At 35.6% G+C, this 64,740-nt stretch overlaps 3 protein-coding genes across 7 annotated transcripts; 2 read left to right on the top strand and 1 right to left on the bottom strand.

Moving 5' to 3' along the window:
- The first annotated feature begins 5,543 nt into the window (after positions 1-5,543).
- Positions 5,544-7,865, top strand: LOC136203909 (F-box protein MAX2). The gene has a single exon (XM_065995135.1). It carries the CDS (start codon positions 5,629-5,631, stop codon positions 7,681-7,683), a length of 2,055 nt encoding a protein of 684 aa, XP_065851207.1. The 5' UTR covers positions 5,544-5,628; the 3' UTR covers positions 7,684-7,865.
- On the bottom strand, positions 7,759-28,985 carry LOC136203885 (serine/threonine-protein kinase EDR1-like). Of its 5 annotated transcripts, none has more exons than XM_065995102.1 (18): positions 28,746-28,985; positions 28,585-28,660; positions 25,971-26,382; positions 23,493-23,696; positions 22,310-22,498; positions 21,913-22,172; positions 21,682-21,801; positions 21,421-21,510; positions 20,646-20,735; positions 17,493-17,585; positions 15,570-15,690; positions 12,277-12,577; positions 11,878-12,001; positions 11,765-11,784; positions 9,827-9,983; positions 8,448-8,736; positions 8,268-8,340; positions 7,759-8,033 (listed from the first exon to the last, which is right to left on the bottom strand). In XM_065995102.1, exons 3-18 carry the CDS (start codon positions 26,217-26,219, stop codon positions 7,951-7,953), a joined length of 2,463 nt encoding a protein of 820 aa, XP_065851174.1. In that variant the 5' UTR covers positions 26,220-26,382; positions 28,585-28,660; positions 28,746-28,985; the 3' UTR covers positions 7,759-7,950. The 5 variants fall into 5 exon arrangements, with proteins under 5 accessions (XP_065851174.1, XP_065851181.1, XP_065851195.1 ...); XM_065995109.1 differs by having other exon boundaries at positions 28,585-28,620; XM_065995123.1 differs by having other exon boundaries at positions 17,493-17,579; positions 28,746-28,984.
- A 17,513-nt stretch (positions 28,986-46,498) lies between these two features.
- Positions 46,499-54,777, top strand: LOC136203878 (uncharacterized). Its single transcript, XM_065995098.1, has 3 exons — positions 46,499-47,007; positions 47,106-47,321; positions 54,427-54,777. Exons 1-3 carry the CDS (start codon positions 46,744-46,746, stop codon positions 54,502-54,504), a joined length of 558 nt encoding a protein of 185 aa, XP_065851170.1. The 5' UTR covers positions 46,499-46,743; the 3' UTR covers positions 54,505-54,777.
- The last annotated feature ends 9,963 nt before the right edge of the window (positions 54,778-64,740 follow it).

Below are 64,740 nucleotides of genomic sequence, written 5' to 3'. Positions count from 1 at the left end.
TTGATAGCATCCACAACTCGTTTGGCATCACATTCAAAGATAACATTGCTGCAATTGAGTGAAAATGTCCATATAATCGCTTGGCGCAATGCAATAGCCTCAGCTGTAGCAACAGCTATACAACCATCATTCCAAGCACTGTAGCAAGCCATAAATGTGCCATCTGAACTCCACAACACCGCTCCCATACTAATTTTATCAGCATCCAGAAAAGTAGCAGCATCGCAGTTGCATTTTACTTGGCATGTTCTAGGTTTCGTCCAACCAACATCACGTACTCGGTGAGCAGCAGCAGAAGGTGCTCGGTGAGCAGCAACAGCAACATGAGAAGGATGTCAAACAATAGTAGGTGCTCGGCGAGCAGCAGCAGAAGGTGCTCGGCGAGCAGCAACAACAACATGAGCAGGATGTCGACCAGCTGTAGGTGCTCGGCGAGCACCAGCAGAAAATGCTCGATGAGCAATTTCAGCAGCTGTAGCAGGAACATCTAGCATTGGACCAACAACAGCATCAATAGGATCATCTGACATTTGACCAGCAGGTACAAACGATGTTGGGCCAGTAGAGGGAAGCCGTACCGGAACAGCATCATCTCCCTCAGATGATTTCTGGTACTTCTTCCAATCTTCCAGGAAATTCAAACCAGTACGAACAGTAATAGTAGTAGGTACAAAGCGCGTATTCCATATCAGATCATTCCTGCTTTTTCAAATAGACCATAAGACAACAGCAATAGTACACATCAGATCCTTGCGCATTCTTACGCACAGATTAAGAATGCTGCTACTGAGATATTCATAATTAAACACATATGTATTAATTCCACATTGATTCAGCAATCAGTAGCATAAGGGCACCCAACAAAAAGATGATAATCATGTTCAATATCATTAGGGCAAAAAGGACATGAAGTCGTTATAGACAGATGCCGCATACTAAGCCTATGTCGTGTCGGAAGGCAGTTTGAACATAGCTTCCACAGAAAAACCTTGATTTTTGGAGGTACTTGAAGCAGCCACAACTCACCCCACCCCAACTCATTGATTAGAGGCCTATTTTGATTCTCCAATGCCATGTAACCAGATTTGGATGTATAAATACCATCCTTCGTATAGTGCCAGACCAGTCTATCAGTCACAATCCGAAACGGAATCACCATCTGTGATATCAATTTGGCTCCATCCTGGTTAAAAGAAGCAACCACCTTGCCTCTATCCCATAGACGGGTTCTAGGGACAAAAAGAGTATGTACCTTATCATTTTCATACCCCTCAAGCAAAGATGTCGTCACTTTGAATGCACCCTCCCTATTTAACCATGGATCCTTCCATATTGATACTGCACGACCATCCCCAACCCTCCACCTCAATCCCAATGATAGTAATTTTATAGAACCCCACACACTCCTCCAAACAAAACTAGGATTATTGCCCAATTTGGAGGAAAGGAAAGAAACTCTTGGAAAATATCTAGCTTTGAAAATTCTACTAACCAAGATGTGTGGATTATTGATAAACTTCCACCCCTGCTTACCCAAAAGTGCCAAATTGAAATCATGCAAATCTCTAAACCCCATACCTCCTTGATTCTTCTGTTTACAAAGTTGAGACCAGCCACTCCAGTGAATACTTCTCATGCCCTCAGCCTTTTAACCCCACCAAAATGAATTCATGATTTTCTAGAGTTCATCACAGGTAGATTTTGGTAACAGGAAAGTGCTCATACAAAAAGTTGGTAGAGCTTGAGCTACCGACTTTAAAAGAACCTCCTAACCAGCAGCAGAAAGAAATCTGAAACCCCAGCTATTAAATCTTCTACGCAGCCTGTCTTTGAGGAATCCAAAGATTGCTTTTTTAGATCTACCAATGAGAGACGGTAAACCCAGGTAACGCCCCGTATCCAATGGGAGACGAACCTGCAATAAATTGCAAAGCACAACTTGCTCCTCCTGTTTTACATTAGGACTGAAAAAAATTTCGGATTTCTGCTTATTTATAGCTTGACCAGAAGCAGCTTCATGGATGGTAAGGATATCCAGAACACAAGTGCTCTCCTCAATGGTTGCCTTAAAAAACAGAAAGCTATCATCAGCGAAAAACAAATGAGAGACCCTAGGAGCCCCTCTAACAATAGAGCAACCATGCAACTTCCCTTCTTCCTCAGCTTTTGTAATCAATTTTGGAAGGACTTCAGCACAAAGTATAAATAGATAAGGGGAAAGAGGATCCCCTTGTTTAAGGCCCCTACCAGGTTTAATAGGCCCCACAAACGCTCTATTTACAGCCACTGAATATTCAACAGTACTAACACAAAGCATAATCCATTAAATCTAGCAATCATGAAAACCCATTCTGACCAGGACAGCCTATAAAAAACCCCAATCCACTCGATCATATGCTTTGCTAATATCAATTTTAAGGCCAACCTCGCCTATATTGCCTCTATTTTTCCGTTTCATATAGTGTAGGGACTCAAAAGCAACCTAAATATTATCAACAATTGATCGACCCGGAACAAAAGCAGATTGATTTTCAGAGATAATCCCAGGGAGCACACACTTAAGTCTATTAGCCAAGAATTTTGCAATCAATTTGTAAAGCACATTACATAAAGCAATTGGTCGAAGATCTTTCATCTGCTTAGGATTGTCAACTTTAGGAATCAAAACAAGAATAGTAGCATTCAAACTTGGAGGGAATTCCTTCCTTGTCAGAAAATCATTACATGCATTAAACACCTCAGTTCCAATTGTTTCCCAGAAATACTGAAAAAAACCCGGTGATAGCCTATCAGGCCCAGGTGATTTGTCAGCTTGCATTTGGAAAACATCAACTTTAAATTCTTCAATCTCAAAAGGGGCAGTAAGCATGTTATTCATATCATCAGTAATAACGCAAGATAAAATATCCACAGCATCATATCGATTTCCGACATCCGGTTCAAAAAGAGCAGTAAAATAATTACTTACCACTCATGCCATATCAGAATCGGCCTTCCATACCATACCGGCATCATCCCTAAGCCTCCCAATTCGATTTCTTTGCTTCCGTGCTTGGACGCAGGCATGAAAAATTCATGAATTTTGATCCCCATCAGCAAGCCAAAACGCTTTCACCCTTTGCTGCCAATAGCGAGATTCAACTTCCAGAAAGCCGTTAAGCATCCTCTTTGCTTCAAAAAATTCAGCTACAAATGAACTATCAGTTCTATCTTGCAATCTTCGCATCTTTACTTTACAAAGCTCAATTCCCCTCTTAAAACGCAGATTAAAAGCATAACCCCATTGTTCCATATTGCTAGCACATGCTGCTAACTTTCTTAAAAGATCAACTTCAGCTCCTGCCACCCAACCCATACGAACCATTTCGACAAACGGTTGATCCTTCAACCAGACATTATCAAATTTGAAGCTTCTGTTATGTTTCACATGTGTTCGATGGACCGTGTCAAGAAGAAGGGGAGAATGATCTGAATAGGCAGACATGAGTATAGAAAGCCTAAAATCAAGAAACCGGCTACTCCAAGAGGGAGAGGCCAGCGCCCTATCCAGCTTCTCGCGGACCCAAAAGCGAGTTCCTCTACTTCTCTGCCAGGTGAACAGCCCACCTTGCATAGCCAAATCCGTCAATGAATTAGAAGCTGCTGCATTGTTAAAATTCTCCATTAAATAATTCGGATAAGGAGGGCCACCAACCTTTTCATGCTGAGTAAGGAGACAATTGAAATCCCCAATCAGCAATAAAAGAAGAATAGAGAAAGAACAAATTGAATTTAACAGAGACCAAGACTCCATATGCTTGTTTCTGTCAGCATAGCCATAAAAACCCACAAATCGCCAATCTCCTTTCTCACTATCCCGAATATTTGCTTCAATATGATGGTCCGAGAAAGATTTGATAGAAACCACATCAGTATCCCTCCACAAAAGAGCCAATCCGCCACTCTACCCCTGCAATCAATAGAAAGGCATCCTGGATACTGAAACTGACGACTCAAAACCTCCACGCGCCCCTCTAACACTAAAGTTTCCATTAGGAAGACAATATTAGGCTTACTTGATTTAATAAGCTCGCCTAATGATCTAACTGCTCGGGATTGCCTAGTCTCCGACAGTTCCAGCTTAAGCACTTCATGGCTCTCGGCGGACCTGCACTTCAGGTCTCGCCGCTTCAAATTTAGGAGAAAGTACTGAATCCTTGTCAAGCAAAGAAATAGGAACCTTCAAAGAATCAATTGGTCTGTTTGTAAAAAATCGGCCAGTAAGAGATAACCCAGAGTTTTGCACCAACGGGTTCGTACTCGATCCACTCAAATCCAACTCCTCCTCTTCGCCAGCCACAATTGAAAGGTTCGCGAGATCCTTCTCCATCGACAACCAAAGCAACAAGAAAAAATTAACAAAGAAGAAGATGAAAAAAAAACAGGAAAAGATGACAGAGCAGCCAAACACTAGTGATTGTGCACTATTGGCTCTGATAAACAGAGAAAACAACTCTCACAAATCGATCGATCAGAGAGACACTCAACCTCTCACAAGCATGGAGAGAAAAAACGGTTACCATGTTCATGGAGAGAAAAAACGGTTACTTCCCTTCCATCTCTGATTTTAAATTGTCATAGTGGTCGGAGGTTCTGAATGGTTGAAATCGCATGTTGCTGTTCGTTTCTCTTCACCGTTTCGTTTTCCTGCTGCTGCTCCATCATGTGTTTGAAATGAGGTTAAAGTGTAGAAATTCAAATTAGAAAATTAGGTTAAATATGTAAATGGTTTCAAATTGGTCCTGATTTGTAAGTTTCCTTAAAATATTATTCAAATTTGAGTGAACGCTGATACAAATTACACCTACGGGCCGTTTGGTATTCTATTGGGATAGGGATAGAGATAAATGTTGAGATAGGGATAAGGATAAATGGTTGGGATAAGGATAAAAATATGATAGTCGAGAATTATTATTCAATGTTTGGTATGTGGGATAGGGATAGGGATAAAATAATACATTTTACTATTTTAACCCTATTTAAACTACATAACATTAATTTGAGGGATAAGATGGACTTTTCCATCCTATTAAAATCGCAGGAGCTTATCTCACCTCCTTATACCACTCCCTCCTGGGTATAGGATTTGAGGGATAAGAAACTTATCCCCATCCGTCTCACTCTTCTATCTCCCAAATAAATACGGGATAACTTATCTCGTCTTTTTTATCTCTATCTCACCTCCTATATCCCTTCTAACAAACAGCCCGCTAGAACCTGGAGATGAAATAGGTACAAATATTTTAAATAACAAAGGCACAAATTCTTGGAGCGCTACGATCTGAAATGTGCAGACAGTGAAAACAAAATAATCCAATAACCCTCTTTCTTCTTTCAAAAACAAATCAATGACCCTATCTAGTGGACGTGGCTATTCCAACTCATGACACCTATCTCTTTCTCCTCCTATCCATTCAATTTTTTTTTTTCTCTTTTTTCTAATTGCTTACCATTTTATTTTACCTAATATAAAAATATTAAATTCTATCCAATTTCCAGATTTAGAAAAAAAAAATAATAATAATAAAAATGTAACACGTAGATTGAGATTTCTTTCTCATTTCATTATTTCAGTTCAGTTGATCTTGGATGGCCGCCGCCCCCGCCACCTCCATCAACGATATCCCCGATGTTATTTTATTAAATATTTTTGCTTCAATTTCAGATACACGAACAAGAAACTCGGTGAGTTTGGTTAGCCGGAAATTCCTAACCCTGGAAAGAGGTACACGCACTTCCCTTATTCTCCGTGGCAACGCTAGAGACCTTTTTATGATCCCTACTTGTTTCAGATCCGTTACTCATCTTGATCTTTCTTTACTCTCTCCTTGGGGTCATTCTTTGCTTTCTTCCTCTGATCCTCTCCTCCTCGCCTACCGTCTCGCCGTTGCTTTTCCCCTCGTTACTTATCTCACTGTCTATGCCCGATCTCCTTCTTCTCTTCAGATCCTCCTTCCTAAGTGGCCGCGACTCACTCGTGTCAACCTAATTCGCTGGCATCAACGCCCATCCTTGCCTCATTTGGGGGCTGATTTTGTTCCTTTATTCGAGCATTGTCAATTCCTTACTTCTCTCGATCTCTCCAATTTCTATTACTGGACTGAGGATTTACCTCCGGTTCTTCAAGCTTATCCTCATGTATCTACCTCATTGACTTGCTTAAATCTACTTACTGTTTCGCTCACTGATGGGTTTAAGGCAGATGAAATTCGAGCAATCACTGCTGCTTGCACCAATCTCACTAAGTTTCTTGTTGCTTGTATGTTCGATCCAAGCTACCTTGGATTTATCGGAGATGATACGCTGCTTGCTATTGCTGTTAACTGTCCCAAATTATCGCTTCTTCATCTGGTTGATACGTCATCGTTTGGGAACACGAGGAGTAATCCTGAAGACGAAGGGTACAGTGGGGAGGATGCTGCGGTTACTGCTGCTGGTTTGATTGATTTTTTTGGGGGGCTTCCATTGCTTGAAGAGTTGGTTTTAGGCGTTTGTAAAAATGTTAGAGATACTTGTGTAGCTCTGGAAGCGCTTAATTCCAGGTGTCCTAAGCTCAAAGTGCTCATGTTAGAGCAGTTCCATGGCATATGTATGGCAATTGAGTCACAGCTTGATGGGATTGCTCTGTGTTCGGGGCTGAAAGCTTTGTCCATTAACAAATCGGCAGATTTGACAGATATGAGTTTGATTGAGATTGGTAGAGGATGTTGTAAATTGGCGAAGTTTGAAGTTGAAGGTTGCAAAAAGATTACAATCAAGGGGATGAGAACAATGGCTTGTTTGCTTCACAAGACTCTAGTAGAGGTGAAGATATCTGCTTGTAAGAATCTTGATGCTGTAGCATCTTTGCAAGCCCTGGAGCCTGTGTGCCACCGGATCCAAACTCTTCATATTGATTGTATTTGGAGGGTTCCTCTCCAAGAAAGTGAAGATGGTGATGTTGATGTTGATGTTGATGATGGGTATTCCATTTCCAGCAAGAGTAAAAGAATCAAGTATTCTGATGAAGGAGAAACGTGCTCTTTTTTTATGCACAACAAGACTTGGGACAAACTCAGATTTCTCTCCCTCTGGATTGGTGTTGGTGAGAATCTAACTCCATTACCAATGGCCGGCCTTGAAGATTGTCCTCGTTTGGAGGAAATTCGGGTACGGGTAGAAGGGGATTGCAGGGGTTGGCATAAACCATCTCAACGTTCCTTTGGATTGAGCTGCCTTGTCCGTTATCCTTGTCTTTCAAAGATGCAATTGAATTGTAGTGACACAATAGGTTTTGCATTAACAGCTCCATCAGGACAAATGGATTTGAGCTTGTGGGAGAGATTTTTCTTGAATGGGATAGGCAGTTTGAATCTTATCGAGCTTGATTATTGGCCACCACAAGACAGAGACGTTAACCAGAGGAGTCTGTCTCTCCCAGGAGCTGGATTACTTGCAGAGTGTCTTGCACTCAGAAAGCTCTTTATCCATGGAACGGCACATGAGCATTTTATGATGTTTCTTCTCCGAATTCCAAATCTTAGGGATGTGCAACTCAGGGAAGACTACTATCCTGCTCCAGAGAATGACATGAGCACAGAGATGAGAGTGGGTTCTTGCAGTCGATTCGAAGATGCATTAAATGGTCGCCACATTCTCGACTGAATGAATATAATTTATCCGGATATGTTGATTGCCTTTTTTTTTAGTAGTTTAATGCAATAAATGGAACTAAAATAGTGGTAAACAGAGAAGAATATTTGTTTTTCCCTTTTTCCATTGCAAAGAAAGATCCAACTAGTTCCATTGAAAGCTGTTAATTGAATTCAGCATTTGATGTTTTCCAATTTTACAATGGTAAAAGAAAATCAAGACAGCCGAAACACAATGTAGCGCCTCTACCATGTTTTCTATACATGAGAAACAAGACTATCAGCATAGTGTGTATTCGCAGTCCAGCAACCGGGTGAGTACCTCTTCGCAGCTTGGCCGTTCATGTGGTTCTGCCCAACAATCTGCAATCACAGATGATAACTACTCAAATACGCTTGCTACGAAGATAATTACTCAAATACGCTTGCTACATGTAACTCGGCGATGCCTCCTAATCAGAAAATGTTCTCTAGATAGGGCAATATCATATATCATGGGTAACAGATAAATACAAAGACGTGAGAAGAGTGGAGTGAAGTTTTTAGATATCTATTTATTATTATTGTATCCCACTACTACAACCAATGAATGAGTACCTGAAATCAATCTGCCCAGCGGACCATCAGGAATTTCCAGGCGGGATCCTTCATTAGCAACAGCATAAACTACCTGAATAGCAAAGAAAATGAACCCTCGGTAATTCAAAACATTATATATATATATATATATTCAGGTGAATATAATTCGAAATTAAATTAAATCGTGCATATGTATACCCGTTCCGGTGGCACTCCTTCCCATGGCCTATTAAGTGTGCAGAGCTCCCACATTATCACCCCAAGGCTGAAAATATCACATTTTTCTGTGAAAGGCTCATTACGGATAAGCTCAGGTGCCATCCACTCTGGAGTCCCTGCAGATGAGGAGTCTCTTATAGGCGTATGTGTCATTATTCTTGAGAGCCCAAAGTCGCAGATCTTAACAGTATAATGCTTATTCACAAGGCAATTTGCACTTTTAAGATCCCGGTGAACAATCTTCATTCGGTGGATGCACATAAGCCCTCTGTTATGAACCAAAACGTTAGTGTATGCTCCAATTTCTATATGAAAATGCTAAAGGATAATATTATAAATAAATGACAGCATTCATTAAAATTTAATCCAACAGTTAGTTATTTTCATGCAGTAACAAGACTTTCTACCCAAGATGCATTGAAGTAAGCAGCATTTCATGTTCGACCATTAGGATATAATCAAGAAATCCGGATGCATCCAGTAACGAATTTGTGGATGATCTTCCAATAGTGATTTCAACGAACATGTCATTCTCGTGTAATTGCAAAACCAATATCGAACACAGCATTCCAGATGCCAACATTCTAACTAGACAGATATGAAGGAAAAGATAAGAATCGCTTTGTCAAAATATCATGCTCAATTATCTGGTTCCTACTTCCCTCTTCACCTTCTTTCGCCTCTTCCTCATTGACCTCTCTTGTTCTATAATACACGACTTGCAATAGATGTACTTGCATATATTCACATACAAAACATAGAGGAGACAAACTAGCCTGACTCATAAAAGTGCATCGTCTATAACATCAGAAGCAGTCTTTGAAGCAATTAATTGACAAAGTAATTTCCATTGTTTGATTTACTACCCATAACTTCTTCAGAAACCTTCTGACCTACTTACTGCGAGAACAATGCTTCAATATCTTGAACCCTTCTCCTTCCTATTATATGACTATCAGATTTTAATGCTATTTCTTCTCAATTACTCAAAATCATAAGCAGGCATAGCACTTACCAGTCTTATTCTTAGTTCCTAGTCAAGGATATGCATATATAACAAAAAAAATGTATACTAGAGTCCAATTTAAATGATGAAAATAGAAAGAACCTTAAATTCAAAGTAACATAAAAATTCTCTGACAGAAAGCTATATACAGATAATATAACTGACTGCATCCCAAAGAACCTAACAACTTATATATAGTTTCTTTAATATGTGGTCACCCGATGGATTATAGGTGAAGCAGCCTAAAAGCTCCTCATCCAATGCACTTTCCTTTGCTGTATATATTTAAAACCAGCCTCGCAAGGTACCTAATTTTCGAAAAGTTTTAGCAAATCAGATAAACAAAACACACCTGCATATATCACGCAACATTTTTAGCCTTCTCCGCCAACTTAGCCTCTTTTTCTGACCACTCATATGGATCAAATAATACAAGGAGCCCATCTCCATATATTCAGTAACCATTGACAAGTTAGGAGGCTTCATGCAAGCACCCAAAAACAAGATAACTGCAAAAACCAGCATCCTTCAGTAGCAGTTAGCAGAAAATCAGATATTAATAATTATGACCATAAAAATTAAAATTAAGATATTTTGTTGTTTATTTTGCTCGTAAATATTTTAAATAGAAATCTCTTCTAACTAATGCTTTGACTCGTTATAACAACGGCAAGAGGCATGTTAAAAGTTTCTTATATGCATATGAGCCTAGTGACATAGTAGATTAACAAGTTGATGTGAAGCTCAAATATGCAAGAATTCAATTCAATTCTTTTATGCAGAATTTCATGTTTAAAGATGAACGACTTCATAGAATTTAGTTCCTTCAAATAAAAACACAAAAACGCGAGATCATGCCAATAGTGGGATTATTTGGCAATTCATTTAACAAGTTCCATATATAAAATAAATCAACTGATATCATAACATAGGATGCACATCTTCATTAAGGGTAAGATGAAGACTGAAGAACATCAACTTTACTTTCTCCATACATCCAATACAAATTCTCACTTACAAGTTAATGCCAAGAAAAGAGATTCTATTATACAATGATTTGAACGGATCTTTCTTTTAAAATTTTTTTATTGAATTCTGGCATAAAAATTATCTGTCTGTACTTTTAATAAGCAACTATATATAAAAATATAATAAAAAAAAAAACTCTTTAAGTTATAATATTATCACTCCCCTCATCTCTGAAGTTATTTCTTCCCTCTAATGTTTACTGTTTTATTTTATATATATATAACTCAAACATTCCCAACCTTAATATATACTTATAAAAATAGGATTTTCTGAATTTTTACTTTTCAAATGGATGAAAAATCAAAGATATACCCTGTTATTAATAACCCAAACGGCTCATCTAGAGTCCGTTCCAGCTGCTTATTTAGACAGCATATCCAATACTCGAACAAGCTGTCTAAATACTTCTGAAATTCAAATGAGTATAAGGTGACTATAGTCGGTCTGTCCAAATTTGCCTACTTCAAAATTCTAAAGTACAACCCTTCAAACAAAATTTGATAGAGCCGCACTAACCCATTCCTTGAGTACTAAAAGTATCTGGCTTAGCTAGCTACTGTCCTTGTTTCCTTCTATTTTTGTAATTTTGAACAGGTGATTAGTGAATTAGACAAAATAGATAAAATGTTTGGCTTCATAGTGGTCTCCTTGTCTTTTTTGGTCCATTTTATCCACAGGTAGAAAATACAAATTACTTTGTAGGTAATATTAAGTTTAGGGTTTGCTATGTTAAAAAAAATATATATATGTATATTCTTCAGGCTGAAAATTGAAGTTACTACTAAGGTTGTATTTCTTCTGCAACTTCCCCATATACACACATGCATAAGATGTTATCAGCAGCATGTGTAGCAACATCAAATCATGTTTTCTAACTTTCAAAATATACAGCGACATTTTAGTCATGTTTACCAATTACAACCTGGAAGGTAATTCTACGAAAAAATATGATTGTAACTGTAAATAATACTTGGGAAGTTTAATGTAATTATCCCAAAAAGTATACCTAGTCAAAGGAAACTCTAGATTATGTTGTGAGACTATATCCTCAGAAAAGTTTTCTACAAGTGGCACTGTTTAGTACTACTAGTTAGTTAAACATATACAACTATTTTACTTTGTTACGTTGCAGCTTGTTTATTTCACATTTACTGAAATAAACAAGTCATATCATGTTTACAATCACAGTCATTTAAAATAAATCCAACTAAATAAATATGAAAGGGGTACTCCGAAAATACTAGAAAGTGAAGGGTAATACCGTTTGGGTGTCGGAGGCGGCTGCAAGATCATAGACAAATAACCATGAGAATGATACATGAATTGCTGGATAAAATAAAACCAATGCAGCCAACATATTTGACAAGAAGAGACCTTAGAATAGATATCTCATTGCAGAAGTCCTCCATGTTTTCAGCAGTTAGATCTTGCTCTAGGAAAACCTTAATTGCAACATCTGTTCCATTCCATACACCGCGGAATACTTCCCCGAAGAAACCTAAGACAACAAACAATTAATACAGCTCCATCCAAAAAAAACACAATTAACACAACTCAAAGTAACTACTTTTTGAGAAAATCAAGATAAAAATGTGTGTATACTCCAAGAAAACAACTTCCATGGTCAATTCAAGTATTCTTTCAGATAAGTGATTCCTAAGTTTCTTTACACCAATGAACACCTACAGTAGTAACTACTGAACTGCAACTATAACAGTATCATAAAAACATTTTCAAACTCACAGCTAGGAATACAAGAAAAAAAATGCTTACCAATCCCAACACGAGTTCCAACAGTTAATTCTGAAAAATCAATATTCCATTCATGGAAAGGTAACAAGGGCATATTGTTGAACATGGGAGATTCGAGAACTTTATTCCATCTTGAAACTAATTCATCTTTTACCACATAACCTGAAGGTCCTCTTCTCTCGGAGGTTTGACTCCTATATTGATGTGGTGACGATGGTAATGATATAGCCTTTTGAGAATTCATGTGGCCCCGTTGAAGGTTATATAAAGCAGACCTTCCACCAACCACTTCATCCTGACCATCAAGATCAAAATTTGAAACCTGAAAGAGTATCCATATATTAGTAATCAGCATCCAGGAAAGCTAGGAAGATATTCAACAGTACCATTAAAAATTAATTAATCACATAGCAGAACTTTGGCAAAAACAACTGTGCAAATTCACATATCTTCCATGATCAAAAATAAATATGCGCAGATCAATGAGAAAAATCATGAAATTTTACTTCGATTTTCACAACTCAAGCATAGATGACAATCAAAGTTGATCATATCTAATCTCAATAACTAGGAGGATAAGAATAAGATACCCTCCCAATAAACTGCGAAAAATAAAACAGAACTAAGACCAAAGGCTATGAAACTTTGGGAGCGAGTGATCGAACAAAGGCTAAGGAGGACGGTGAAGATCTCGGAAAACCAGTTTGGCTTTATGCCGGGAAGATCAACTATGGAAGCCATCCATCTAATGAGACAATTAATGGAGCACTATCGAAATAAGAAGAAAGACTTGCATATGGTTTTCATTGACTTGGAGAAAGCATATGAAAGGTACCAAGGTTAGTACTTTGGTGGGCCTTGATAAGGAAAGGCATTTCGCGGAAATATATTGACATCATAAAGGACATGTATGAGGGAGCATGCACGAGTGTACATACTAGTGTTGGGAAGACTGAAGAGTTTCCTATTACGATTGGAGTGCATCAAGGTTCCGCACTAAGCCCATTTCTTTTTGCCATCGTTATGGATGAACTAACAAGTTCACTTCAAGATGGTATACCATGGTGCATGCTGTTTGCAGATGATATTGTGTTGGTTGATGAGACGAAAGAAGGAGTGGAGAGGAAGTTGGAACTATGGAGACAAACTCTAGAATCTAGAGGCTTTAAGTTGAGCCGAAGTAAGACGGAATATTTGGAGTGTAAGTTTAGCGGCCATAGGAGTAGGGAGGCAGGGACAATCGCCCTAGATGGGAGAGTTGTTCAGGCCTCGGATTGCTTCCGGTATTTAGGATCTATTATCCAAACAGATGGAGAAGTAGATGGAGATGTTGCTCATAGGATTAAAGCTGGTTGGTCGAAGTGGAAGAGTGCTACGGGTTTCCTTTGTGACCCCGGCATGCCTAATAGATTGAAGGGGAAATTCTACCGGACGGCAATTAGACCAGCATTGTTATATGGTACGGAGTGTTGGGCAATGAAACACTGCCACATCCATAAGATGTCGGTGGCGGAGATGCGTATGTTGAGATGGATGTGTGGTCATACGAGAAAGGACCGGGTGAGTAATGAAATAATTAGGACAAAAGTAGGGGTCACATCTATTGAGAATAAAATGAGAGAAAACCGACTAAGGTGGTTTGGCCATGTGAGACGTAGAGCGCTTGATGCGCTGGTTAGGAGAACCGAAGAGTGGCAAAGGGAGGTAGTGGTGAGGGGTAGGGGAAGACCTAAGCAAACTTGGAGGAGGGTGATCGAGAGTGATATGAGTTTACTGGGAATTGAGGAAAATATGGTAGTGGATAGGACGGAGTGGAGGGAGCGAATTTGTGTTGCTGACACGACTTGATTTCACGGTTTTATATGATGGTTCATGTTAGCCGACCCCGAATCATCTCGGGACTAAGGCTTTGTTGCTGTTGTTGTTGTAAGACCAAAGGAGTCTGCCTGGTTATATAAAAGTGGAAACTCAGACAAATACACATGCATTCTCTATCTCTCTCTGTGGAAAAAGATCAAGAGAAATCAGAAAGGAAAATGAAGGCAAAAGAAAAACCCTGCAATGACAGCATAAACATTTGGCAAGATGGTCCCATAAAACTCTTGCTCTAATTCCAACCAAACCCCATACTGAAGGGACTAGAATTTAAATCCATTTTAGCATGCAAAAAAATTAGATACACAGCATACTCTTGAACTGTTCTTACTGCTTCTTCCTCCTGAAGCTTTTAATATTAACTAAAAAGTGCTTCCAAACTGATAGGCAAACATTTCCAAATACTTCAGTCAATAAAATAAAATAACAGATCGCTACATATTTCGCAATACACAGATAAGTAGAAACTTCACTGGATATTAAGTGCAAAAAAGAAAAGGAAAAGAAAACCAACAAACTTCTCAAACTTAATCATGAAAGGTAATCCAGCTCCCCTGCCTAACACCAATTTTTTCATCGGGACTTGATCAAAATACTCCTAGGACTCCAGAAGGGAATAGTACAATATATTTAACTGTAATGCGTTCTTTCCATTGTTCCAGATGAAAACTATTTGAATTGCGTTAGAGATATGTATCATATTGCTGATGGTAATAAACCAGCTTGGGATTGATCACATGCCCAACAGCACCATGCAACATTGGCATATTGCTATTTACTGTCAACAAGTATTTAGAAACTCCTGGATATGCACCAAACTATTTCATAGTACTCCTCTCTCTCTCTCTCTCTCTCTCCCCCCCCCCCCCCCCCCCTCAATACACTAACTTGAAAATGTATAAAAAAGAAGCAAAACAATGAGATGATATAATTAGAAATGCATGCAAATTAGAGTTTAGGTTTCAATCATATCTTGCACTGCAACAAAAACATAATCATAGATATATCATCTCAAAGAGAAGTCAAGTTATCATATCCTGTCTTGAAAATGATCCCGCGGTATCATCAGAATATGCAATATCTACAATTGTCTTGTGTGGATCTCAAAGAAGATTTGAATCCATTGATACGTTAAGAAAGGCTTCTCTCATGTTAGCAGACAGCCAAGGCCCCAGCTTTATCTGACTAGACAAGCCATGTGCCTAAGCTACCTCATTTCACCTCTGTGTGCTCATAATCAAATGCAAATTAACAAGGTAGTGAAAACGATTGTACAAAACAATGAATAAAACCAAGCTAAATTTGTGATGTTTGCAGTTGCAAGAGTTGAACTGCAGATATTATACAAATTCAAAAACTTCCACCAAAATGTATAATAGATATAATGCAATCATCTAATTGTAAATTAAGTTCTGCTATCAAAAGTGAGAGAAGTATACATTTTTTTGAATATCTGAGCTGTTGACCTTGTCATTTAGAGAGTTCACAAACAACCTCTCATCACCTTGTTCCCTCAAAAGACGATTTTGCTTCAAAGATTCATTCATTGCACGAACAGCCCTGCATGAGTTCATGACATCTTGAATAATCTCTCTATATAAGCTTTAACAAAATTGTCTCATTCCATAGAAAAGAAAATCTGTCAAATAATATATAAGACAAACACGAAACAGTAAGATACTCACTGAACTAGTAACTAAAGCCTACACGGAGACAAAAGTGCATATATTCACTCTGTATCCAAAGCATGCTATATTTTTTAAACATGGGAAGCTCTTTTCATTAACTGGGTTCAGTAATTGATAAAAGCAAAAACATACACAAGGCAAACAGCTCCTCGGAGAAGGCTCACCTTGGTAGCATTTCAAGAAATTAGTAATCTTTCAAAGGGAATGATGTTATAAACATTATTCAAATTGCATAACTTTGAAGAATTTTTTTTTATTAACTACTTAGACCAAGAAAGACTTGCTTATTCAGAACATGGAGTTTTGGGATGAGCTGGAGAAGAGAGGGTATATACATGAAGAACCCAATTAAATCAATCCCACCTATCTCTATTTTAGTTCTTACAATAATAAATTTTCTTATCACTTGCATATCATTAATTTTTGTCTGACTTCATTTATTCAATAGTAAGGTTGCACTGCCACCATGTAAATTGGTACAAGTTCAACGGTAGAAACAAACTCTTTGCATTTGATGAGGACACAAGTAATCTGTAATCAAAGGCCTAACTCAACCCCCACATTGCTAAATGAGGAAGCTATATAGCTCCTTAAATATGTGAGGCAATCCTTACCCTTCAAGGTACCTTTTGGGGTGAGTTAGGCATTTGATTACATGGTATCAGAGCCATGGTTCAATGTTAGGGCTCCCGCTAATATTGGCGTCACGCACCAAATGAATTGGGCCTTTGATTACATAATCCATTAGACAAGGCAAAGTTTCAAAGATTAGTAGGAAAGTTAATTTATCTACATATACAAGGGCAAACATCTGTTTTGCAATAAGTTACATTAGACAGTTGATGCATTCTCCAACTGGGCAGCACTTCACAGCTGTATAATGAATCCTGGGGTATCTTAAGGGACTTCAAAGCAAAGGGTTTTTCTCTAAAAAGACCTACGATCATGAAATTGCAGCCCTTACAAATGCAGATTGGGTTTGATTAGTTATTGACTGATGATCCAAATCTTTGTAAATGTTTAGGGAGAGATCTAATTACTTGGAAGAGCAAAAAAAAAAAAAGTGTTGCCAACTGGCAAGAAGCAATGCCTACTAAGATCACTAGCTCATGGCCTATGTGAGAGTTTGTGGCTACGAATTTGCTTCAAGAACTTAGAATGTGAATATACAGAGCATTAAAGCTATGATGTGACAATTAGGCAGATATTAGTATCTCAAATATTCTTGTTCATCATGAGCAGACCAAGCATGTTGAGGTTGATATCACTTTCTCAAGCATACAGTTAAAGATGGAACTTAAACATTATGTATGTTTCAAACTAAGGGTTAAAAAACAAAAATTCTAACTAAGAGCCTTTGAAAGCTCACTTTGAGAGACTTATTGACAAGCTTGACCTACTTAACATGAAGAGTTAAGCTTGAGCAGAAGTATAAGGAAGGAAATATCATATAGTAATTGTGTATGTATTTTATATATAATGTAATCTAGATCCGTAACTCTAGGAACTAATTAGTCTTTGCATTTACCGATATAATAGTCCCCTATTATCAGAATATCTCTGCATACTCTAATTGTTTCATTCAGTATCTTTTATGAAACAATATAAATTGCAAAAAGTAGTTTGCATTATAAATGTAAAATTAGCATTATCAAAAGTGAAACAAGCATCAACCTTACTATATCATCACCAATCTCCGGGGTCATGCTAATGCTTCTTCTTCTTAATCTACGAGATTCTGATATCGATGAACCCTCTGACCTGTAGCTAATTAAATGTTATAGTCTTTCTTAGTGCAAGTATAGGATAAAGACAAATCAATTAAATTAAATAATAATTCAGGGTGATTGTTAGAGAAGTAATAGAACATAGGCAATAGTCTTAGCATCCATTTCCTCATGTCTATTAATTTTTCTCTCCTCAATTGGTGCAAAATAAAAGCCTTACTTATAATCATTTCTAAAGCCACTATGGAGCCCTTAAGAGACTCGTTACTGAATGAGATCTAAAAGCGCACTTCAAAAGAACTTTAGACAATGTAAGCACTAGCTAGTTAAATCCACAACATTCCACAGAAATTTTTCTTTGAAAGCGAACATCAATACCTTGTATCGGAATATATCCTAAACTGTAAAACAAAAGTTTCAAGAAATTATATAACAAAGTATGAAGTGAAAGTCAAATATACATGCCAACTTATGATGTTTTAATCCAGGTTCCACTTTCATAAACACAGATTTCTACACTGTTGGACTTTTGCATGCTTACAAATTTTTCTTCAGACAAAGAATTGGAATAAAAATCCTTAACAATGGATTAACAAAAATACAAACTTTAAAAGCAAATTCAATCTAAACCCTTCAGTAAAAATCATATCAGTTCAAGCCAAAAAGTTATATTAAAATTTCTATAGCAGCATATTGCAAAAAGGTATTGTTAAGACATGTGGCGTTGCATATATTTCCTTAGAATCAAAATGACTCGAAGCCACAAATATATTTCTTTCAGAAACAAAATTGAAAAGACGATTAGTAACACAGTAAGTCTAGATATTCAACTAGTTGGAATGTATAGTTTAGGCTCCACATATTAAAGGGGCTGTCTTTAGAAACAATTAATATTGCATAATCCTTCTTTGTTGCTGCATCCACTATTCCATATCCGCCCCTAGTAGTAGTCATCCTCTCTTGTCAGTTCAATATGTTCAAAGTCTATACCGGTAGGTACTACTATGCCAAAACCCTCTTGTTCAACCTTTCATAATTTACTTCCAAGAGGTGTTACGAAACCTTGCAATGAATGCTCCCACTTCTTATCCTATCCTTCCTCATATTCTAATAGATCCATGTTACAATTATCTTCATGATACTAACAATTCAAACATGCTTCTTTCTTATCCAGCAATCACCATTAAACATCGCATAATGGATTGAATTGTAACCTTGTAAATACTTCCCCATTTCAACTGATTTTCAAATAACTTTGAATATCTTCAACAAAATTTTCAGTATAAACAAGGAAATGAATAAATTGTCAACCGACAAGCAGTTTCCATAACTTGCAAATGAATTTAAATGTGAAGCATGGTAATATCGTGTGATCCTTTTATCAAAAAAGTGATAAATAATTTGAGGGAATTTGTGTCCACTACGTCCTTGTATAAAGCGAACTCAACTCAACTTTATATCCAAGCTAGTTCCAATCGGCTAAATGGATCTTTTTTTCACTCTCTCTCTCTCAATCATAGAAACTAGCATCTCTAAATCACTATTCACTACTTCAGCCAAAGTCATGTAAGGTAACCCAATCTTCCTCCATCTGTTGTATACCTGCAATACTCAAATCATCTCAATATATCTTCTCCAAACTTATTTTTAATAGGTATTGATGTGGACCATGGAAATAGAGAGAAATCCATGGTATACCATGTAGATTAAAAGACACATATTTATACAAGGTTCTCCCTAAATTACTCCTACAATCAATCAAACATAGAGACCCTACTAGCAGCCTTAGGCATGCTTACATTTATTACATTTACTTATTTTGTAACAGGTATCAACCTTAACCTATTCAGATGCACTCATCATTTGATTGGTGCACCCTTATATTTCTAAAAAGCATTGTACCATCCTAATCTCTAACATGTTTTCTGCTCATTATTCAATTCAAAATGGGTATGAGGACAAGATCAGACATGGTTTCACAAACATTCCCATCAATCACTTGAGGCATAAGCTAGAAATCAAAGCTGCTCAAAATCCAACACCAATGTTCCAAAAGTTTAATCAATAATCCAGTCAGGTCCCCAACAGAAAACTAAGATACTAGTTGCCAGAATGTTCCTTTTTTTTTCTGCAACATCCTAGTTTAGATAGGTTTGTCAAAGCATGACTTGGTATTGGTGATCTAGAGACATTTAGATGGCTCCAATAGCCTACTGCATGAAGAACCAAACCAAAGTACTAATATATGGCTCATTGCAATTTCTAAAAGTAATCTTCATAATTCCAAAAAGCAGGCTTGATTGACAACAAACACAACATATTAAGTTCAAACAGCTTCTCCTATGAGATTCGCACAACATATTTGAGCTTTGTGAGATTCCAAGTGTAGATTTATTTTACTTGTAGCTAGCTTTCTTTAAAGCAACAGAAACATTTCTGAAATTAACTTTCTGTTGAAACATATAGAAGAAAAAAAAGACCATTCAATAATTGCAAGAAAGCACTCATGACATCTATCCTTGTGCAGAGGGAAAAACAAGTCTGCCAAAAACCCACTAAGAAAAATTCCAGGACACTAGGAATTCTAAGAAAAAAGAGGCGTAGGGCATAGCATTCTCCCTCCTATAGAGAAACATTCAGAAAAATGTACTACAAACAGATGATAGGATCCCAGTTATAATTATGAATACAGATGATATCACTTTTTTTTGGCAAAACGAAAAGTGGATGACTTTCTTTCTTAACATAAATACTGCTGATACTCATAAAACTTCCTTGGCACATCAAGATAATACTGGATCCAGAACAACAGAAATGTGCCCAAAATAATTTATTATGGCCATCTCAATCATATTTTGACAAGGATTATAAATAGGTTCAGAATAAATAACAGGGAAAGAAGAAAAAGAATTGCCAGGAAATTAAATGGAATTCGTAAAGTATTTGTCATCTCAAGGGTCTATCCATCTTCACCACTTGCACAAAACAAAATAAAACGAAACCTCTTAAGAAAAATTAAACTGCATGGAGAAATATCAGGACACAACCAAATATTGCTTGCATTGCACATACTGAATAACAAGATCAAACAGGTAACAACCTTGATGTAGATACATCATAATCTCTAATAGAGTGCCTATCACCACTTAACATGGACCGCCCACGTGCTCGAAACGAAGGATGCTCTGGACTGCAAAAACAAGCTTAAATAAACATTATGACCAAAAGCTCACAAAAGAACACTAAACAATAATATCACAGTTAACATACCCATCCACTAACACTACACGACTATCTAGACAATTAACAACCAAGTATTGAACAGATCCTCTATGTATCACCATAAGAACCTTCTGTTCAGCCCATTAAATTTCTTGGTTGTGAAAAGAAGTTTGGAAACTTCTTCAATATAATTTTCAGCATCAAGATGAGTTAATTTTATTGGTATTTAGCAAATTATTCAAAAAACCAATATTTGGTATTTAGTGCTTTAAAAGCCAAGAAAAACTAACTAAAATGGCAACATAACATCAGTGCCGATTCATTTCAGCTTATGAATTATCACAGAGGTTCAAGTCTGACAGAGGAGCGAGACACACAAAAAAAGACTAAATTCCATAGTACAAAATAATGAAGCTTACAATGAAGAACAGCCAATAACCATCAATACATTCAATTGTTTCTAAATCAAAAATAAAGATTGTGAACATGAAAAGAGACATGGTACAATAATCCTAACTCTAAACGAAAAATAATCCCTAAACCAGCAATAAGACTTGTTACTCATCAGACTCAAATCCTTTACTGTCACTACAAGCAATTCAAATTCATCACATTCAAAAGTTATCAAATGCAACACAGGATTCAAAAACAACCTTGAACTAGCAGTTCGCTGTTCCGCAATGACCTTTTTCCGGCTACGTCGCCAAAAGGTTGTTGCAATATTCGGCTCACTGTGTGACAAGCTGGGATTTGAAGGAAGAGAGAGAGAGAAGTCCAGCCAGAAGCATCCCACATTTTGTTAGAAAACAAAAAAGCAAAACAACCAAGAGAAACTGTCTGGCAAAAAAAATTTGTTGCAAAAGCCATCATAGCATGAACTATGAAGGAATTTCTCAGCTAACATCATATATTACCTCAATTTCCTGTCAAGCGAGGTAACAGATTGCAACATCATATTTCGCAATGCAGCACTTGACACATTTGGAGCTATCTCTAACTTCCTCTGATATTGTAGGCACTCATCTTTTTCAGCACTGCACAAAAAGTACAATTAAAATTATGCAACATAGTTAATATCAGAACTAAAAAGAACAAATGAAATCATCTCTGTTGTTTGAAAACTTGGGTCAACACTATTCGCTAACCTGTCAGGATCCAGTCTCTCTGAAAATCCATACATAGGACTGTTTGGTTCAAGTGGTGAATCACAGGAATCATTTTCTGCAGAATCACTTTCCCCTGCTGCTGAAATATGAGTCATAAGAATAGCCCTGGTTGAACGAGGTATTAACTGACCAGGAAACCGCATAAGATCAACCAGTAGTTCTACAGAATTCAACACGACTGTGACAGACATGTGCTTGTATGAGTCCACACACTCAACAGTTCCATCATTTGGTAACCCCTAATTTTGGGAGAAAACATGGATGTTAAAAAAGGATTTAAGGGATATCCTATTTGAATATCAGTCATAATTTATACAAAAGTTATTATTAAGAAAATGGATAATATGAAACAGCTAAAACCAAGTTAAAAGCTTACCACCATGAGCCTACTTTCAAGACCAACAGTATCTGCTAAGACTTTAAACAATATCGCTCGTGGACGGCAAGACCCATGTTTTATCTGACCAAGTAACTGAACACCTCGATGTTCAAACATATTGGAGGTTTCCTCTAGTGCAGCTTTTGCTGGACTTTCCAGGTTTGGCCTTTTGTAAAAATCAGATACCTGTTCAAGAAATAGAAGGGAAACATTCAGAAGAAAAATATTTTTCTAATATGAGAAAAGGATAAAAATAATAATAATAAAAAAAGATTGACAAAATGGCTGCAATTGAATTTGATCACTGAAGAGCAAAGAAAGATTCTCAAGTTTATCCTGCAGTCAAATAACCTGCCAAACATTTTCTTTTTTCTTGCTGGTGTTTGCATTGCAACAGTTTATATATGTTAAAAAAAAATTCATGCTAAGTACCAACAGAAAAGGAAAAGGTCATTCAAAATGATCGCTGAGAGTAATATCAATCAATACATACATCCTTTGACCCTTTTCTGCATAGAGTTGCATATATTTCTGAAATTCCAAGATGTATAAAAGCAAGCTTAATTTTCCAAAAGATTTCAAATAAATGTGAAACGGTCAGAACATGTATGGTAATTGAGAAATGGGTACCATTTTCATGGGAAATAATGTTGTCAAAATAAGTAATTTATTGGTTCTTCAAGTCTTTTTTGTCAATCAGAACAGAAAAACAGATCACATAATAAGACCTGGTTACTGCTGAAAAGATCATCAAATTATATTTATAGTTCCAGCCACTTTTCATATTTATTTCTGTCAAATTTGAAAATTACAGTTTTCAAATTTCCCAAATTAAAGAGAGTTCGGAAAAATATGATAAGAAGTTGGAAGTCTGTAAAATTGGAAAAATAATGTGAAGTTGTGGGGAAAATAACTCCTTTTTAACATTAGAAAAAGGGGTTTCTTTTCTCAACCAGTCATATTCCAAGAAATATGAAATCTGTTCTTCTCAAATAAAAAGCACCATAAGGAAAAAAATATTGATCATAATCATACTGAGAGGGATTTACAGCATATGGACAAAATATAATATAACCAAGAAGGGTGCAATCGCTGAAAGTCCAAGCATATGAAAGTAAGTAGCTGCATGAACTTCTGATGAAATATGACCAGATAGGAACAAAGAATATGATTTTCTTACCAATCCAGCAATCTTTTTTATCATTGCAGCTGGATTTGAGCTCAATCCTTTCACCAAGGCCACAATCAATTGCTTCAGCATAGATAACTTTTTATCTTTCTTTGCATCCACAACAATGATATCAGCTTTGAAACCCTCACCACCAACAGCATGAAGCTCATCTAAGGTTGGAATACTATCAAAGACCTCCTTTAGCTTTTTATCCTGATAATAATCAAGATCCATACAGCTAATAATTATTCAACATATATGCTTAGACTAAAATCATTAGCCACCCAAATATTTCAATAAGGAAAAAGGAATATAGCTTAGAAATTAATGCATCCAATGATGTTTGACATCTTTGATAATGTCTACTCTACACATTTACAGGAACAGCTGCACCCACTCTTTTCATTGTATTCAAAGAGGAAAAAATGTACCACATGGTATATGCACAAATATTTCATGGAAGGCAAAGCAGAAAAGGCAGAGGTGTATTCTAACAGTTTAATGATAAAAGAAGTCTGCCTATTGTTATAAATATACTGTTTAATCAAGATGCTTTCAAGTTATACAGACTTTATAACCAAATCTAAAAGCTTATTTTCTGCCTGTGGAAAATCTGGTACAACTACTACTCACAAAGATATCTTAGCAGGACAGGCACAAAATAGTAGCATTTTTGTAATAAAAAAAATAAAAAATATAAGCACATTTTCTAAGTATTGTTATGCTCAAGATTTTTCACATCAAATGAACTTTTGCAGTAAATTATGAGAACTCATTTTTAGAGGTTGGAGCTTAACCAAAAACATCACATAATCATCCATTATACAATTCTACTTCAACATAAAATGTACATCAAGAAAGCTTTGAGCTCTAGGAACGAGTGCACATCACTTTGACAACATTTGTATTATTATGATGATCATTTCCTTCTTTCTTGTAGACATTTAACATAAGCTTCAGGACTAGATCGGTATGACAGTATGTATCCAGAAAAGTGATAACAGACTTCGACCTAGGTAGAGCCCAGCCAAAGGAGTTTTCTGATTCAAGAAACTTAAAAAATGACCTCAATAGTTAAGTGTTTCCTACTTTTAGGAGTACTTATCATGAATACTATTTAAGGATTTAGAGTTCATAAAATAAGGAAAGGAAAATATTAAAAAAACATGCAAACAGTAGAAAGCACAATGCAGGAGACAAATATAGAGGCTTCTTGTCACTACCCTTGGCAAGAAGGGTCAAGAATTAGCTATTGTTCTGATTATTCCATCTTAAGAAGCACGTCAGTCAGCCACATAAGTTCACTAAACAACGCAACCATTTGTTACATGTGAGGCAGATATATTTAACATGTTTATGAAAAATTCATCAAATTTACTCATGTGGCAGGGTATAAACTAGATTTTATTTCCTCCACCAGCTTGGTTCCAGGAAACCTTCAATGCCTCAAGTTAGCAAGAGTTCAAAAATAAAATGAAGAACATAGGTAAACTATGATACTTTTGCTTCTCAAATAAATCATTCTGACAAATCAATCGTTCACAAAAAAATAAAAAAATAAAAAAAAAGCAATTCAAGTCATAAAAACCAAAACTAGTATTCAATGTCATGCTTGTAATGATTTTTAAACAATTTTTCTGCAACTGACCCAAATAGAGTTTTAACCCTTGGCCGAAGAAAATAGACCACAAATCAGAAAGATTATTGTTTTCCAGAAGCTTAAAGAGAATGTGAACGTCAGAAGGTTAATAACTTCAGTAACAATGATAACACGTTGTCTAGTCAACCACTATTCCTTCTCTACACAAGAATATAAAAATGATTATTGCAGAAGGAGAGTATTTATTTTGAACATGAGGTTCTTTGCTACAAAGTTTATGAAAAAAGTAGATATAAGTTTGGAAACTTGCAGAAGGAAGATGTAGTCATAGGAAAGTTATCTAATATATTTAATTTCCTTTCCCTATAGGGACTCTAGACACTTATTATTCAGGCTTCTGCTAGTACAAATATGAAACATTGATTTGGTTCCATGAAAGAGTTGATGTCTACTTGCAAATTCTATCCATCCTTGTTCCTCATTTACAGCTAGAGCATTATAAATTCCACACCTCATTCCTCTTCTACTGCTACAGTATTTTCACTACTTGCAACACTGAATAGCCACGAAACCATTTCTTTTTCTTTTGTGAATCAGTCCCTCAACACATCTGTTCACCAGATCAATGTAACCCCAAATTTCTAATTATGCTCTTTACTCTCTCTCGCTTTCCCCAATTTTGAATTTTTATAGCTTATTCTGAAATACTTATTACAAATTCACAAATTTGTATTGAGTTCTCCTATTTACATCATTAATCATTATAGGACAAGGAGTTTCTTCACATGAAAAAGAAATAAAACAGTATATAACTTAAAAATCCCTAAAAACACTCAGGATCCAGCAAATATTAGAGAATAAAACAGTATAACTTTATTTGCACTCACCGGTATGACAGAGTAGAAACCATTTGGAATTCGTTCCGAAAGCATCCCAGTGTTCCAAAGAATTTGTGATGCAGTTTGTGAATACAAACCATCTTCCTCATAATTTCTAGGTGATTCTTTATTACTCAAACTATCTTCTTGTGAATGCAAAGAAACAGATTCAAACTTCTCCATAAAATCAGAACTCCACCACGCAGCATTTGAAGGCCCTTGCTCTGTAGGCCCCATGTCATCTCGTGTCTCTTCCATGTTTTTAAATATTTTGGATGTAAAACCATTTCGGCCCCCAATCCTTACCCCATAAAAGTTCTTCCCAATGCAGAAATAGTTCTTATACAACTAAAACTTGTATCACAAACCCCTTCTGTTTGTCTTGCTCTGAGCAGAAGGCCATCTGACCTGATCCAAGACCCTACATGAAATTGGATATATCATTAGCAAGTAAATCTTCCCAGAAATGAAGATAAGGGAAGAATAGAATGCAGATCGAGACTCCTATCATTAAACATGTATCAAGGAGAAAAATGGCCAAGCTTGCAAATTCTTCACTTAAAGAGTCACCCTTGGTTTTTAAGAGGGATACCAGAAGTGTGAGGATCAGAACACAACAAAAATCATAAGTAATCAAGATTTTGATAAAACAATATCATGAAATAAAAAGACAATTGGATTTGAGAGGTATATCTAGAAGCCATAAAGAAGTAAGGAAAACTCAATGGAATTCACAATTGTGTCAATGCTGCTTTTATTATTCTTTTGCAGAAAATGCAAGAGCTACGACCACATCAATGCTCCTTTTCTCCACTGAATCATCAATTAGGAAAAGCATGAAGACAAGCTTCCAACAAACATAATCCCAGTACAGACAAACTCAATGCCTGTGGATAAAGATGAACAATTTTCAATTGAAAGATTGGCACAGATATCATTACCCCTTAGAGCATCTCCAATAGAGGTTGCTATAAAGATTGCCCAAAATTCACACATCATACTAAAATATAACATTTTATTTCCTAATTAATCCACATCACTTCTGGCGACTTTTGTTAAAAAAAACACTCCAATAGTAAGCAACTTTAAAAGTTGGCCCTATGACCCCACAAATCATTACTTTATAAAAAAAAAAAAAAGGCGGCCCGGTCGCACTACGCGTCCCCGCTGAGCGAGGGTCCGGGGAGGGGTCCCACCACAAGGGTGTACTGGGGCAAGCCTTCCCCTGCCAATTTATTTGGCAAGAGGCCGCTCCTAAGACTCGAACCCGTGACCTCTTGGTCACACGACAACAACATTTACCGTTGCGCCAAGGCTCGCCCTCTAAATCATTACTTTATATATAATTTATTTCCATCATAAATGTTGTCATAAAAATTGACCAATAGTAGGCAACTAAATCATTTTTTTATACTAAAAAAAAGATGAGCAACCTTGCTAGAAGGTTGCCAAAAAGTGGCAACATTGCTTGAAAATTTCAAGCACTCACAATCACTCCAATAGATGGCACTCTTCAAGAGTTGCCAAAGCCATTGCCACATCACCAAGCACCCTCTATTGGAGATGCTCTTAGGTTTGAGATCCAGATTAAAGTTTCATATTCTACATCAACCTGATAGCTTGTCATGAAGCAAAAGAGTGGCCCAAAAGCAAAAACCAGTTCCGTAAAAAAAGTTTCTAGGTCTTTTATTTAATACAGAGAAAATTGAGTACATCACATACATTCTAAAGCAATACTGGTACATACTCGAAGTATAGCTATTGATTACCCTTGAGTATTCATATTGGCATGGCTTTAAACTCAGAGTCAGAACCCTCCACAGTATCTAATACTTATCATCTTAGAAATCAACAACAACATGGTAACTGTCTAAATTAACTTGGACTACGGAACTCAAATAACTACTTGCCAAATAAGTAAAAGAATTTCACTACAGTGGAAAGAAAAAAAAAAGTGCAGAAGAACAATACTACAATCGAATGTTTACATGTTATGATAGATGATAAATGACCAATCCAAAAGCTCTACAGCCTAAGAGCGTATGCAAATTGTAAAGTGAACGATAAATAAATAAATACATAAAACTCAATTTACACTCATTGCATCACATTCAAGTATCCCTATGCACATAAGAACAAAGAACACAGATAAACAATCATTCAAAATAACCAAATCCTGGAATAGACCAACTAACTTATATTGCCTCCACGAAAGTAAGGTTCCAATTCTCACCAGTCCCCAATGTGAATGTTAATCCATACTTCCATAAATGACATATCAACATTGTGTTACTGTTCAAACCATAAGAACTGTATTAATCTTAAAAATAAGATTTATGCCTTAAAAGGATATTTAATGAGTAAGCTTATTCCTAAGGCCCTAAAAGCTGTTGAACTAGTATAATTCAAATGGAACTAAGAAAATCAGATCCGAAAATATAATTCTAAACAAATAAGAATAATAATACATATAATAAAAGAAAAGAACACACCCGTTCGCATAATACTTCACCTAAGTCACTTCTCAGCTACAAGCATTTCTAAATAATAAAACAGCCGAAACATTTCTCTGAATATGATAAAATAAATAAATTAGAAAACAAAGAAAATGAAGGACAATTACCTATCAGTGTTCAAAGAATCGAATCTCAAATCACACCTAATTTGCCAATACGATTTTGATTGCAATCAGAAACAGCCTAAAAATAATAAAGACGAATTGAAAAAGAAAAGTAATAATAAAATAAATAAACAGAAAAGAAAGATCAAGAAAAGAAGAGTAACCAGCAGCAGATCCAAGCATTTGAATCTCCGGAAAGTCGCCGTCGTCGTCCTCCTCGTCCTCTTCCAGCCAATATTATTTGAATCTCAGCTATTTCTGAAGCAAATAAGACTCATCATCTCCACATCACTCTTCCTTCCTTTTCTTCCAAATAAGAATAAAAAATATATTACCTACGTAATATAAATATAAATCTACATATTAACTATAGTCTATAGATATAGAGAGGAGAGGAGGGACAGTAACGAGGAATTGAAAGAGAGGGAGATGTGATTCGACTTTTCTCTTTTTATTTTTTATTTGTTTTTTTACTTTGTTTTTTTACGAAATATGTTTTACTTTGTTTTTTCTATCCTTGGACGAACTTACTTTATCAAAGTTCATCACCATTCAATAGTGGAAAAAATAAAGTAATACTTACTTTGTAAAAAAACAAAGTAAGCATAGTTTAACCTTTCATATTAATATTAATATTCATAAAATAAAATAGATAGGTAGAAATTAGAAGTAAAATTCATGAACCAGACATGAAAATTAATGTGATTATAATAAAATAGATTAGAGGTAAACTTTACTTTCACCTTAATGAGTGGTTAAAAATTACAAATCGGTTAAGTTAGAGATCTCAAATTCGAATATAATCACTATCTAACGAGTCCGAAACCGAATAATTAGATAAATTAAAAAAATCTCTAAACAAATTATCTATACTTATAAAAGAGAATATCATTATAGTATCAATTCCAATTTTTTCCAATTTGATTACAATCTTACCCTCATCTATATTCTACTTCTCATTTCCAATTTTGCCTTTATTGATAACATCTAGATTTATTCTCAGGGCAAATATATAATAATACGGAAAGAGAATGAGCTCACAACACTATGTCACACCACCTGGATCGAACCATGGAAGATACGTCATATAAGTGAGATACGACGAAAGTAGTTGGATAAGGGAGATATGTCAGTTGAAGTATATCTATCATCGTATCTCTTCGTGACAGTTTCAGTAAAGATCAAACAACGTCTTTATATCTTCTTTAAAGGGGAATAAATACACTTGAATGACAATTAATAATCATAAAATACGAGTAATAACGTGACTGTTCAATTATAATATCATTAATGCTCAAAGGTTATAAAAGAATATATAAATACCCTAACTTGGGTATGTTTCAGGTATGTTGGCTAACTTCTCTCAAACTCTTGTCATTACCCTTTTTCTCATCAAATATCAGTGTCCTCGATCAAATCTAATGGCACCTCTCAATGAAGGAATTCTGATCAAGAAAGTATGCACAACTACTAGTTGGTGCGGTGAGCGTGGACCTCTGCATAAATAGAGTTTCATTATGAACAATGGAATGGCGTCTGGACTACCAATCCCTCCTACTACAGGGATTTCTACAACATCCACTACTACAAGGCCTATACCATTTCACATGATGGTTTCCACCTCAAATGCTATCACAGTGGAAAATCCAGATGCAACATCCTCCCATACCTTCTTAAATGAGGTAGGAGTTGTTGTCGTAGCCAATATGAGCCAGGAAGCAGGAAACTGCTTAATTGCGATATTTGGGGACATAGCTGAAAGACTTGCGACACCAATCCAGAACCAAACTCATATCCCTATGAATACACAAGGAGGGGGTGTGTTGCATGGATCTGGCAGTACACATCCTATCTCAATGATAAGCGAACATCTTTATACAAACTTGCCACTTATTCTCCAAGGAGGCCAGGTTATGGGTTCCATGTTGGAATTCTCCTCATACATGCTTCCAAGGATGACGAATCCTCCACCGGCTCAAAATATTGAATCTACATCTAGTCAAACCAGAAAGATTGACCGACTTAAAACCCGAAAATAATTATTCAGAGATGTAGAAAGGTCGGAAGTTCGAAGAGAATTATGGTTGTTTGATCCGCTCGTAGGACAATGATTGCCCCAGAATGTGGAACGTCCAGCTCCTAGCGTCATAATAAGATCCCAACCAACAATGGAGAGATCCGGAAATAGGGGCAGATTATTCAACTCCCCAACCCACTAGCATAGAAGGAACAAACGATGAGATGGATAGGCGAGTGCTGGATTCCTTGCTAAGATACGGATACCCGGCAAATAGGCCAGCTCCCTCCTATAAAGACTCGCCTCTTCTTGCAGATCTTAAGTTATGAGAAAGATAGAAGGTTCAAACATCCTTCCCTGTCACACTACAAGGGATAGGGCCACCCGAAAGCACATGTCCGCCAATACAAGAGCTTATGGATGTTTGTGATACTAATGAAGGAATCATATGTCGAGTCTTCTCGACGACCCTTATTGGTCTGGGTTTTAATTGGTTCTTATCACTTGCTCTAGGGTTAATTGACGGATGGGAACAGTGGAGCTGAGAATTTTATGCTAAGTTTGCCGGATGTATTCCCCCAATAATTATGTGTAGAAAACTATATGATCTGGTGCGAGGAGAATATCAGCCCTTGAGAGAGTATATTGATAAATTCAACCAACTGTGTGTTCAAATCACATGGGTTGATCTTAATACCTCCATAGAAGTCGTGATCCGCAACACCACTTGCGAAAGACTAAGGGAAGAATTTGTAACATCCCTAAAACCCTAACATATGAGTCTTCCCACATTCATATATGTTTTCATGATTGAATACATGCATTTTAGATTCATCTCATTGTCATTAGAAGTTTCGTATTCATAATGCGATTACCGTGCGATTAGGAGGCGATTAGTGTGTCGTTAAGATGTAACGATTGGTTAATTGAGTTTGGACTTAAATGAATGAATTCACATGTCCTTAATTGATTAAATTAGACTTATGGAGGGCTGGAAATGAAGTTTAGTAAGTAGCACCTCACAAAGCATGATGTCACTCAATAGTAAGACAAAGGATGCCTCTTCACTTTTAAAAAGATGTACACAACTCATTCTTTATCTATTCCAGCCACAATTTCGACCAAAGCTTCAGCAAAACCTTCCTTGTTCATACCCTAACACCATCCAAACAAAACTCTTCCAATTTCTTCCATTTTCAAGCCAAACAAGTTAAGTTAGGAAGCATACTAGGTGATAGACACAACTTGAAGGTTAGTATGTTGTTTTAGCTTGTTTTCTATGAGTTTGAGATTCTGAAATACCTAGGTATGATCATAGGATTTGTTGTGGATGAGTTGTGATTGAGTTTGTTGAGTTTTGGTGTTGTTTAAAGTGGTTATAGGCTGTCCAAATGAAAGATATGTATCAAGTGCCCTAAACAGAAATCTAGGGTACTGCTTTTAGTCATTTTGGAGCATGTTTTTCATATTGATATTTTACGAATTTGAAGATACATAAAGAATAAACTATGTTCCTATATGTGTTATGAAATCCTCTGTAAAATATGGGACTTTAATTCCATATATAGAGGAAGAAAACCTAGATGGAACATGACTGCCTCGAAATTGAATGTCATGTGAGGCAGCCATGTTGATGTAGCATTTTGAGGACTTTAGATTCATAATTTGGGAAAGTTTATTTATACAAAAGTGTTCCTAACTACTTGAAGTATATGTCTATAAAAGGATTTGGCAATCCATTGTGCTTAGTGTGAGCTAGGTTGAGTGCATTATGGTAGATGCAAAACTGGGTAGTCTGTTTCTTGGCTGGAAACAGGATAGAATCATTTTGCATTCCATAAATTGTGTAGACGTGATATTAATGTGAATTTTGGATATGTTCTACCCATATAATTCTAGTTTCAGTAGGTTTAATAATCAGGGCATTTGGATTCATATAGAGAAAGTTATGGCATAATGTGTACAAGTAGGTCATGTGATGATCTCAGACAAAATGATTAGATTGCATGAACTTTGTGGAGTTAGTGTCTTGTACATCATATAGCATTCATTAGTTTATATTTTCATTAAGTTTATGTTAAGTCTAATTGTATAAATGTTATGTGACATTAGGAGGACAATATGCAATTGAACGCACACCCGATCGTGTTGAATAGATCGAACTGAGTGCGACGGTAAGCATATTGCTTATATATGTGTATGAATGTATTGTGCCTTGTGACTTGTTGAGTGTGAGATGTGGTTGAATCTGATGTGAATGATGTGGATAATGTTTGAGTGTTTATGATACGTCATGATTGATAAGAAAGTGTTATGATTGAGTATGTTGCAGTGTTATGCGTAAATACGGCATGTTAAGCCTTGTGCACATACTGGAACTGAATAATGGTTGGATTATAAATGAATATGAGCTTGCTTAGATGGATATGTGAAATGGTCCAAGTTGAGAGTGCTATCCGAATATTGTGAGCCGGAAGCACATGCGTTGAGATATATGAGTACGTGAGTGAGTGTAACTCCTCCGTAGCACAGATGATTGTATTCCGAATTTAGTGAGCCGGAATACAGATTGGGCCCAAGGACCATTTTATATATATTGTCTAAGTATAGCAAGGCCTTTCTAAAATCAGTATTACTATTCTAAATGAATAAATTCTAACTTGGTACTGATGACCTATTTTGGTTTGTGCTCTTTACATTACTTGTATATACATATATGTGTAATATGTTTATTGAGTAGGCAGCTCACCCCTTGCCAACAGATTTTACAGGTTAGGTGGAGTTCTTCTTGCTTAAGGTCGCACCAGCAGTGTCAGTCCATTCTCATCTAGGCATTTTGGAGTCTTGTGAATGTACTTTTGTTTTGTAAATCCTCTGTGTAGGATAATGACTTAAACGTGTATTGTAAATTATAAATGCTTTCTCTTATGTATAATATGTAAAATTTATATGAGATTGAAGTTTATATGATTGAGAATTGAAAACATGTCTATGACTGATATTGTGTGAGATATCATGTGATCCAAATGAGGGGGTTACAGACTTAGTCACAAATCGCCCTGAAAAGTTCATGGATTTGGATGATGTAAAGTGATAATGGAAGGCGATGCTAAAAAGCCGCAGAGGTGAAAATAAAGGAAAAGAAGTTCCTCGAGATACGCCTCCAAAAGACAGACGAAACACTTGAGAGCAACTGACATACACTCCATTAAACGCTCCCAAAAGAGAAATCCTTATGTGGATCGAGAAAAGTCCTTTTAAACAAGATATTTAATATCCTGTCTCCAAAGCAGGAGATAATGTTGGACGACACTCCAAAGCATACTGACGGTTCCATAGAATCAATGGCCATGACACAGAGGTCTATTAAGAGTCGTCCAAATAAATAGAAAAGTTGATAGAAAGAGGCAAGCTGGAAAAATTTGTTCAAAACTCCCAATATACAAAAGAAGGCAAGCAAAAGCCTGATCAGAAAAAGCAGAAATCAAAGGGCGTGATAAATGTCATCGCTGGAGGACCAGGGTACGAGCCTCCAATAAAAAGATCCAAAACATTATCTCTGCAGGCTGATAATGTCAAGATAGATGATGCCCTCAACCGTTCATTCGCCGAATCATGAAAAGTTATCTCCCCACATGCGGATGCTTTGGTGATAGCTATGACCATTGAAGGATGGGATATGAAACGCGTGATGATCGACACTGAAAGTTCCTATAATGTTATCACTAAAGGAACATTCACCAATCTAAATATAGATCCAATACGAATCGAGCAGACTTTCGTAAATATACTAAGAGTGACGGGGCACATGATACAAACTAAAGGCTAAATCATATTGGAGTGTGAGATGGAAGGTGACAATCAAGCCTAGAAAGGAGACCTGGAGTTTTCCATCATGGGTGGACAGTTAGTGTATAATGTCATTCTAGGTAGACCATTCCTTTTAGAGACTGAAGTATTAAGCTCTATCAAACATTTAGTGCTCCATATTCTCACACATAAAGGTAGAGTCGTGGTAAGAGGAAACCAAAAAGTGGCACAGGAAACCTACTCCCCTCACTATCAATACGCTCTTAGGAAAAAGAACAAAAAGAAGATGAATCAATCACAATGGCTCTTAGAGAAACAGAGCTACTTATAATAGCCACTGGTAAACAAGTAACAATTTCCAAAGGGTTGAAACCCGAAGTAAAGGAAGCCATCTTCAAAGTATCGGTAGAATTTGAAAGCATCTTTATGTGGGAAAGTGAAGTTCTAATTGGAGTGAGCCTATATGTCATAACACATAAGTTAAACATGGCTGAAGATGCAACCCTAGTAGCACAAAAAAAATGAAACCACAGGCTAGAAAGATAAAAAGAAATTGAAGAAAAGATATCAAAGCTAAAAAAAGGCAGACGCCATTGAATAGGTGATATATACCCAATGGTTGGCGAACATGGTCCTAGTGAAGAAACCAGACGGTTTGTACCGGATGTGTGTAGACTTTACCGTCAACAAATCTTGTCCGAAAGATAACTATCCGCTGTCTTGCATAGATATGTTGGTAGATGTATAATAGGGACATTTTATCCCTATCTTTTGGGATAATTTACGGTTTATTCTTGAGCTAAATAATTAAGTTTGGTATGTAATGTTTCACATATTTCAATAAATCAACGAGATATAATCAAATGCGTACTTTTAGTTAATTTTAATCATTTTGAATCTCATTTCATTATTTATAAAGTAAATAAATAAATCAAGTAATCTCGAGTTCAATGGTTGTATTTTACAGGCTTAAGAAGCGCATGCAAAATACAAGAGACAGGCAAAAAGTGCAGAAGTGGCAAAATTACACGCCATGTGAAAGGAGAAAATGTCTTTCCAGAGTCAACACGACATGAGGGAGCAAGGGGGACAAGAATTACATCAAATAAAGACTTTTCGGACATGTTTTCTAGTCAACAGGCAGGTGACACGTCGTGTCAAATGTCAACATGACGTGTCAACTGCTCTAAAATGGCCAGAAACTTGTCAATCTCATGACACGGTGTGTCAACCTCATGACATGGCATGTCATGCTAATTTTCGCAAAGAAGAAGTCTAAAGGGCAGATTTGACATATTTTCGTATTTTCATCATATCTCCCTCATACGAACTCGGATTAAGGCAATTCAAAATGCGTTGGAAAGCTAAGAGGAACATGTATAAATGACTAATAATAATCATCTCCAAATTAGAAGTGTAACAGGATCAAATAATTAATCTAAGTTGAGGAACATATTGAAGCCTAGGAAATCTTTCACGGGTGTGAAATCTGCAAGGGAGAAAATAAGCAAATAATGAAGTATCATATGCTTCATTATTCTACATCAAATGCAAAGTCTTATTACCACCTTTACACACATTCAAAGTCTTCCTTCAAATTCAAAGTCTTCTTTCCACATTCAAAGTCTTCTTACTTAATGTAATTACAATTATGACCCGAGCTTGATTTTTTTGTATAAATAGGAGTGCTTGCCACTCAATTAGATATTCAGATTTTTGTGTAATAAAACTCTATCACCTTGAGAGCTTGTGTATTCCTTCCGTCACGCCGTCAAAGTTCCGTTCCATCCGCATCCACCAAGCTCGAGAGCTCCACCTCCAAGTCCTAAGAGACGACTCTGAGTCTGGTTAGCTAGTTCTAAGGGCCGATTCTTCTTCCCTTTCTACTTGTTAATTAGTTTGTACTCTTTCTATATACTAGGCTTGGTTGTATCCCGTATTTACGCGTTCCACATTTATAATATATGATTTGCAATTTCAGTTTCACTATACATGTTATTCTTTACTACTTGCTTTGATACTTATAATTGATTATTGTGTAGGTCGCTTACGAGCTCCGAAATCTATTAGGATTCATATAGGTGTTGCCTTACCGGAGTTGACAATCCGAAAACCGTAGGAATTGATGAGCCACGGAACTTATGGGCCCTAGTTTCTGATCCTAATAATTAGAGTCGCCTTAAGGGGAAATCACGATCTAAAAACCTCACGGAGTTGTTCGGTCTATAGATAGTCGTCTTTGCAAGAGTAAATTATTAATCGTATATGTTCCGAATTGTTTGCCATATGCTATAACCTATCACTATCCGTAACACTTCATTAGAGTTTGAACTGCACAAGTCTGTTTCACCATAGTTTAGGAGTAGTTTATAGTTATCGCCCAAACTCAAGTCTAAAGTATTCACCACTTAGATAACGTGTAGAACCGAGTAGTTTAATACTTGTAGTTATAAATCCCGTGGATTCAATACCCAGTCTTAACCAGATTTAATTACTTGATACGACATGGTACACTTGCCCCTATATAGCGTCTAGTAGAGTTAAAGCACATAGAAAGATCTTAACCGTAACACACACATAATAGTTTACCGCTCTACTAGAGGCGCGCTCATCAATGGAACCAATAGATACAATGTATACTCTTTCACAGATGTTAAATCCAGTTATCATCAAATACGGATGGAACCCAAAGATCATACCAAGACCTCTTTTGTTTCTCATCAAGCTACTTACTGCTTCAAAGTTATGCCTTTAGGACTGAAAAATGCAGGGGCAACATATCAAAGAATGATGAATATGATCTTTGAAGGGAAAGATGACAATAATTTTCTATATATGTCGATGACATAATCATCAAAAGCATTTCCCTAAAGAAACATATCGGAGATATAAAGGAGATTTTACAAGTTCTACAATAATATAATGTGAAGCTCAACCCTGAGAAATGCACATTCGGAGCCACTTCAAGAAAATTCCTAGGCTATATCATTAGCCAAAAAGGAGTTGGGGTGAATCCAAATAAAGTAAAAGCAATGCTAGAAATGAAGGCTCCATAGAATGTTAGAGAAGTGCAAAGGTGAAATGGGCTAATCATATCCTTGGGGCGGTCATATCATGTTCTAGAAGGTGCTTAGCTTTCTACGAAGTGATAAAAAAGCAAAAAAAAAATTGAATGGACATTGGACTGTCAATAGACCTTTGAGGGCATAAATATTGGAAAATAGACAAACATAGATGCATCGAAAATATGATTTTTTTATCTATTTTTTTTTTCCAAGATCCGTTAATCTTTACTTCATATTAAAAGAGTTTAAACCTATGTACCTTTGATTGAAGAACTATCTACCATTGCAAACAAAGAGTCCGTGTAGATTATCAATCGTCTTTCATGAACAAGGACAATCCGAAAGAATATACATTATTAATCAACCAATATTAACAATCAAGTGTAGATTGTCTCTAACGGTATCCACAAAAACTAAGATACGAATGAACTAGAGAGATAATTATTCGAGTAAGGTTCGACAACAATTTCAAGCCCCAAAATTGAGTTGACCGAATTCTAGGTATAAGAGTGTATCTATACTATATATAATAGTGGAAGCAGAGAGAAATAAGGAGAAGTGTTTTAGAGATCTCTTTGATGAGTTTTCAACGTAGTAAAAAATCAAAATTAAAAAGATTTAATTAATTAAAAATAACAGATTTATATTTATAATATATTAAATAATTATTAGCCCATTAATGAAAATAATAAAAGAAAGTAAGAGTTATAGGAAGATGAAAAAACACAAAGCAAATGAAATCTAAAAGTCACAAATAAACTTATATACAAAGCATGATATATAGTATTCCATCATTATATCCATTCGCCATGATAGATAGTATTTCACTATTATATTCATTGGCCATCAAAAACCAACGTCTTGTAACTTTGTTCTTACCTTCATTAAGAGATTCATGTCTATTTAGGAGCAATTTATATTGATAAACTATTTGATAGTATCTTCTTCAAGAATTTGGAAAATTCAGACTTTGATATCTCCAATTGAAGAAATCTGATAGAAATAGAAGATGTATGGACAACTAAAATCGGAAAACACAAATGTGTCAAAAATTACAAGAAATCCTTATGTTTATGAAGGTAATTATTCGATTTTTTTCATATCTTGTAGTTATTTTGCTCTCAATTGTGTTGTTGCTTTATTTTTATTAAATAATAGTTGTTATAGTTTCATCTTTCAGAGATGAAATTTCATTTTTGTCGTTACCCAGGTTCCATACCTCTCGCTACCTTATCCATATTTTCTTTTTCCTTTGTCTTTTTTTTGTTTCAAAATGACTAAAATAAAGATTTTGTACATTTGCATTCATTTTTAGTATATGTTGCTAGGTGTAATCGTTTCGATTTTTGCCTTTATATGAACTCAATTGTTAGGTTTAATTGAAGTTAGATTAATTTTTCAAATTCAGAACCTGGTGAAATCCACTAATTTTTGTTTTGTTTGAGTTTATCTAACTGATATGGATTGTAATTTTTATTTTTATGCATTTTGATATGAATAGATATAAAGTTTCACACAATAGTTGTCCATCGAAGTCGGAGATACATTGAAGAAAATATTAAAGAGGTATTGAAATATTATACTTATGAAGTTTATTTCAATTATAAATTATATTATATCATTATTATTATCATTATCAAGAAGTTATTTTTTTCCCAATTCTCTATATAAAGAGATTATAAGCTCTAATACACTTTCTCTTGGGAAGTATCTGGGCGTTCCCCTCCATAGTGAGCGTGTGTCTAAAGGCTCCTTCAAAGAGACTTTGGATAAAGCTAATTCGAAGTGTGCCACTTGGAAAGCCAAGACTCTGTCTCTCGCTGGCCGCCTCACGTTAATTCAATCTGTTAATTGTGCTGCTCCCAATCACATCATGCAGGCTTGTAAGCTTCCGGATCCTGTGCTTAATGATCTTGACAAGATTAACCGTAGGTTCCTGTGGGGGGAAGCTGCGGAGGGCAGGAAGATCCATCTTGTGCCTTGGAGTGAGGTTTGCCAGCCTAAAGATTCTGGGGGTCTGGGTATTAGGAAAGCAAAGGACAATAATAAAGTTTTATTAATGAAACTCCTTTGGCGTATGTGGCAAAACCCCTCCTCTCTTTGGGTTCGCCTCCTTTGTGGTAAGTATCGGAAAGACAAAATCTTCGGGGGCCCGAAAGAGAGAGTTGCTAATTGTTCCTTCCTCTGGAAAGGACTTAGTGCTGTGTTTGATGAGTTCTGCTCGGGAGTTGGCCTGGAGGTGGGGAATGGTAAGTCCATTAGTTTCTGGTTTGATAACTGGATTGGGGATAAACCGTTAATTGAGGTGTGTTCTTCCCCCCCGCCTAGTGATATACGCAACTGGAGGATTGCCGATGTGGTTGACTCGGAAGGGGACTGGATCTGGTCAAAGTTTGATACTTTCTTTAGCCTTGAGACTCTCCTTAGAATGCGGGGAGTGAAGGTGAGTAATCAAGAGGAAGACTTGGATAGGCACTGTTGGGCGCTGACTAACAATGGAGTTTATTCTTGCAAATCGGCCTTTGAAGCTTTCTCTCTCTTTAGATCTGATCCTCCCTCGGATGTGTGGAAGTCGATTTGGACCCTTAAAGTTCCTTTCCGTATTAGGAGTTTCCTGTGGCTGGGCGTTAAGGACAGGCTTCTTACTAATTCGGATAGGCACAGAAGGCACTTGGCTGATTCTGGAGCTTGCAGTAGATGCAGAGGCCATGTTGAGACTTTGTGCCATGCTCTTAGAGATTGCTCTAATAGTAAAGAGGTTTGGAGGAAAATTCTCCCACACCATATTTTCTCTTCCTTCATGGCACATTCTGAGGTCGACTGGTTCTCTGATGGTGTTAGAGGAAAGTTGCTTCCATACATGGAGCATGGTGACATTTTCTTTGCTATTATCTGTCACCAAGTTTGGAAATGGAGAAACGAGGAGATTTTTGGAGATAAAACTGTTTTTATGACAAACTTAGCTGATTTCTTCTCGAAAAAACTTTTCTCTATTATCGATAGTTTCAAAGGAGAGTCCCTTGCCAGAGCCTCTCAGTGTTGTGATGTCCATCTCGTGGGATGGAGCAGGCCAAGAGAGGGGGTTGTGAAGCTGAATACTGATGGTTCCTGCCTCAGTAACGGTAAGATTGCGGCTGGAGGTGTGCTTAGAGATGTAGGGGGCGTCTGACTTTCTGGGTTCTCCCAGAATTTAGGGTTGGGTTCTTCCTTTTCTGCGGAGCTCTGGGCTATTCTTACTGGAATCAATCTTGCTAAAAGGCTGGGTGTTAAGAGGCTCTCTATGGAGTCTGATAATTTGGAAGCAATCAAAATGATTTCTGAGAATCATTCCATGGGTCTTAACAGTCGCAACCTCATCAAAGCTATTATAAGGCTTTGCTCCTCCTTTGAGTTCGTAGAGTTCAGACACATTTTTAGAGAGCAGAATCGTGTTGCTGATCGCTTGGCGGCGGCGGGCCATGAAGGGACGTTAGGCGTTACTACCCTTCCTGTTTCCCCTAGTTTCATCTCTCATCTTCTCTTAGAAGATAGGATTGGGGTTAGCTTCCCTAGGCTAATTCCTGGGTAGTTTGTTGTTATTCATTTTTCTTTTCCTTTTCTACCAAAAAAAAAAAAAAAAATAAGCTCTAATACACTTGATAAGATGTTTATTCTTGAAGAATTTGGATTATGCTAGATATGAATTCAAAATGAAGGTAAATAAAAATAAATTTTGATGCTCAAAATCCTAAAAATGTACATTGATTATGGGATATTGAGATAATTGCTTTTACAACATTGACTTATATAGTTTTAACTATTATATTGTGATTTTGTACAAAATTATTAGTATTTCAAGAGTTTTTAACAAATGAAAATGAAACATGATCATAGTACAAGTTGTTGAAAAATATTAATTAAAAAATATTATTATTTGAATCTCCTTAAATTCTCAAATATGGAGCATAATGATTCTAATTAATAGAATTAATTTCACATATTATTATAAAACGTTTTCTTATACTGAGTGGTTACAATTGTAATTTAATTATATTTAACTAAAATTAATTTATGGACATAATACTTCATTAAGAAAAAATAATTTTTTTAATTAATGGGCAAAAAATATTTTCACTCTCCTCTTTATACGCCTATATCTTGACATTCTCTTTTATTTTCGAAAAAAACGAGAGGAAGATAATTCTCTCCCAATTATCTTTTTTGTCCATTCATTTTTATTTTCTATTCATTTGTTTGTTTCATGTTCTTTCTTACGAAGTTCAAGAACATATAATTATTAGAAAATATTAATGAAGTCAAAGAAGTGATATAGTCGAGCGTGACTGATATTATATATGGCATGCAGCTGCTCACCACTACATGTATCGGAGATCATCTGACCGTACACCGGAATACGGAGAATCAGCCATACATCGTGTAGAAGAATAGTCATCTCTTCGAACGGCATGTGAAAGGAGTTCGTATCGGGCTGCCACCGCTCCACGAACGCAGATATCGGAGGCGCATCCAAGTTCTTGAAAATGGTGGATGGGAGGTGAGACAACCCAGTCATGTCTACCATATCCCTCAGCTGTAAACATGACACATATACAATTACTGAATGTTTTTGAGGGTTAGGGTTAAAAATAATAAGTAAAATGATTTATTGAGCAAATTATTCTTACCTCGGGTGTCATACCCTGATACCATCGTTCCAATGTGCAACATGCTAATGATCTGTTGTAGCACGTAAGAAAAGATCGATGATGCCCTCCCAACATCCGTGAGGCAACGTGTCCTAAAAAACTAGGAATCACGGAAACATCACTGGGACCACCGTCCACCGGCCCCGAAACTATCTAGCTACGGTCCTCAGTAGCTTTGGACCGTTTTCTGATCCCTGAAATAATATTAAACTATAAATAATACTAAATTTTAAATAATACTAAACTAAACTAAAATTATACTCACTTTTAAATAATATTATGCTATAAATAATACTAAATTTTAAATAGTATTAAACTATAAATAATACTAAATTTTAAATAATACTAAACTAAACAAAAAATAATACTCAATTTTAAATAATATTATACTATAAATAATACTAATTTTTAAATAATATTAAACTATAAATAATACTAAATTTTAAATAATACCAAACCAAACTAAAAACTAATACTCAATTTTAAATATTATTATACCATAAGTAATACTAAATTTTAAATAATATTAAACTAAAAATAATACTCAATTTTAAATAATATTATACTATAAATAATACATGTACTAGCAAATCGACCACCTCTGCGCTGTCTGCTCGAGCCCTGAGTCGGCTGCACATCATCATCATCATCATTAGATCCATGCCGTCGCTGCGTCTCAGCTAACTCCTGAAAGTAGCCATCGACAACGTCAAGACCAGGATCTCGGTCTCCCGAATCATCCGCCTCCTCTCCCCCAACTCGGGCTGATCCAACACATGCTGATCTATCTGAGTCGCCGCAACTACTGCGTCTCAACCGCTCTCTGTCTACGGTCTGATACATCAACACCACACGCTCTCGTATGACGTGGTGTATCATTGGCATCCATATCTAACTGCATCGCTGTTGACGGGATAGATTTTCCAGCTACACTCTCCTTCTACACGTATTGACCACATTGTTTTATGAAATTAGAAACTGTATACAAATATTACTCGTCTAACTAAATATCCATCTAACTAAATATTATTTTTTAAAAAATAATTTATTATTCTAACTAAATATTATTTAACTATATTCTTAAAAAATATTATTCTAACTAAATACAAATAATTTAAATTACAAACTAAAAATAAAAAAATTTAACTAAAATTAACAAAATAATAACTTTTTTTAACTAAATTAAATTAAACATAAAAAAATAAAAATAAAAATCGCCGTACGAGCGTATGAGCATCACGCCCTCACACAGATGAGGGCGTGATGCTATCACGCCTCACCACATGTGACGTGTATGAACATCACGCCGTCACCTGTGGTGAGGCGTACGACTATCACGTTGTCACCTGTGGTGAGGCGTGATGTTCATACGCCTCACCACAGGTGACGTCGTGATAGCCATGCGTCTGGTGCCGCGATCCGGAATTTAAAAAACAACAAATCGATTCGAAAATACATATAAAAAGCATCCAAATCAGTCGAAATTACGTACCATAAGTCCATTTCCTTTGCTGTCCCTCCCCCGATCCATAGTTTTTGTCCAGATTTGAGTTTAAATTTGAGAGGATTTGAAGAGTTGAGAGGATTTGAGTTTTTGAGTAAAGGGTATTTCCGTCTTTGTTAGAGGCTAAAGGTAGGAAATTCGGGCCATGAATAGTAATCCACAAAAAATATTATACAAGAATGGAAAGAAAAAACCCTTACAAACATATTAACATTGACAATAGATTATAACTTAAACAACTTTCAAACATTATTATCAAACAATTATAAAAATATGTTTGTTAATTTATTTATAATTTATAAAGGAAAAAGTATAAAAATAAACCTTGTGATTACACCTGTTTTTGAACAACACCATGTGGTTTAAAAGTTTGCAAAATGGTACCTTGAAGTTCATTCCGTTAGCAAACACATACCAAATTGACTAACGGTGTTAAAAGTCAAAAGAAAAAGAGTTAATTTAGTCCTTATATTTTTTTATTTTATAAATTAACTCTCTTATTATCTAATTATCACAAACAAACCTCAAAATAAAAAATAAAAATCAATTACACCATTTTCCCCATTTCTCTTTAATTTTTTTTTCTCTCTCTCTCTTCTCTCTCATCTTTGTTAATTTTTCTCTCTCTAAAATCAATTGAACATAAATATAACATCCTCAACAGTTCCTTTCGAATATCTAACAATTCTATGAGGTAGGAACTTGTGAAAAAATGACAAGCTTGGTGACAACATCAACAGCCAAAACCATGATCCAACTCATGGAATTAAGAGTTTCTCATTGCAAAATGATGGAAGAAATTGTTGCGAATGACACAGAGATTTCACTAAGCATGATGGGATTATTTTCAAGAAGCTGAAGCATTTGGGACAAAAATAAATAGGGTTAATTACAAATTACTACCATGTGGTTTGGCCGATTTGCGATGTGGTACCTGTGGTATTTTGTTTGCAAACAGGACCTCGTGGTTGACACCGTTACACAAATAAAAGAGACGGCCAGAATTCTGTTAAAAAGCTGACGTGGCACAGGGGTAATTTAGGAAATTCGATTTTTTAATTTTTTCTTTCTCTCTCCTCCTTCATCGTTTAATTCTTCTCCTCCTCCTCCTCCTCCTCCTCCTCCTCCTCCTCCTCCTCTCTTTTCTTCTTCTTCTTCTTCCTCTCTTCTCTTCTTTTTCCTTTTTTTTCTTTTTCTTATAATTTTTTCTAATTCTGAAAATTCCAGAATTCTGGAATTTCCAGACGTGAAGAACTGTTCTTCACGTCTAGAAATTCCAGATTTCTAAAAATTCCAGAATTAAAAGAAGAATAGAAGAAGATGAAATGGAAATGGAGGAAGAAGAAGAAGAAAGAAGAAGAAAGAAGAAGGAGAAGAGAGGAAGAAGGAGAGGAAATGGAGGAAGAAGAAGAAGAGGAAATGGAGGAAGAAAGAAGAAATCTGGAATTTCCGGAATTAAGGAAAGGAAGAAGAAGAGAAAATGGAGGAAGAAGAAGAAGAGGAAATGGAGGAAGAAAGAAGAAATCTGGAATTTCCGGAATTAAGGAAAGGAAGAAGAAGAGAAAATGGAGGAAGAAGAAGAAGAACAAAGAAGGAGAAGAGAGGAAGAAGATGAAGTCAGCCCAAAAAGTTAAAATTTTTCTTTCCCAAATTGCCCCTGTGATTTAACAGAATTTCTGCCGTCTCCTTTATTTGTGTAACGGTGTCAACCACGGGGTCCTGTTTACAAAAAAAAAAAACCACAGGTACCACATCGCAAATCGGCCAAACCACAGGGTAGTTATTTGTAACTAACCCAAATAAATATAGATAAACTCACGTTCCATACCTCGTAAACTTTTACAGAAACTATGACTGATACCATCCCTTGAGTGGTTTAACAGCTTGTTTTCCGCTACCTGGTTTTCCAGAACTCGGCTTCGAGAACTTGGTTCTGTATTGCTCTATAAGCATGTCAAGCTTGTCGACTACATCCTGCCCCACAAGATCTTTATTCTTCTTTGGCCTTTTCTTAAATCAGTCTTCTCGTTCTTCTGTCGGGTTTGCAAACTTCCTCTTTGTCTGCCTTAAACCTGACTCCTCAGGAGGTTTTTGTTTCTGGGGATTTTTAGCTGTCATTTCGCCTCTTCTAACATCAGGCTTCTTGACCGGATGATTCATTTGTTCTTGTTCAGAGCTTTCTACCTCCTGTTTTCGGCCACTGAATTTATCCTTCACCAAATATTTTGATTTTCTGTTTCCTGCATCATTCTTGTGTTTCTTATGATTTTTTAGTCTGTCAGATGAATCTCCCTCGCAAACCATAGATTTCATGGTTGACAATGTGTTCAATTGATTTTAGAGAGAGAAAAATTAACAAAGATGAGAGAAAAGAGAGAAAGAAGAAAAAAAGAAAAGAAATTAAAGAGAAATGGAGAAGATGGTATAATTGATTTTTATTTTTCATTTTGAAGTTTGTTTGTGATAATTAAATAGTAAGGGGTTAATTTATAAAAATAAATAAATATAAGGACCAAATTAACTCTTTTCCTTTTGATTTTTAGCACCGTTAATCAATTTAATGTGTGTTTGCTAACAGAATGAACCTCAAAATACCATTTTGCAAATTTTTAAACCACATGAATGTTATTCGAAAACAGGTGTAATCATAAAGTTTATTTTTCGTATTTTTTCTATTTAAAATAAAATATTAATTTATCACTATATATATATATATAAATATATAAATAATATAAAATTTAAAAAATATTAAAATGAGCGCATACTACTGTATTATACAACAGAGGAAGTAAGTTTTTTTTTTTTTTTTATAAACGTTACATGAGTCATACTGGGACGATTATTTTGATACAAATCTGTCGGCACCAATGGTGCATGTAAACCGTTAATCCAGTCCTACTTACCGTTTGGCTTTTTCCCGGAAACAGAAAATCCAGCTCCCAAATCCCATCCAATTAGATCAAACTCTTTCTTTCCTTCCAAGCTCTCACTACTTACTTTCTTTTGTATTTTTCCTTTCCGCCAAATTAGAACATTAGAAAATCAACACTTTAAGAAATTCAATATTGGGGTTGAATTGAAATGAAGGATAATGATTCTCTCCCTACTTCGACGGCGGCCACAACAGCAACCGTTGCAACTTCGATAAGCAATGCCAAAAAGGAAAGTTCCGATTATAGTCTTTTTGGTAAAGGGCGTTACAAGTTCTGGGCTTTAGCTGCCATTTTGCTTTTGGCATTTTGGTCTATGTTCACCGGCGCCGTTACTCTCCGCTGGTCCGCTGGTGATCTCAACCGTCTATCGGACGACATTGACGCTCCTATCCATGACGATCTCGATGTCCTTGTAAGTCTCTTTCATTCATTCGTTCATTCATTCATTCATAGCCTTACATGTCTAGGCGAAGATACGGATCTGGACTGATTTTGGTGAGGAAATGGTAGGAAATGGAGGAAAGGGAGAAGGTAGTGAAGCATATGTGGGATGTTTACACTAATAGCCGTCGGATCAGATTACCTCGATTTTGGCAGGAGGCTTTTGAGGCTGCCTACGAGGAGTTGACTAGCGATGTCTCTGAGATTAGAGACGCTGCAATATCTGAGATCGCTAAGATGTCTGTCCGCTCCATTGTTCTTGATCCCTATCCTATTCAATCAACGGTGAGCATTTCATTAAATCTTTCTTGTTTTTTGTAGTTTGCCGCGATTCTAAAGTGGAAGTTCGTTTGTGTTGCACCGGCTTTGATATTTACCTTTGCCATTATACATAAGTTGGTTAATGGGCAGGAGTTGGCTTTGCTTCTAATTGTTAGTTAACATATGTTGAAACGGCATCTATACTGGATTCATAACCACGTTCTTGTTAGTTTATATTGTGCTATTTTAAAAATATAACCAAAATTTAGGTCCTACTTTCAATTCAGTATTCATAGGGAATTAATATTTAGAGTAATGCAATAGATGAACTTAGTGTAGAAAGTTTGACCGAACCAATGGACATAATAACTATACCGCACACTGCTGCTTTCAGTCACAATTATTTTTACATTTTATAGCTCATCATTATAATATATTTTGTCAATTAATAGTTTGTTGTATGATATATACTTAAAGTGGCTTCATTTTCACAATAAACTTCTGGGTAAGTTGTTGTAGCAAGTGTCACGGTGTCTAATTGGGCTAGGCTAAAGTCTCCCTATGTCGCCAAGGATTTTCTAAGCCTATGGCCAGCCAACTGATAGCAAAGGAAATTCTTTACTATAAGCATTTTGTCAAGTCTTATTTCCGAGAGTGTAGCTGAACTCAAGCATATACTCGATATCCAATTCCGTATACAGTCCCACAAAACCCCCGTGTATCGAATCTCAATCCCCATAGAGCACACACTATGGGCTTGATGGCCCATAGTATCCATAGGATTCTCCCTTACGGAGACATCTCACCTCCTTTCCTAGGCAAGATTGTCCATCTCCTAGTCATTGATGGACTAGAATGGATCACTTGCCGGTTTATTGATCCATGGTGACTAAGATTTTATGCCGAAGTATTCTTGTCCTTTGGGTCTGTTTGTTTTGAGGTTAAGGGAGGTTAATTAAAGGGACAATAATTAGTTAACCTTGTTTGGGAGAGGAAGGTTAAATGGAGGGGAGAGATTTCAAAGGTTAAATGGAGGTTAAAAATTCACCAAAAACCTTCATTTTAAGTCCCACCAAATATGTGGGATTTGGAGTTTAAGTGTTTAAACCTCCCCTCCCCTTCCCTCACCTCACCTTCCATTATTTAATCTTCCCTAACACTTGTTGAAATTTGATCAGGCTATCCCAATCCCTGGGCCAGTTGACCTACAGACCGACTGCCTCCCCTTACACTCCCCTTTCTTAGATTATTAATGACTCTGAAACTGAACTCTACTGAGGTTCCACTCTGTTTCTGGTCTCTGAAACTGTCTCCACCAAACAAGCAGACCCTAAGTTGCATCTCTTGTCTCAGAGCTTTATTAGGTAAACATACCTGAATGACTATTGGTTTTATTTAAACTTACCAGGAGCTGCATTACTTTGATTTTTGAGCCAATCAACAATACTTTTACCGCTGCATGCTTTTTGCTGGCAGTACCTCTTTGATACACCATGCTTGCAGAAAGTTTGAACCATGATTTTTGAGCCACCTAGAAACTAGTAAGTAGGTGCTTATGAGGCTAGTTGAAGTCCCTGTTATGAGATGTTTTTATATGTTATCATCTCATACAAATCCATGAATCAGTATTCCTTCTTCCTAGTACATCTAACCTTTTTTGTTTTTCTTTTTGGTAAGAACGTAGTACATATAACCTAAGTTATTGATTTGTATTCAATGTCTAGGACCTTAGCAGATTTATTTGGTCAGGGAATCTGAATGCATGTCTGTGAAGTATCTTATTTCACTTTAGTTGCAATGTGCAAACTGGGAATGCTCGATTGAGATTTGGTTCTAAAGGAGCGATATGCTCACATGAAAGCAAATAGATGATTGGGTTTGGTTATGTTGGAAACCAATCAGGATTGAGCATTGTGTTGTCATTATTTCCCTTAAATTGTAAAGAAACCTATAGAATAAGGAATTTTTCTGCTGATCTATTTTCCTGAGGAATAATTGTTAAATCGAGATTCTGCTTGTGACTCGAAATCCTCATTTTGTGAATCTTGACTTTTGAATCAAATTCAAAATATTATAAAAAATAAAATATTAACCATTTTAACTTTAAAAAATATTTTCTACCAAAAAAAAAATAAAAAATAAAATATTAACCATTTTAACTGTAAATATTAGTCTAAAAATGCAATTTTAATATCCAAATAAAAATTATTATCAACCAAGCACTTAAGTTAAAATTCAAATCTAATGCAATCCTAAGAAAACTAATTGCCAAAGGTTCTTCATCTCATCATCGAGAGAATCATCATAGAGGCAGAAAGTTGAAGAGAACGAAAAGAATAAAGAAGGACAGTTGAAAAGAACGAAAGAAATAGAAGAGAAAACGAAAAGAAAGAAAAAGTTGGAATTTGTAAAGTCTAAAGAGTCTCCTAGTTGTATTCCATAACCTCTTAATTAGTTTTAGTTCTGCACACACGTTTTTTACTCTTTAAAAATTAAAAACCGTTTTTTTTAATGGAGCGCATGAATCAACTGAATCGGTGGACTCGGCCTATTCACCACCCGATTCAGCCGATTCATGTCCGATTCTTTATAATTTCGAGTCTTACCATAGATACGAGTCGAAATCAGACAGAATTGGATCCAATAGTCGACTCTTACAATTCTAACAACTATGTTTTCCTCCATTTGGTGTTTAAGGTGATCTATTTTCTCAGAAAACTTAGCATGCGAGCTTGGTATGATAGAATTAGGGTCCAGTATTCTGCAAAAACATAAGAATTGAGAAGTGAGACAATTATTGAGCATGCCTTTTTAAATGCTATCTGCATTTACTTGGATCATGAAATCTTTTTTATATTGAGTTGGATTCTATGTGGTTTCCTTTTACATTTATTCTCTATTTCTTCTTGTTTTGTTGGGTTATGTGTTATTTTGTTGTATTTCTTTTAATGTTTAGATGTTCCTGGACCTTAGTAAGTACTTGTGCAGAGCATGAGAACGCTACTTTATCATGTGTGAAATTCTCAGTGGGTAGCTGGAGTCCAAATTTGCTTCTGTGTACTTGCATTCCTTGCTAATTGCGATAGAATACTATTTTATCCTCCTTTCTAACCAAATTGGATCCATTATGTTTGCAACTCACTTCATACTTGCTATATTTGGTGGAGGTCTTGAACGGGTAATTCATTTGTTTTAGCTAACAATGTTGTTTTTACTGTGGAAGAAATGTTCCTATAGGTTTTCATATCAATAGTTTGGTCTAAGATGTTTATGATTGAATTAGATTTAAGGGCTAGAGAACACAAAAAGCTGAGGACCCTGAGTAGATTAATTCGGGCCTCATAAAGGATAACCTGACTGGACTAAGCATTAGGTGACAATTCGGCTGGGTCTGTGAATTTAGAAGTAAGTTTTTCATTTAGTACAGTGGTAAGGTGCAAGATAGTATTTTCATGGTTGCACCGATGCTTGAATGTGGCTTCTTTATGTGTAACTTGTAGTCTATATATCTTGAAAGAAAAGTCTCTTTATATACCTTGAAAGAAAAAGGAAACACAACATGTGCTTCCGGAAAAGGTTATACATTTCTTTCTGGAAACACCAAGAAAATTGAATTTATGTGGATGCTTTTATTCCAGTTTGCCGTATGACTTACTTTTTCTCACTTTGTTCTAACATTATCTTTAGTCGAATATGTTAATTCCTTATATCATCTCTCTTTCTTTATCATTACAAATATGTTAGAAATTTGCATTTTTATGATATTTATTTAATAAAGTTTAAAACACAAATGTTGATGACCAATATTTTTAGCTACAAAATTTCTTTGGCCCAACTCCTCCATCTTATGATTTGTTCTATATTTAAGCACGACACGTAGTTTCAAACTCATTGTTTATGCCCTTATTCTGTATATTTTTGTTTTTTGGTTTATCCAACATTGCAAATTGCTCTTAATTAATTTTTTTTTTTGTCTTATAAAAGTTTCTCCTTATACCTTTCTTGCTTCTAGATTTGTAAATTAGTTTCTCTGATTCAGTGCTGCTCATAAAATTTATCTAATGTTGATCATTGTTCTACTTTCATCCATTAGTATATGTACTAGGACTTATTTACTGGCGCTAATTGGGAAAAGAAATAGGGACAAATAAATTCTTAGTTTTTATCAATACTAATTCCAAATTTGGCAGATGTTCCATCAGTCGACATATTGGTTGCTCTCTTGCTTGCATGCCCTGGATATAATGATACTTACAATTTAGCCTCTATATAGATTTCCCAGTTTTGAGACTGGTGTTGGAATTCCCTGACGTTATTTACCATTTTTTTTCCCCTGATGCCCATTGCAAAAGTTGGTATACTTCTACCTCATACTTGATAACTCACATTTGAGATTATTTCATCATTACTCTATTTGTTTTCTTCATGTTTGAAGGAAATAGTTCATTATCTATGCCAAATTAATCTTCTACATTGTATGCATGCTTCAGTATGTCGTAATTGACCTGTTAAAGAGTTTTATTGTATGACTAGCATATATTAAAGCCTCTGTAGTTTTGTGCAATTTTGGATTTTTTTTTTCTTTTAAAAAAGAAAGAAAGGTAGGGGTGAGCATGGTCCGGTTCGGTCTAAAAACCGAACCAAACCGAATTGGACCGAATCAAATTACCTTTATTTTTTAGGACCAAACCAAACCAAATTATAATTCGGTTTGGTCTGGACCGAACCAAATTATTTCGGTCCGGTCCGGTTTGGTTCATGTTTGGACCAAACAAAGCACTAGAGACCTACAACTACTTGTACCTTCACTAACTAAATAATTATATAAAGAAAATAATCATACAATTAGTTTTTCTTTTGTATATATAATTAGTTGAGAGAGAAAAAACATGTTTAATTGTTTTTTCTTTTCTATATATAAGTAGTTAATTAATTTAAAACCTTAAAATTAAGAGTAGTGCATATTGTATTTTGGTTTGGTTTTATTCGGTTTTGGACCGGACCAAACCGAATCGAACCGAAAACCAAACTAGCTTAAAAATTAGGACCGAACCAATCCAAAATATAATTCGGTCCGGTTTGGTTCGGATTTTTCGGTCCGATTTTTTCGGTCTTTGGGCTTTCGGTTCGGTTCTGCTCACCCCTAGGTAGAAGTGGTATTAGGGCTGAGCGCGAATCTTGGAGATATTAGACTGGAGCGAATGTCTATCTAAAAGATTCAGAATTAGAAAGAACTGATAACTTTTTTTTTGACACAGTTCGTCCAATTTGGTAAAAAAAGTCAACTGTTTGATCAAACTCTGGATCTTTTTCCTTAGATATTCGGTCCAATTTAGTATATCTGAGATCCATGCCCAACACTAAGTGGTATACTTTTCTTTGCTCAGTTGTATATTGTTTTTGTCAAGATCCTAAACCATCTTATCTGCCTGCCAAGCTATCTCTGATTTGTTGTCTTCAACAGGTCAATTTTTTTGGGTTGTGTAACATAGGCTCTATCATAGAATTGAACAACTTATTATTACTATGGTTTCTTTGTCTCTCTACTGTTTTTTTTCTCTTTTCTGGCTGTCATATGTAGATTATCTTTTTCCACTCTTCTCTGTATCTTAATCCAACTCATTGCCAATATGTAACTAGCTTATGAGTTTTATGCCTGAAGCCTAGCCTGCCTTGCCGTCTTTTTGACTTCTTTTTTAACTAAATATTTATTTTGGATGCTTCATTTCAATGTTGGGTTGTGTTTCTTTTTAGCATTTTCTCTCGATTTAAATAGCTGAACCTCTCTACTTCAAACCCCCATGTATGGAGGATTCACAACAGATTTCCTTATGAATCTACTAAGATATATTGAAGCATGCGTTGATGTAGCTATATTGGTTTTAATAGGACGAGTGGACCAGATTGTGATCTGATCAATTTGTCTGGGACTTTAGATTAGGTGAAGTAATATAGACCATGCCTATTCTAACTAGTATACTATGAAGTTATTGTATGTAAAGGAAAATCTTATTGTGGGGCTTCAGAGCTTATTAGGTCATATTCCACAGTTAGAAGAATATGAATTAGCATGAGTCTTATTTTAGATAGTGGTATGATGAGTGAGCATATTGTGCATATCTCATCTCTTATGATGTTTATTGTTTCTAAAATTAATATTTGTGGTCTTCAAAGGAAGGCTTTTGAAACAAAAGATCTTTTAGCTTATTAAGATCCAGGTCTGCTGGTATTTCACTGTGATCTATCAGGTTTTCCACTCCAAATGTTCTTCAAGTGTCCTTTTATCAGTAGTGTTAACATGGACCCCGACATTCACCGTTAGATCTAGGCTTATTAGAATCTTAGGATAGAGATTCAAGCCATCCTAAGTGTTAGATTTAATAAGTCTGCATCTAAGGGAGAATGACCCTTGTGAACAATACTGGTCCTTTTATAGTCATTCAAGGTCTTGCATTGCAGAATTTTGTTCAGGTCCCATATCATTGTTTCAAATCTGCTGCGAGGTAGTACTGTGGTGTTTGATTGTTTTGTTTGGTTTTATATATGAAAAGGTCATTGTTGGGCTCATTATCATAAATAATTCTTGATAACCACAAAATGATAGATGAGGAGATTGAATTTACATATGCTATGAAAACTATGGCATATTGAATGTTGATATTGAATTCAGACTCGTTTCGTTCAAATTTTTCAATATACATGCTAACAGAACTTGTTATTCTTTTCTCCTCGATCATGGTGACATGCGCCATCTTTTACAGTTGAAATATATTGTATGCTCTAGTATTGTGGTTAACAATTAAATGTATCAATGTGATCTTTGAACTTGGCAGACTAGATGAAATAGGTTCAAAATAAAATTTGGGTATCAAACTCGTCCTAAATGTAACATATTTGGGTCAAAGCAACATAGCACTGACACTTGTCAGTATTTGCTATTAGAACATGTGTGTTATTTGAAGTTGATTTAATCCAAAATATGAAGTTGTTTGATGCGCAAAGTTGATGTTGGGCCTATTTGATCCCATATGTCAAGTTGAGGGACTAAGTTGGTAGTTTATCTGGTTAACAAAGGTGGAGGAAAAACTAACAGCTGGGCAATAATGTATATTTTTGTTTGTTGTATCAGAATGCTCGAGAATTAAGTAAAAGTCTGAAGCAAGTTGGGAGAGGTGGTGTGGCTTCAAATGGAAAGAAATCAAGGTAGCTACCCTTTATATCTGCATTAGATTTTCATTTGTAATATTTTTACTGCTAACTTGATGATATATGGCGGAAGGCAAATGTTACCTTACTCGGTTATTCATATTTTAAAACTAGAGTGAAAAGAGTTAGGTTGTTATTCTTCCAAGTTGTTGCTGTCACATTGAGAAATTTTGATAAGATTTTTCTTTTTCCTTCTGTGTAAATTAAATACAAACTTAACATAGTCTCGCAAATGCAATTTCCATGCAGTGATATCACCCATTAATTATTATTATTTTTTTGTGTGTGGAGGGAAGTTCCTTTATATACTTCTGCACAGCAAAAGGTTCAACTTTATTACCTCCTTTCTCTTTTACTTTGTAAATTTTATCTGTTAGTGCTGTTCTGCTTGGATTCATGAATTTATAAAGTATTTTACAATTTCTTGCCTCCCTGAATGCATGTAGATACTTACGAATAAATTATATTCATGACCCTCAACTTTTCTTTACTTTCTTTCTTTGTAGTATCTCAACTTTAAAACCAGATAATCTTTAAAACCGGATATAAACATTAATTTTTAAAAGTTGTACGTAATGCATTTATATTAAACAAAAGAAAATTACATTAAGTAACTTTCTATTATTGAGTTGATGAAAATAATATTTTAAGTAACTTTAATTTTTGAACTTTTTAGTTTAAAGTTATTTATACGTTGTTTGGATATGAGAGAGAAATTGTCTGTTTAGAGAGATAAAGTTGTGAAAATAGTGATTTTGAAAAATTAAAAACTATGAATGGGAATTGCAGTTCTAAATAATTTTAATTTTGATTTTTGGACCTTTTTATATTGAGATCATCAATGGTCATTTTCATTTACTTTTATTAGCGATGTTTATGTCTAGTTTTAAAGCTATAAAGAAAGTAAGGTTGAATTTGAAGTCATAAATGTAATTTGCCAAAAATAAAAAATACTATAAATTGAATTGGAATTCTCTATTCGTCAAAAATTGTTATTCATGAGAATAATATAGAGCGCGAAAATATTGCGATTGGATTGCAATATAAATTTCAATTTTTAATCATAGTTTTGCTAACGAAGAAAAATGGGAAATTAAGTAAAATGTTATATTTGGATTTTTTTTTAAAATTTGCGCACAATGTATTTACATTAAAGAAAAAAGAAAAATCTCCACTCCACTTGGATGTGATTTGAATCCATTACCTCCCTAGTTATAGGTATGCTCTCAACCACTAGGCTGAGAGTTTAACCACATTATATTTGGATTTTACATTTTGCAGTTTATATGTATTCTTTTAAGGCCTAATATATCCTAAGTCTCATTCTAAGTTGTCCAAAAAGTTACAATTGACTCTTAAACTTTACAACTAACCCTTTCAATCCACTATATGAAGCGAAAGAATAGAGCGACCAAAGGTGAAGTGACCCTAAAAATGACATTAGTAAGGTTTGTGATAGAGTGGATTGAGGCTTCCTGAAAGAAGTAATGAGTAGAATGAGTTTTTGTGTTTAATGGATTGAGTGGATTATGCTATGTATGTGTCAGTATTGTTTCATATTCTTTTGCAGTTAATTTAGATACTGTAGGACCCATCAAGTCGGGAAGAGAGCTCCGGTAGGGAGATCCTCTCTCCCCATATCTGTTTTTGTTGTGTGATGAGATATTATCTCAATTCATCACTAGGGCGGAAAGAGAAAGGTCTATCAAGGGGTGTTGCATTTGCCCTCGGACTCCTAGTGTTACACACCTCTTCTTTGCAGATGATAGTTTCATTGCGCTACGGAAGAAGAATGCAGCCAAATAAAAGAGTTATTGGCTGAATATGAATGTGTATCAGGGCAGGCCGTGAATTTGAGCAAATCCGGTGATATAGTAATTAGTAACATTATGGGTTTAACCGAACCAAGCCCAGACCCATTAATTACCATGACATTAGGCTAGCCCATCAAGAAGGACCTTTCCGAAAGACAGATGGAATGAGAACTTCAGATATCAATACACATGCTCAACTCTGCTTATTGCGAAATTATAGGGTCCGAACCTATGATATGTTGACACGTGTACAAAGGCACAAACCAAGAGGTAAATAATTATCTATAAATAACGTGGAGATCATCACCACAGGTACACAACTTCTAAATACTACATTACTACTAAACTGCTTTCAAGTTAGTATTCCCATCACTGACTTAAGCATCAGAGAGGGTTCGCCGGATTCCGGCCACTGTTTGAATGTGTTCTTTCTTCTCAAGTGACCTGAAGTAAGCAAACAAAGAGTAATTGTATATCCCAATATCAAATGGTGCAGTGAGCGTGGATTGAATCTCGCAGCAAAATGGTCTATGTTTACTCTTATATCATTCGTCCCTCAATTAAGCCTGTTCTTCAGCAGGTTACTCCGCAAATTGCGCAGTCAGTTGTTCATTCTCCAGCTCCGTTAAGTCGGAGAATGGAGGACTTACCTAGTTCTTCAGCTACTCACAATCATAGCTTGCATGATTCCAGCAATCATCTGATTCCACCTATCTTTGTTACAGCAGCATTGGATTAATGAATTGAGGCTTGTTTAGGATCACTGGATCCGGAGCAACGTTGTTTCATGGATAATCTTACAAAGTAGTTGATTTATAACATTGGCATCGTACATGAGTCAATGAATATTCTTTGCGCTGAGCATGCTTCGCAGATGGAGGTTATGCGTTTGGAGCTGTTGGAAGCAAAGAAGGCAAGGAGATATGAAGAAGAAGGTAGCTCTGTTGCCTGTCCAACTGGACATCATACAATGAAAACATGTCCTAAGGATTCAGAAGTTGGAAGGGGCAAGTCTAGAGAAAGATTAGGTGGTCCTTAATATCGAGGACATCATCACTCACCTTCTCCAGTCAGGCCGAAGCTGGTGTCAAGGAGGAGAAATGTAAGAGATTGTACGACTCTTGCATATGAGACTTATATGTGAACGACCTAATGGCATATGAAAATACACCAAAAGAAAATGTACAAAATGCATATGGCTCTCACATATGAGACCGATATGAACGACCTAACAACTAATGCAAATACATCGAAGGGAAATGTACAGAATGCATAGACTCTAAAATATGTTACTTATATTTGAACAACCAATGCCATATAGAAATACACCGAAGGGAAATATACAAAATATGTACGACTCTCGCATATGGGACTTATACCCGAACAACCTAACATCATATGAAATCATATGAAATTACACTGAAGGGAAATGTATAATATACTCTCGCATATGGGACTTATATGCGAATGACCTAACGATGTATGTAAATACACCGAATGTAAATCTACATGATAGTACAACTCTCACATGTGGAAATTATATGCAAATGGCCTAACAACATATGAAAATACACTAAAGAGATATGTATGAAATGCGTACGACTCTCCCATATAGGACTTATATGCGAACAACCTAAATGTGTATCAAAATACACCGAATGGAAATGTACAGAATGTGTATGTCTCTCGCATATGTGACTTATATGTAAACGACATAACTACATATGAAAATACACCTAAAGGAAATGTATGAAATAGTACGGCCCTCACATATAGGACTTATAAGCGAACAATCTAATGTCATATGAAAATACACCAAAAGGAAATGTACAGAATGCATATGACTCTCGCATATGATTCGATTTACTATAGTTGCTCCTCGATATATATTATTAGCACCTACTTGTCATATTCACAGCTAATGTACTTAGTTGATACTAATTACTCTTTCATCACAAAATAGTCCTTATTTTGTTTTTAGGATGAGATGGAAAATGTATAATTAATTAATAATTATATATAAGATGCACCAACCTCATTAATAAATATCTCAATTACTATTATATATCCCATCTTTTTTTCTTTCTCTTCATTCTAATTATTTTTCATTTTAGTTTTACACCATAAAAGTATTTTTTTTTTTCATTTTGTTGTGAAATCAACAATATGCAAATAAATAAATTTGTTGAATGATGATAGTACATCCACATATATATATAGTAAGAAATTTGTACAAAAATCCTAGATAATCTTAGTTATGAAACACACATTCATTGTTTAAGATATATTACAGTGGTTGGATATTAGGCTATTTTTATTTTATTTTTCCTTTTTCTAGCTTACAAAAAAAAAAAGATGTATTGCAAAATAAAATAATTAAATTGAATTGGAAAAATTATTGGAGGTATTACTTTATTGGATTGTATTATATTTTTACTATTTTTGGAGAAAATAAATTACAACCTAAACGTTTTATTTTAAATTTTCTTTTCAATATTATTGTACTAATTTAATTTGATTTTTTTTTTTGAAAAATTATGTACGAAAATATATTGATAATAATCAATTGATTTTATTTTATCTGTAATTATTAACTAATTTATGCTCTTTGGTAAACTTGTTTTTAACTATTTACTTGGGGAAAAAATGAAAAAAATAAATAAAATTAAGACAAAAAAGTTTAAAAATATATTAAAAAAATATGGTTAACTTAATTTCCAAAGGATATAAGTTAAACTACAAATTTAGTCCCTAGTTTATTAATTTATATAAATTCAAGTACATTGGAATGATTGATTGACAATTCTAGCAATTATAATAGCAATGACAGGAATAAGTTACAACATTGTTAGTTCTTATGCAAACAACACTATCACCACCATCTTTATGTTTATTATAACAAACATAAAGATTATAGTTTGTTTCGGATAATATTTTGTCATGTCTTCATCCTTCTACCACCCATGATATAAGTTTCAATATTATTATTATTATTTCTTCTGTAGAAAAAGCTAGCACCAATATCCTTGTGTATATTGTAGCAAACAGAAAGGTTACAGTTTGTGGCTGATTCATCACATTTTCCTTCTTCCACCACCCATGCACCTGCATGTAATTATGATATTCTAAATTAAATTTTGAAAAAAATTATGATTAAATTTAATTATAAAGAAAAAGTAATTATAAGACACCTGAAATGACGAGGAGCATAATGAAGAAATGAGTTGAAGCCATCTCTAGTATAAGTGACAAATATGGATTATATAAAAAGAACTAGTGTTTGTGTTTATGCTTAGGATAAGAGGTCTTTTTACACTAGATATGGTACATAATGAACGCTGTTTTAAAAATGAGGTAAATCCCCAATGAATAAATGGAATCTGAGTATTTGTAACTTTTTAATAACTTTTAGTTATTATAGTATCAGTAATTGATATTTATTTTAATTATTATGGTAATATAATCCGCAAAAATCTAGTTACCATATATAAATATACAAAATAGCTAATCAGAGTTGTCTTGCCAGTGTGGAACATTTACAACAAATTTTTAAATATTTTCAAATTTTATTGAATATCATGAAATTTAAAATCAACTACTCATAAGAGCTTCCAAATATTTAAATTTTCAAATGTTAATTCTAGTTAAATAATAAAAATCAATCCACAATAAAAAAGATACAAACCACCTTTGAGCGACACGATCATTATTTAAAATCGGACCTGGCAATCAAATTTCATGTTTTTAAAAGATTAATTAATTTTTGTTGGGAGTCCGGGCTACAAATCAGGACGAAGTGATATAGGATTGTTTGTTTCCAAATGAAAAAAATAACAATGAATGCAAGAATATTCACAAGTGAAATTGAATAACAAAATGATTAAAATGCATATTTACATTAGTTAAAAATGTTTTTACGAAATGAATGAAATGAAGCAGTATTATACATTTTTACTGGAATCTTAATTATGATAAGAAAGTGTGAATAATATTCATAAATGTAAAAAGGTATCTATATAAATTTATATATTTATAATGAAATTTAATGATAAACTAAACCTAATAATACTTTATTAACAATTTTGAATAAATAAATGTATATAATTAAATTACGAATAATATGAACTTGGAAAATTATTATATATATATATATATATATATATATATATATATATATATATATCAAAATAATGAAAAAATATTTTCTAAGACACTTGCAAAACAATAAAGGGTAAATTCCAAAAACAACCCCTGTGGTTTCACGTTGTTCAAAAAAAACCCCTGTGGTTTGGTTTTACCAGAAAAAAGGACTGTGCATTACGCCGTTACAAGAATTACGGAAATGCTGGAAACGCCGTTTAACTTGGTGACGTGGCAAAGGGTAGACTCGTCCGAATTTATTGGGAGACCTATATAAGCTCCAGAAGTTTCTATACCAGCGTCTTTACGTCTTTAGTGACTTTCCATATTTCAGTTGCATTGATCGCTTTCCAAAATCGGAATACGAAGTTTCATCCAACCAAGAACTCACCCATAACCACTTCGATCATAGTTCCTACTACTGAAGGTGTGTGTTTTCTGAAGCGACGAAGCTAGATAGCCGTTGGAATCGCTTGTTCGAAGTGGGTAGGGCAACTACAGTTCAAGGTTTTGTAAGGGGTTACGTGTCAGCCAAGGTAAGGGCACAATATCCATGGAAATTTTGATTTCTTTCTTATGGTCGATGTTTTCCTGGTTCGGGTTTTGTTTGATTAAGTTAGGGTTTTCTGTTTTTACGATGAATAATCGGAATTTGTGGTTTGTTTTTTGTTGGGTATTATCATAAACTGTTATATTGCATGTAACAGTGATTTAGTGTGATCGATTGGTGTTAGGATTTTCGAGGAGTCTTTTTTTGCATCTCTCTGTTTCGTGTGATCGATTAGTGTTGTCTGTTAGCTTTTTTTGGTTTGATATATAAGTTGAGTATGGTTTTGTTGGTCATTATATAGTTATTTACTATTGTTTTGTTTGTTTTTGCCGGTTTGTTGAATGAATGGATGCAGATGGCTGGATATGTGACTCTGGTATTTCACCACTGAGGCAAATGGTCCTCATTTGATGATTCTATGAAATATTTAGGGGGAGATGAAGCTGAGATTACATTAGACAAGGATTATTTAGGCTATTATAGGTTGTTGGAATTTTATGGGCAGCTAAAGTATACATGTGGGTGTAGGATGTGGATGCATGTGATAGGTCTTAGAGGTGAATGGAGTTATTGGGAGATAGTAGATGATAAATCATGTCTTAGTGTGGCAGATGTGAATAGTAAGTGGGATACATGGGATGTTTATTATGAAGCTCTACCTAAACCTGTGTCAATGATTAGGGATGATGTATTTGTCAATCTGGATGATGGTGATGAACATTCATCCGTAGAGTCAAATGCATCCAACTCAGATAATAGCTTACACTCTACAGTTGGTGGTCTTGAGCTAGTGATGGTAGGGGAGATAGAGGATTTAACTCTAGTTGATGATGGGGTTGGAGTACAACTAGCTGAGGAAGTGTGTGTGGAGGGAGATGAACAAGGTGAGGATGTGAATGTACCTATGGGTGGAGATGAACAAGTTGAAAATGTGAATATAGGTGTGGATGGAGGTGATGATAGTGAGGACAATGATGATATTGACTTTGAATTTGTTTCAGGATTTGATAGCACAGATAGTGAGGATGTGTCATTAGATAGTGAGGGTGGAGGAGGTCTAGGTGATGAAGCAATAGTGCAAGGAGTAGATCCATTGGATGGTGTGTATGTGGCTAATGGTAAAGAAGCTAGAGATGAAGTAGTTGGGGATGGTATAGAAGGTAGAGAAGAAGTAGATAGGGATGGTATAGAAGGTAGAGAAGAAGTAGATAGGGATGGTATAGAAGGTAGAGAAGAAGTAGATAGGGTTGGTATAGAAGGTAGAGAAGAAGTAGCTGGGGTTGGTGTTGATGGAGGAAACATACTTGATGAAGAAGTAGGGTTTGATATAGGTATGGATTGGGATGCAATGGATGAACTAGAAGTTGAAGATTGTTTTGTTAACAATGGTATGGGTGATGTTAATGGGGAAGATATAGGTGAACATGAGGTAGAATACATGGGGGAAGATGTGGGTAATGTTAGTGGTGAAGATAGAGGTGATTGTATGGAAGAGGATAGGAGGGAAGAAAGTGTTAAGGAGAGTGGTGAAAGTGACGATGACAATGATGGTGAGGATGATAGTGATGAGGACAGTGATGGCAATCAGGACACCGATGGGGAAGAAGATGGTGATGATAGTGAAGATAGTGAGTTTGAAGTGGTTTCAGGGTTTGATATATCTGACAGTGAAGATGTGTCATTAGACAGTGAAGATGAAATTCCAAATGAAGGTACTAGTTATATCCCTAATAGAGAAGGTCACAGTGATGTTTTCAATCGCAATTCAAACAGGATGGAGGTAGAATTTGTCTTCAATGAGGCTGCTCCTGATCTGGATGATGAGTTAAGGAGCTTGCAAGGCTCAGATGATGAGGGAGTAACCCCAAATGTAGAATACAATGCAATGACCAAAAATTTGGCATTAGGTATGACCTTTAGGAGTGCTAAGGATTTTAGAAAAGCCTTGAGGGCTTGGGCCGTAGAGCGAGGGCACACTTTTTGTTTCAGAAAGAATGGACCTTCAGTCGTGTATGTTAAGTGTGATGCAGATGGTTGTGAGTTCAGGATTAGAGGATCTATGGTTAGGGGCACTCAAACTTTCAAAATAAAGACATGTAATCTCAATCATACTTTGTTGGTCCCTTATAACAGTGCAAGTATAGTTCCAAGGGGGGGTTAGGAACTATTTAAACTTTTTCTTAAGTTTGGGCAAACTTCTTTTCTTAAGAGAAAAGGTTTTAACAGCGGCGCTGAGTGATCAGTAAGATACTGGCTTAGTCAACTGGTGACTAGGTCAGTTTCTTGACTTGAGTCAGGAGATAACACTTAAAGTCTATTCCTGAGCTCAGATGTTCGATGCGCACAACTCAGCTTGACCTTTTTACTTGGTCAGTTTTGGTTATTTAAGCAAGCAATATATATAAGGAGTTTAAGGTAAGAAATACGTTACTCAGCAGATTTATCCAGGTTCGGCTTCTTCTAAGCCTACGTCCTGTCCTCGGAACACGTTCCGAGATTTCAAATCCTCTACTGAGCTCTTTAAAGGTAGAGCCTCAAACCTTTTACAATCTTAGCAAATGAGTATAACAAGAGTACCTTCCTCTATACCTCTACTCAATCCTAATCTCTTGCTGAGCACTATAACCGAGTACTCAGCCTCTCCTTTCTAATCTCTAGAAATGATAAGTGTTTGTCCTAAACAATGATTTGCTAAGACACCTTAGATGATTGAATAATCACTCTAGACTTTTACACAAAAGATATTGAATGTAGTGTAAGATTGTTTTGCTTTTTGCTTGCAGAACTTTGCGTAGAGATTTGGTCAGCGTAATGGCTTGATCAAGTTCTGTTGTGTTGAAGCTTCTGATGGCACTCTATTTATAGAGACGTTTGGGCATCGGTCATTTCGAATTTCAAAATAACCGTTGGAGGGAAACGGCTTCCTGTCGTTGTCATCCTGACTTGCTCAGAACTCTTGGCCAATCAGATTTGTGTATCTTCTGTCCTCGGTCAGCTCAGCAGAATGTCTCACTACTTATGGTAAAGTCAACTGGACAGCATACTGTGTCGTCTGAACTTTACCCGAAGTGGAAATAATTTGTCTGGAAGTTTTCCTTAGCCAGCTGCTGTCTTGTACGTTTGTCGAATCTACTCAGCAGCTTCCTCTTGAAGTTGTTCCCGAAGGTCTTCCAGATCCTTTGATTGCTGAGTTGCGTTTTGTAAACAGCGACATCGTTTTGGCTAACGCGGGCCGAGTTGTACTGAGTTGTTTGACTTGGGCTTTGACACTTGTATTGGGCTTGGGCCTTTTAATTCTTGTGTCTTATAAACAATTTAACTCAACATTTGAACAAACACATTAGTAGAATAAATCAAAGCATTTAAACTTAGTGTGTTTAGAATATGTATTTCAATTATACTTAAACAATTTTGTCAAATCAAAATTATGTGGAAAGGTGTTTCAACAAACTCCCCCATTTTGATGTTGGTAAAACTATTCAGCGAGGAACTCAGTATTGAGCTCCCCCATGATAGTTGACCTATTATAACTTAGCAAACTCCCCCGTCAGGGTTGAACACCTGACTTAGTTCTACTCTAAACATTTAAAGGTTTAATTGAGTAAGTCTAAGGTCAGTTTTCAGATATAGGTCAGCTTATGTAACATATTCTATTTACTCAGTATTAAGCGGAAGGTTTAAACATTTAGAGTGCGCTGAGTAATTTGTTGTTCAATGAGTTCTATAAGACAAT

This window comes from Euphorbia lathyris, chromosome 1, assembly GCF_963576675.1.
Source record: "Euphorbia lathyris chromosome 1, ddEupLath1.1, whole genome shotgun sequence".
NCBI lineage: Eukaryota > Viridiplantae > Streptophyta > Magnoliopsida > Malpighiales > Euphorbiaceae > Euphorbia > Euphorbia lathyris.
This window is presented reverse-complemented; position numbering and strand designations above follow the sequence as displayed.

Excerpts from the sequence above, each read along its gene's own strand:
- LOC136203878 (XM_065995098.1), top strand. The coding sequence starts at position 46,744 with ATGAAGGATAATGATTCTCTCCCTACTTCGACGGCGGCCACAACAGCA. Across the intron at positions 47,008-47,105 it reads ATGACGATCTCGATGTCCTT|GAAATGGAGGAAAGGGAGAA; the intron begins GTAAGTCTCTTT and ends AGGAAATGGTAG. Across the intron at positions 47,322-54,426 it reads CCTATCCTATTCAATCAACG|AATGCTCGAGAATTAAGTAA; the intron begins GTGAGCATTTCA and ends TTGTTGTATCAG.
- LOC136203885 (XM_065995102.1), bottom strand. The coding sequence starts at position 26,219 with ATGGAAGAGACACGAGATGACATGGGGCCTACAGAGCAAGGGCCTTCA. Across the intron at positions 17,586-20,645 it reads TATGATGTATCTACATCAAG|CTACAGGTCAGAGGGTTCAT; the intron begins GTTGTTACCTGT and ends ACATTTAATTAG. Across the intron at positions 15,691-17,492 it reads ATTGGTGATGATATAGTAAG|GGCTGTTCGTGCAATGAATG; the intron begins GTTGATGCTTGT and ends GAACTCATGCAG.
- LOC136203909 (XM_065995135.1), top strand. The coding sequence starts at position 5,629 with ATGGCCGCCGCCCCCGCCACCTCCATCAACGATATCCCCGATGTTATT.